Source organism: Spermophilus citellus (assembly GCF_964194105.1).
Source record: "Spermophilus citellus genome assembly, chromosome: 3".
Lineage (NCBI taxonomy): Eukaryota > Metazoa > Chordata > Mammalia > Rodentia > Sciuridae > Spermophilus > Spermophilus citellus.
In genome coordinates this window covers 101108811-101180899 of record NC_138184.1, presented here as the reverse complement: position 1 = coordinate 101180899, position 72089 = coordinate 101108811, and the positions used below count along the sequence as shown (strand labels likewise).

General features: G+C 47.0%; 1 pseudogene across 1 annotated transcript; it reads right to left on the bottom strand.

Annotated features, from left to right (window-relative positions):
- Positions 1–16480: 16480 nt before the first annotated feature.
- On the bottom strand, positions 16481–52940 carry LOC308643377 (transmembrane protein 132B-like; annotated as a pseudogene). Its single transcript has 2 exons — positions 52850–52940; positions 16481–17607 (listed from the first exon to the last, which is right to left on the bottom strand). The product of its transcript is annotated as a transmembrane protein 132B-like (transcript).
- Between the last annotated feature and the right edge of the window lie 19149 nt (positions 52941–72089).

Below are 72089 nucleotides of genomic sequence, written 5' to 3'. Positions count from 1 at the left end.
CCTAATGTTATATATAACTAAAAATAACCAATTTAAAAAAGAAAGAAGAAAGAAAAAGGCAACAAAAGTACGAATTGACAAATAGGATTACATCAAACTCAAAAATTTTGACACTGCAAAGAAAACAACAGGATGAGAAGACAAGCTACAGAATGGGAAAATATTTAGAAAGTTAATTTAGAAACTATACATTTGAGAACTGGGTAATATTCCAAATATGTAAATGATTCAAACTCAATAACCAAATAAGCCTATTTAAAAATGGACTAAAGGGCTTAATAGACATTTCTCAAAAAAGACAACTAACTAACAGAACTGAAATACTGCTCAAAAATTACTAATCATCAGGGAAATGGAAATAAAAACCATGATGAAATGCCACCTCACTCCAACTGAAATGGCTATTATGACAGAGGACAGCCTGCTACTGAGGACGTGGAGAAAAGGGGACTCTCACCTACCGTTGGTGGGAATGTGTGCTGGTCAGCTCTTCCTTGCTGTGGCCAGCACCCCTGCTAAGAACAACCCAGAGGAGGAAAAGTTTATTCTGGGGTCATGGTTTCAAATGTTCAGTCCAGGTCAGCTGAGTCCACGGCTGTGGGTGGAGGTGAGGAAGAACATCATGGCTGGAGGGTGTGGGGAAAGAGCTGCTGAGCTCAGGGCAGCAGGAAGCAGAGAGGGGGCAAGGAGCCAGGGACAGATGTAGTCCCAGTCATGCCTCCAGAGACCTGCTTCTCCCAGGCACTCCTCGCCTGCCTACAGTTGCCACCCAGCAGTTCCTTCAGATTATTAATCCCTCATGTGGATCAAGGCCCTGGTGAGATCAGAGCTCATCCTCCGAGCCTTCCACCACGGAACACTCCTGCACAATGCATGAGCTTTTCAGGGATGTGACCCAGGTTCTGTTTTTCGGACATCCTGGTGACTGATGTATCTGTGAACAGGCTCTGCACAGACTGTTATCCTGCTACAAACTTTCTCCAAATCCATTCAGCCATCAGATGCTCCTGGGCAAATAAACACAGGCCTAATATTGGTCCACGCTCTAACAACAAAACAGGATAATCCACATACATCAAAAAGTAAACAAATATAAACAAAAAAGAGCAATACCTCTCAAACCCTGTGATCTGGAACTTTCAACATCCACCATTTTGTAAAATCCAAAATGATGTCCTCAATATATTGCTATGAAAAAGAACTCACTTAAATGATTGAGATGATTATGGTGTAAAATTAGTTTCTTCTTTCTTAGCCCAAAAAGATTCCTTTATCAGAAAATGTTGCTTTTTGCATGGGAAAATAACTTACTATTCAAACATGAAAACTTGTTTATGCATATCCTCATTGTCCTTCACAGGTCATTTATGCATAACGAGATGGAATTTATGTTACTTAGCTGGATTTGTTAGTGGTGGTTTGGCAGTTAATTATGGTGCAATTGTGTTAGGAGCCAGTAGTGGCTGTAATTGGAGGTCAAGTTTAACTCTGGCTTGAAACTTAAATGACATGTTCCAGGGGGCAGTATACCCTGGGACAAGGGGTGTCTGAATGTCACCTGCTACCTGCTCCTGGTGGCTGTTTTCCTGCAAGACTTGGATGGTGTCCTGTACACCTGGTTCCATGGAAAGCAAGACCGCTCCACAGAGAGAGGTCGGCCTGAGCACCTGAGCAGACTGTGTCACTCAAAGTTGGGTTTAAAGAAGATTTCATCTGCTGCCAAGAAGACCAAAGCATGCAGATGAGGGGGAGCTGAGGAAGGCAACCCCAGGACCTTTGCAGTTCCATGTCTAAGCCCAGTGGCTGCTCTTTCATGCTTCATGGCATCCTGCTTCCACCACAGACCTCCAGGGTCTTTGCTGAATGAGGTCATCTCTTTCACACGCAACTATGAAGTACAAACTTCACAGGGTCCAGCACATGCTGGGCTTGTGAACTGATCCATCTGGTCAATTGAAATGAAGTCCAAGCAGTCTAGAACTTGACACAGTCAGCACAGAGTGTTATTCTCTGAAAACAGGAGAGCTCGTCGAGATTCCTCTCCTAGGAGCTTGCTCCAGAACACTTTTTACTAAAGAATCTTAGACATAGAAAGATATTTCTAAGGTTGTCTGGTTTTACATATCACCCAATTCAGCAGTACTTTCTATAATGTCTCTAGGGACATTCCACCCACTTTGGGGATTGCCTTGGGCCAGGTCACACTCTTCTGCTAGGCAGACAGCTCCTGTGAATCCCGAGGAGGGGGAGGTTCTACGTCCCTTTGAAGCTGGGAGGTGAGATCAGGAACTCCCTGCCTGTCTCCTGCCAGCTCAGACTCAGGAAGAGGTGCTGGTCTTGGAATCTGGGAGCAGGGCCCTGAAGACAGCATTGGGCTCCCACACAGATCCACCTGCCTCCACTCAGCCACCCTTCTATTCTTCTCCTGGCTTCTGGTGACTATCATTCACTTTCGGTAAAGCAGTGTCTGTTAGGCTGCACAGCCCTGTTGCTGCTTCGGCAGTTCAGTCCGCCAACCTCTACCTCAGCGGGAGCTCCTCGCGTCCCTGTGTCCTGAAGAGACAAGGAGCTCAGCGCTCGGGAAGCCCAGCTCAGCCTGCGGGGTTCTGGTTACAGAACCCTTTCTCAAGGGCTTCCACCTGCTGTTAGAGTTTTGCCTTTTGCAAATTTAAAGTAAATGTGTGCCTCACTCACCTGCCAACTCTAAGTACATAGGGGTGCCAGAAATCAGATAGTCAGGTATATAGGATAAGAGTGAGAAAAGAAACAGAGAAATGATGGAGGGGGAGAAGTAAAGAGAAAGATGATAATCTAAATGGTTCAGGGCTGCCTTCGGTCCACACTGTGAGCAAAGGCACTAGATCAACACAGAGAGGATGAGTAATCCTGGTGCCCCTCTGTTGTGGCCCCCTGGAGTCGCTGAGAATCATGTCATCCTGAATACCATCCTCATGTTGTCACATACCAGGGCCCTGAAGTGTCCATCCCTGGCCCTGAGAAACTGATGTGACTCCATTTTTTTGAGAAACCAGCTTCTACCTCAAAGCCTGTCCAAAGAAAGGGGGCATGACCCTTGTCCTTGGAAAAGCCCACAGAGTGCGCCTAGGCACATACCCACCCTGCTGAGTTATTTGTCTGTAAATAACAGGAGAGATCTGCAGCACCAGGTGTCCCTGATTTAGTTACACTAGGTGAGGACCCATAGCAACCCCCTAGCAACCACCAATCAGCATGAGACAGGGAAAATATCTAAAATGCCAGGTGACCCTCCTAGTAGTTTATGGTGGTTGATAACATGTTGGGAAACCATGTAGTTTAGCAGGTACACCCCTCATGGCTTAAACCAATCAGTTCAAATGTATCTGCCACTTGAACTAACCAATTACCCTTGCCCAACTTGTTCTCGCCAGTGAATGTGCTAATCAATGTTTGATTTTCCCACGGTATGAAATGACTTGTGGTGTCATGTTGTGATGCATAGAGTATCCCCAAAAAAGCTATAAATCCTCACTGAACTAAGGGTAAGGACTCACTCCTCAGAAACGGTTGTGAGTCCAGGCTCGAGCTTGCAATAAAGACTGTGTGTGATTGCATCAGATTCAGCTCCTGGAGGTCTATGGGGGTCCCACGAGTCTGGCATTACAGCACTCCAAGCTCAGGTGGAAAGGCAGCCATCAATTCCTGCTGTGGAAGGAAACAGGCTGCCATTGACCCCCAGGGGCCCCCATGTCCTGCAGTTTGGGTGTTTTTGGGGATGTCGGTGGTCGCTGTGGGCCCCTGCTGTCAGTTCTGAACAGTGCTTTCCCTGCTGTAGCTGTGTGAGCCCTTTCCTTTGCTGCCTTCCCTTGCTGTTTGAAATAGCAACCCCACAGGCAGCAGACTGTTCACATGGGCGTCCTGGGACACTGCCTTAACATAAGCCCCTCTTCTTCCCTCTGCAAGAGTGTGAGCGCCCAGGAGTCTGTGGATGAGGACAGCCCCTGCCCTGGGAGAGCTGAGTGTCACAGAGCAGGTGTGCAGGGAACACAATAGGCAGCTACTGCACAGGCCCTGCACAGTGAGGCCTGGGGAACCTCTGCCTTTCTCTCTCCTGCTTCTAGAGAGGATCCAGTACAGCTGGTATTTTGCTAGGAGCCACAAGCAAATATACGATGTATGGCACCTTTGGTTGTAAAGTGACGCCAGCTAGCCACTGAGATATGATTATGTTAAGATTTACATTCATATGGAAATTGGACTCCCGCTGTTCACCTTGGCCTGCTACCCGGACTCATGTTACTGGACTCATGGAGAGTTCCCATTGGTTGGGGAAGGCTAGTAGGAGGGAATTCCGGGGGAGGTCCGGGGGACCCCCAGTTCTGGGAACGGGCAGACGCCCGCGTGGGAGGACCGGGTTTGGCTTGCCGGCGCCTAGAGAGTATCGGCGGCTTTTTCAAAATAAAGTTTTGTTCCTGCTTGAGTGGCTCGTGATTCTGTGCCCAGCCAAAACTGCGGCAGTATTTCTTCCTGAGAGTCCTGCTACTTTCCCACCCAACCTGCTAGAGAAAACCTTTGACACATACCTAAGAACCTGCAGCTTCTGTGAGGAGCAAGATCTGTACAGGTGGGGGTGGGGCAGCTTGACAAAGGGGTTGCTAAGCAATGGGAAACATCTGTTCCCCTAAGTCACAATGGCTACAGGGATGCCTGGTTGCCTTCAGAGGCAGGGCTGCCCCAACTCCCTGGGGGGTCTTTAGAGGGTTCTGAGGATTGAAATAGATCCCCTGGGTCAAATCCCAGCTCCACCTCTTACTGTGTGATCACAGCTTCCTGCTCAGTTTCCTTGTCTCCAAAATAGGAATAAGAGGAGCTTCTACCACATGGATGTCAACCTCAGGATTATACTCCCCATCGATACCTGTTTAGAGACTGCTGTCTCCCAACACTGTTCTGCTATCAGAGAAATGGAGGAGCAGAAGGGCCTCTCTCTCCAGGAGAGGATGCCACAGGAGCAGGCCCACAGGTTGCCTTCCTCAGGAGAACCAGCACCCTTTCACATCGCCTCCTCGGGCTTCTAAGATGCAGTTGGCTTAGCATCGTGGGGACCTCTTTCCAAAGCAACTCTTGCCTGCTTTGTCCAGGAAATTTTGATTGGTTAATTTCCTTTTTTTTAGTTAAAAAGCTTTATTGAAATAGATTTTACACATAAAATTTGCCCATTTCCAGGGCACAACTCGATGAGTTTTAGTAACTGTACTGAGTGGTGCAACCCTGGTCCTAGATGAATCAGAACATTTCTGTGCTTCACTGACTCCTGAGCCCATTGGGCTCCCACAACCTGGACCCCGGCCCAGGCAGATCGCAGACCTATTTTCTGGTTTACACTTTGCCTTTTCTGGACGTTTCATATCTGTCCAGTCATATGAGATGATTCTTCTGAGGCTGGCTTCTTCCATGTGACATAATGCTTTGAGATCACTCGTGCCATAGCATGAATCCGTGGCTCTTTTAATTTCTGATGACATTCTGCTGCACGGTTGGCCAGGCTTGCTAATCCACCGAGTGGGGATAGGCAGCTTTACTGCCAGCTTGGTGTGCTGCAAGTGCCACTGCTTCCCACGCACTCAGGGGGACATCTGTGTGGACCCTGGCTGGACCCCAGGGGGATCACGAGTTCCAGGCAGCCTCAGCAACTCCGCAAGGCCCCAAGCAACTTAGTGAGGCCCTGTCTCAACATAAACAGTAAGAAGGGCTGGGGACTGGCACAGGGGTGAAGTGCCTCGGGGGAGGGTGCTGGGTGGATGCAGGGCTGCAAGACACGCCCAGGATAAGCTTTCTGGGGAACAAGGCAGTTTAACCTGCATTTCCCCAGCAGCACCAGGGTCCTCCCCTCTCTGCAGCCTCCCTGCACCCTCTATCATCTCCCTGGTGAAACATGCCATTTTGGTAGGTGTCACATGATACCTTCTTTGGGTTTTTTTCTGCTTTGTGTTAATGACTGACCATGTCTTACATCCTTTGTCTGCACATTTTGCCATTCATATAATTTATTTAACAATTTTTTTGCCCAATTTTTACAGGTGTGTCTGTTGTGATATGAGTCATTTATAAATCAAATTCTTTTTAGGATATATACTTGCAAATATTTTCTTCCAGTCTGTGGCATGCTTTTGTTTCATTTTTAGATAGTGTAGCTTAAGGAACAACAGCTTTGGATTTGATGATGCCATTTGACACTTCTGGCTATGTGTTTCTGTCCCCTGTCACCCCTGGCCCCTGCCCCTGGGGTCTTTGTGTTGGGCCTGTGTGATACTAAACTGTGGCTGGTTATTTTCCTGGGGTTAGGGCTTTCCTGGGGAGTGAGCTTCAGGGCAAGTCCAAGTCAATTGATGTCAACGCCCATGCATGGGCTTTTCCAGGGAGCGGTCAGCAGGTCAAGCAGTGGCAGGCTCTGGGGATGGAGTGTTTTGAGCAGCTGCCCCCAAGGTCAGAATGCCACCAACCCTACTTTTCCTTGTGCTCAGCAGTTCTTTCCTGAACAAACCCTCTTCAGTCTGTGGACAACCTTCAATTAACTTCCAGAGCTCCTGAAGAAACTGATTTTGCCAGGATTTCTCTTGCTATTTTGACAGAGCAGGTTCATGAATGTCACTAGTCTGACAATATACTACGTTCTTAAGATTGAACCTGACTTGCAGCTGCCACTAACCTTCCTTCCTGAGGGACAAGGAACCTTTCATTCCCATAAGAGTCTCTAGCACACTCCTGAGCACCGAGTGTGCTAGAGACCCTTGTGGTCAGACACTAGCAAGTGGCAGGAGTCAGAGCCAGTCCTGGCAGTGTCTCGTTTCTTCTTACTGTTGAGGACAATTCCACTGAGTGGTGGCCTGGCTGGTGTACTCACCAGGGACAGGCACCTGTCCTTCCTCCCTTGACTCATGAATCAGCCTGCCATGAGGCTGGGATGTGGTTTGGGGGGTAGAGCACTTGCCTAGCATGCCAAAGGCCCTGCGCTCCACCCCCAGCACCAAGCCTGCCATTGGCAGGTCTCTCCTGCACAGCAATAGCCTGTTCAGTTTCACATAGTGCAAGATTTTTAGTGAGGGATGCTCTCAGATTTTATTTATTTATTTATTCTTTTGGAAAAAAAAAACAAACAAAATACTGCTTATTTCTCTACTGTTTGAAAAGTATTTTCACTTCAACTTTTGAGTGTTTTCTTTTTCACAAATCATCTCGTGCGTGGCTTGCATAGCTTCTGATGGCCCTGCTGCCTTGCTCATTTCTGTTCCTTAGATGTGACATCTCCATTTCCTGCAGTTGCCTTCTGTATTTTCTCTCAGGGGCTGACAGGATGTCTGTGGTGGGGTTTATCTGTGGACATGGCATTCTCTCAATTCCTTGCACCTGGGAGTTGTGACTTTTAAATTGTAGTAAATTATCAGACAATATCTTCAAACATTTCTTTCTCCTGTCTTGTGCCTCCCTGACTAGGATTTCTGTGCTACATACTTAGCACAGTTTGATATGGTCTCATAATTTTCAAATTCTTCATGAAATTTTTCACTTTTATCTTCCCGTGTTTCGGTTTTGCTTTAGAAGTATAAATTTTGTTGCTTACTTTTGAGATTGCTGATTTTTTTTCAGGCTGCTAGTGACTTTCTCAGAGGATGTTCTGCTCCGATGCCGTCTTTTTCATTCTAACATTATTGGACTGTTTTTACAGTTTTTATTTGCTGATATATCCTATCCATTTTGCAATGTTGCCAGTCTTCTCAAAAAAGATTCTTCAAGATATAAGCCAGGAAATCAAATTCCACTCCTTATGTAACTTCAAGGATTTTTTTATTTAAATGCAATTTCATTGAGATATCCCTGGCATAAAAACCTGTACTACCTTGAACTCTATGTGTGTACATGCCACTGTGTAGCTGGTGTACAAAAAAGATGTTTTGATACAAGTCATGAAATGTCACAATACACCATCACCACAATGTTTATCATCTGCCTGCACGTGTGTGCAAGAAGATTAAATTAACATTCATCTCCCCAGCAAATTCCCAGTGTGCAGGGTGGTCAAATAGGTATGCATTAGGTCTCTGGACAGTTACCTTACTCACCTGAAGCTGCATCCTGTGTTAGCGGCCCCTCTCCCCTGCCCACTGACCTCAGGCCTTGGAGATAGATCTCTGTTCTCTCTGTTTTGCAAACTTGACTAGTTTAGGTTCCACATACATAGGATCTTGCAGAATTTGCCTTTCTGTCTCCTGCTTGTTTTGCTTACATGATGTGGTCATGGTCCTCCTTTGGTGTTTTGTGTCTCTCATGATTCTGTATTGATATCAGGCACTGTATGGAATGTGGCAGTCGTTGTTGAGGCCTAGGAAGTGCCCTCCTCTTCATCTTGCTGGCTGTGAGCGCGGTTGGGTGGCTCTGGTGAGAAACTGGCTGGGTTTTTGGTGTTTTTTCCAGAGACCTTCACAGCCCTCAGGTCTTGCAGCCACCCCATCATGGAGCAGAAGACTTGGACCACCAGGAGCTTCTCTGTGCACCGCCATCATCTCAGCGTTCCTCAGCCCTCACCCCCGTCTGGGTCTGTGCCCAACCCTCCACGTGGCCGGTACTCATCACTGTTGCCTGGAGCAAAGCGAGCCGGGCTGGTGTGGGCATTTCACATGCTGCTGCTCAGGTCTCAGAAGCAGGCCATTCCTGTGCACTTCAGTCCCTGGGAGGAATTGCTCAGCCTTGCTGCCGGCTCCTTCCCAGGCACCAACATGGAACTCTTATCTCATAGGTGTCGGGTCTTGGTGCAAACCAAGACCATTGGCTAGTCCTGCGCCACCAGCAATGACAATGTTCTCCTTCCCATCAGAGCAGTCTCTTGGGCCTGAGTGAATTCTCTGTCCCTCTCTGGACAGCAGATGCATTTCACCTACAGTCCATATGGAATTAAGGGAGCAAATTTATTTAGTCAACAGCCCAAGCTGAGCCATTTTAAAAGGCAGGAGAACATTATGTGCTGTTTCTCCTGCGCTTCACACATTGCCATTCACAAGAAGAGCTGGAGACATGGGCAATTTTATTCCTGCCTGGTGACGGCAGTTGCTCACCTGCCAGTCTTTGCCTCCAAGGTGACCTTGTGCATCACCTGTGATCTGGGTCACCTGCTTCTTCTCATATGCACCCACTGGAGATCCACGGCAAAGTGATGGTGAGCAGGTGCCCATTCCCCCTGCTTGGGGCATCTGAGATCTAAACTGCTGCAGTAGCTCAGTTTTATCTTTTAAGAATTAATTAACATTTTGTCTAATTTTATGGCTGTCTCCTTTTCCTGCTGTGCTTTATCAAAGGCTGTGTCTCCCACTCTCTTTTAAGTGGGGCTTGTCATTCTGAATTTAGCTCACCAGTGTCCACTGACATCCTTTCAAAAATCCTGGTTATGTTGATTAACCAATTTGTCATCTTATTGTTAATATGAGAGCAAGATTCTCAAGCAGCTTTCATCTTCTTAGGGGGAAGCCAAACTTCAGGACTTTTTAATGGATTAATAGAACCCAGTCAATCATGGCTCTCCTACAGTGCCATGATCAGCAACAGATGCTTCTCATAGAGTTTAAGTTGGAATGAAAACTGCAAAAGGAATGCCAGCTCCTTCATTCTGAACAGCATGGAGGAGCCAGCACCACAGAGCTGCCCAGAAAGGGGTGCTTGGATGGTGCTTGGATTTGTCATTGAGACTACTTCTTTGCAATCTGACGCTACCATAGACCTGTTCACACAGCACTTTGTCACCTAGCCCTGCTCTGTACCAGGCAGAGACTGGGTGCTGCATCCTGCCAGCACCTAGAAGACCTGGCCACCCTGCACAGGTCACCTCCTTCCAGAGGTCCTGAAGCACAGCATGGGCTGGCTGGGAGAGAGGTATGCCCTTGGTTCACAAATGACAGCACTTATGTTGGCCTTGAACTGCCTGCTGGTTTCCATTTGCTGAAACTAGATGAATCCTGGGCTGGGACAGGAGGGTCTGAAATACTCAAATGGTGTTGAAGGCACATGCTGAGACCTGCCCTTAAAGATGTGACTCTCCTGCCTTCCCCCACTGAGAGAATGACAAGACAGAGCACCTGAAACCAATCTCCATAAAAGGTGATGAGTTTTGCAGAGGTGACAGGAAAAGCTCCTAGTTTTACCAGTTGGTGACCCATTGCTGGTTAGTGCTTCTCCTCCAGGACCTGGAAATCAGAGGGTGGCCTGGTCCTCTTAAGGACCATTTGGGAAAACTCACATTCATATGTAGCACAGACTCACTTCTCCCCGAGTGTCTTTTCTCAGGTAGTGAGCTTTCTCTCAGTGCACAGGGCCACTCCTCCATCCCCAACAGCTGCCTTACTTTTGGAAGACAAGATGGTTTTCACAAAATAGAATGCCCCTTCCACTCCACCTGAGTCCGTTTCTCCCTTAGGTTCCCAGTTTCAGCGAGTCCAGCCGGCGGAAGCTTCCTCCCACACCTGAGTGTTCTCCTCCCATGCGCAGGGGCATGTGCTTGGTAAAGGGCCAACAGTGGTCTACATCTCTGCAGAGGCTGGGGACCTCGTGGCCGGTGAGGCTTCCTCTGATGTGAGGCCTCCTGTTCCAGCTGGAGACGTGCCCCTGAGTCCCGGAGCTTCACTTACTGGGTTGTCTTCACTGAGTGCATTTAGATGGTTTCTAAAGGTGACCTTGCCCGACAAGCACTGTGGTCCTCAATGTTCCCTTATTCTCTGTTATCCCCAGCTTTCCACCCTTCACATCATTCCCTCTCGGGGCAGCAGGTGCAGGTGCGTGGGTCACCTTAGGAGAGGTCCTCGCTCCAGTCAGAATGGCGGTCATCAAGAATACAAACAACTGCAAGTGCTGGCGAGGATGTGGGGAAAGGCCCACCCTTACATTGTCGGTGGGACTGCAAATGAGCACAGCCACTCTGCAAAGCTGTATGGAGATTCCTCCAAAGACTAGCCACCATATGATCCAGCTGTCCCTCTCCTCAATATTTTTCCAAAATAACTAAAATCACCACATCATATGGACGCAGCCAAGTCAGTGTTCACAGCAGCACAACTCACAAGAGCCAAGCAATGGAATCAACCTAGACACCCATCAACACACGAATGGATAAAGAATGTGTGGCAGATATTCACAGTGGAGTTTATCAGCCACAGAGAAGAATGGAACTCTGGCATCGGCAGTAAACTGATGGAGCTCAGTGAAATGAGTAGAACACCACAGGTCCAGTGTTTTCTCTCATATGCATGAGTGAGACTGCAATAAGAGGAAAGAAGGTGAAAACAGAGGAGATCTCTAGAGTAGGAGGGGCTTGGCGGGGAGGGAGGAGGAACAGGACAAAGTTGGAGTGAAATTGACTAAATCATACCATGCCCATACGTGAGTGTACCACAGTGAGTTGCACCTTATGTCTATCTATAAAGCACTGATTTAAAAGACTATAAATAAGTAGAAGGAAGATCAGGAGAACAGAGGAAAGGGAGGGCAGAGAGGAGGGAAAGGGGAAGTACTGGGGACTTTGGTGAACCAAATTCTATTCCACTCTTGCATGATTTTGTGAAAATGAACCCAAGATTATGTGTAACTACAATGCACTAAAAAGAAAAAAAAAAGAAAGGTTTCTATCAGGACTCGGAACAAGTCTGCCCATTAGCAGCTGTGTTTCGCATTCATTAGTGATTTAAAGCTTTTTTTTTTTTTTTTGGTGGGAGGGGGTCCAATCACCTCTCTTTTCTTTCCCCTCTCCAACTTACTTGTGAAAGTAATTAATTTCCATAAATAATCTTCAATTGCTTTTGAGGATAACGGTGGATTATTTTTGCCAAGCCTGGCATTTTCTTTCACGTGCCCTCCAGTCCTTCCTCTGCTGCAATTCACTCTCCGCCAGGCTCTGAAGCTAATTATCCCTCTGTGTCTTAGAACTGTCAGCTTTTTCTTCTAAGAACCATGATGGGTCCTGACTAGGAGCCACATAAAGACCCGCCATGGAGACTGGGACTGTCTGTATGTCTGTTGAGAAGTTGTCTTTCGTCTTTACAAATGTGGTGGAACTGTTCAGATCACTCTCAAGTCATGGCACACTGAGTGTCATACAGTGTTCAAGGAGTTACTTTGTGCTGGTCCAGTTATAAGCACAAGGGCTGAAAAATAATGGACCATACAAAGGTCTTTATTTACTTATTTCCTCATGATTCTGCATATGATGGTTGCACAACATGCTTGAGTTGTAGTGCAGCTGAGGTGTCATTAACATGTGATGAAATACATAGATCACAGCAGTTGATCACTACAAACACACAGGTAGCAGATCCCGACCAGAATGAGAAACACTTAGGCAGGCATCCTGCCTGCTGTCTCCCTCCCAGTCCTGAGCTCCAGCCCACCCTGCTTCACTACCTCAGCTGGATTCTTTTTCATCATAAAGCACTTCTGAGGGTACCTGTGCTGGGTGAATCAGGAGGTCATGATTTGGGCTGTGAATGGCATTCTGCTATGTAGATCTACCCAGCTGAGCAATGGTCCACCTCGTCATTGGCATTAGAGATATTCCCAGTTGGTATTTTGTTATTGTAATTGAAGTTGCTACAAATGTCCTCATCAGATTTCCTTGGCCTGTGTGTGACATAAACATGTGTTATTATATATTTACATATGAATAGTTTCCCTTGTAGTCATATTAAGTTGAGGAATTGCTTAGTTATAGAATATGTGTATAATTTTTTAGAAATTTGTTTTAAAAACTGCCAACTAATCGGCAATATTAGACAGTTTTAGCTGATCCACATTTTCACTAACATTGGTGTTTTCCAGACTTTAAAATTTTGGTTGTTCTAGAAATTAACTAGAGCTAAGTCACTGTAGTTTTGACATGAATTTTCCTTTTTTCTTATTTTTCAGTGCTGGGGTGGAGCCCAGGGCCTCATGCCCACAGGCGAGCTCCACCACAGGCTAGCCCTAATAGCCATTTTCTTCTGCCCATTTAAAAAATTAGATTGTCTTTTATTCTGGAGCGATAGCAGAATTACCTATCTGTATACACTTTGTTAGGAGATGTACTGCAATTTTTCCTCCCAATTTATGTTTGTCCATTCATTTTGTAACTATATCTTTCATCTGCAGAAATATTTTTAAATGTTTTATAAAGGGCAATTATTTTATTATTTATTTAAAACAATTTTGATATATGATTAAGAAGTCTTTGTTAAATCTAAAATAGATTCTATTTTTCATTTCTAGGTTCTGTTTAAAGCTTTATTCTTTTAATTTTAACCCTTGGGTCTGTGATCTCTCTAGAACTCAAATAGTGAGGTATTTTCGTTCCAATCTTAATAAAGAAAAATGGAATTTCACTATTTGCAAAGTGCTGTATTTAGGAGGAATATTTAGAAACATTAAAATGTTTAACAGAACCTAAAAAGACAATTCTGCATATTGAATTATTTTTTTTAATCTGAAAAACTGATTTTGAGTAGCAATAATATTTTGAAGGCAGGGCACAGAACAGGAAGCCTGCCCAGTGTGGGAACTGACGTCATTACTGCTTTCTTGGAGTGGGAAGATTATTTCCCTAGTGGACTTTAAAGCTTTTGGGTTCTTATTTCCCATTGGGAAGTCCTAGTGTCCTGATCATCTTGAGTAAGCTTGTCTAACATAAACACTGAAACCCAGGTCATATTTTATTCTAATTTTTTTCTCTATGAAAAAAAAAAAATCTAAAAACAAAGAGCAGAGAGATTTCCATAACACATATGACTTTTACAAATCCACAGAGATCATTGATGAGTGCTCAAAATTTGAATACAAATATATATATATATATATATATATATATATATATAGTAGTGTTTGTCCAGCCAGGACACAGTGGGGAGAACTGGACAGTGGCCTCTAGAAATCACAGGCCTAGTTGTTAGTTGTGCTCCATTAACATACCTGTGGACTTATCCAATAAATGGGTTTGGGGCTACCTCACCTCTAGATCCTTTGAAAAATAGTGGCATAAACAAAATACCCAATTAAAAGTAAAAGAATAATAAAGAGAAATGCAGCACGACTTCCTCGGGCCTCCTGATCAGCCCTTCCTCCAGGAGTCAGCCAGCCTTGCAGACTCTCCATCCTGCAAATGCTTCCTTCCCCAGACCACGGCAAGGATTCCCAGGCTCCAGGGCCTGGACTCTCAAGCACCATTCCAACAGCAAAGGACCCAGAGAACACCTGTGGTGAGTCCGACCCTCTCTCCACAAACCCTCCAACCCTGTGCATGAGAGAGAAGCAAATGAAGACCCTGTTGGCTGCCAACTTGAGGAGACCTCAGAGCAGATGGGTTTGAGAGTGGGTTCACCCACGTGGAAGTCTACTGCAATAAGGGGGCAACTGAACACCTCTGTTCTGACCAGCTCAGCCATCAGCCCGTCCTAGTCATGGCAGAGCCCCAGATGCCTCCTCTGTCTTTCCAAGTAAGTTCTTAGACTTGTCGTGGCTCAAAGTGAGACAAGATAGAAGAAACTGTAAGTCTAACCCTAAGAGGCCCCATCCCATCTATGGGCTCCAGCCTATTTTCCTCCTGATGTGGATTCCTGAGAGGCCCATGAGCCTTGGAGCACTGTGAGTCCAGTCACTAATGCCTGCAGGGGCTGCCAGAACAGAGCCAAAGGGGAGATGTTGGAGGAGCCACGATGTGGGTACCTTCCTAACCTTATCGCCTGGATGACATCCACCCAGATATCCCTAAGAGAACCACAGCATCGTGACAGCCCTGTGCTCCCTGAGGAAGAGAACTGGGCCCACCAGGTGACACCACCCACACATTTGACATGGTCACTAAGCACAAAGTTTCCCTTAAAAGAAGAGCCCAAGGTCCTGAAAGCACTTATTCTCAAGATAGCGTGCACTTTCAGGCTGCTCAAGTGCACATTCCTGTTTCCTAAATAAATCTCTGCTGTGCCTGTTTTTGACACATCCTGGATTTCTTTTCTATGAGGTGTGTCAAGACCCTGCAAAGGCCTCTCTTCTGGGAGACCTCCTGAGACCCCTCGCTGGTGCTAAAAGATGTTCCCAAGGAAGCCACGATGTCCAGTATCTGTTTGTAGCCATTTCAATTTATTTAATTGACAAGCTGTCTCGTTCTCTTATTCGGAAGCTTGCTCTAACTCCATTTCATACCACTGTTCCAACCGCTGTTTATCTTTTCAAAAAGAATTGGAGACTGATTTTTTTTCTTCCTCCCCTTCTTTTTCTGACACTTGATTTCCCGACAACTGTATCTTGAGGTTTAGAGTGGCCATTTATTTTCATGACTGTATTGAGTGTGCTCATTGCTTTCCTACCTCAGGACACATTCTGTGATGTTTTCTCTTGGCCAGCAGCACAGATGCGAATGTTTTCCTGGTCACTGAATAGATGGATTTCCATCCTGCTAAACAAAATATCATTCATGCTTTCTCTATTCTTCTTGAATAAAATGGCAGTTTAGTCTGTATCTGTTTTTAAGGAATCTTCTTTTCACGAATGTCCACACCAGTTTCATATTTGAGTCTAGTGAGTGAAATGTTTTCCACAAAATGTTTATGTGACTAGGTGTTTTAAGTGGGCCCTTTCCCCTTAGGAGTGGACTCTATAATTTCCCACTTAGATTTTTAGCTCCTATGTATTTAAAACAAAATTTTTTTTGTAGTTCACATATATTCCCCAATTTTTGCAAAATTCATGTGAATATTTTTCACTGAATGTTAATATTTTTTAAAAAAAAATCTGCCATGCAATGCTGATTTAAGATGTGTCAATGAGAAAACAAGGGCTACAGAAAATAAGGATTCAGTTACTTTGTATCCATAAACAGCAGGGTGAAGCAGAGAAGGGCCCTGGGAATTCAATCTGGATGTGGCAAGACTGGTTCCAGGAAGCCCAACTCCTGTCTCATCCAAGCAAATATCAGTTAAATGAGAGAAACCATGTATGTTTCAAAAAGCCTCCCATAAGTAAAAAACAAAACAATAAACAACTCTCCCCCAAAACAAAACAACAACAGACATTGGTATAAATGTGCATAAAAACAGTGGGCAGAGCACATCACCAATAAGGGTGGCCACATTCACTCACCTGTCACAGAAGAGTTCTTAGGCCCAGAGTAAGAATTGTCCACTGCACCTGACTGATGTCAAACTATAGGAAAACTAACCATCAAACTCCTCCCAGTTCTAAACAGCTGTTTGTCCTGAGCTGGTGGATAAAGTCCTTGGTGGAGAACTTGGTGCACTGGTAATGAGCGAGTACCAGGTGGTGCATGAGTACTGACCCAATACTGCAGCAGTACTACAGGGGCCATTCCAGGTGCTCATCCTGGCTTACCCACAAGCTGCACTAACTCTTCAGGCCACTTCAGGCCACTTCCATGTGCTTAGAAGAGGAGCCTGCCCCCTGCCCCCTCACACCAGGCTTCAACAAATAAATCCTTATTAAATCACCCTCTGTTGCTGAACAAGCTCATGGTTCCAGCTGTTTGAAAAACAGAAGGCGCATCAGTGAATTCAAATATAACACAGTATATTTGAGTCCCCAGCTCCATGTCTTGGCAGACCCACTTGATGCTGTCATCACTGTCAAACAGGATGCAGTTGGTGTACAGGCCCCCATCCTCAGGGAGGATGGTGGTGTAGGAAGTAAACTTGACCCTCTTAGTCTTCAGGCCAGAAGAGTTTACAGGTTCGTTTTTCATCTCTTTCTCGTAGACATAGTCAGAAGGTCTGAGCAGCTGACTGTGGAAGGGCTTCTGGGAACCTCCGTTCAGCAGGAAGTTCCTCTCCTTGAACTGCAGCCCCCTGTCTATCATGGTCGTGCACTCCTCTGAGGGGAGCGTGATGTCCACTGGGTTCTCCAAAAGCTCCACCTCGTTCCCAAGCCAGACCCAGTCGTGGGAGTGGGGGATGTTGCCCTGCTCGCTCACCACAAACCTTTTGTGTCTGTACTTCCAGGCAAACGCCACGCAGTTGATCAGGAAGACCAGGATGGCCAGGCAGAAGACGCAGAGCAGGGCATACATGCCGATCTCCAAGTCCGTCAAGCCCCCTGGAGGCCACTGTAAGGTCACTAGGGTTACTGGATTCTGGAAACTTCCCCTGGGTGGGGAAGCTGGTGAAGGCATCTGCACCACCACTCTTGAGCAGCTTCCTGTCCTTCCCCTCCCCAGGCAGCAGCAGAGTTGTGCTCCTGTTGGTCCTGTCCTCTGGGCCAGCGGGGCCCCCACACTGGAGCCACTCCTGGACTGCTGGCTCCTGGCTCCCTTCCCGGTCTATGGAGTTGCTCAGGTGATCTTTGTATTCCTGGTTCACGCCCTGGATGTCATTTTTGCCTCCTCGGTGCTCCTCCTGGATACCTGGTACAAACCTAACCTTGACACTTCCTTTACCTGCAGCAAGAACACTCTTCCTCTTGGTCTTCCGGCAAGGCTCGCTGATCATCATCTACAATTTGATCAGGGGCCCTCTGCAAACACAACCTGCCACTGGGACTGCAGGTTTGGCGGGACAGACACCACTATTTCATCCAATGACCAGACAGTTATGGAAAAATCCTTGGGATCATAAATGTCTAAGTGTTACTGAATTGAACAAAATTCCAAGAAAAAAATAAAAATATTTGTTGTGATAACTCTTCTTCACATTTACAAATTTTATCACAGAAATGTTAATTCCAAAGCATTCTTTAAGTGTATATAATTAGAAAAAAATAAGCCCTAGTGCTCTGTAACCTTAATCCATACTTGAGATACACTGGACTGTCATTAATAATGATCCACATCCCAGTAACATGACAAATAAACAAAACATTTTAAGAAGGGCAGGAAAGTACACATTAGTTTATTTCATGTCCTACAACTAAATTTTGCTGTGACCTTTCTTAAAGCTTTTTGAAAAATTAGGCCATGCATCCAAGTCATTTCCAAGGGCAACTAATCAGCCATCACCCAAGATATCATTTGAACTATGATACCTTAGAAATTCAAAGCAGATAAAGCCACACAGTACTGGCTGAAGGTACTTGAGGAAAAATGCATTATAATGCCATCCCACTAGAGAGACACAATGCCCCTGATATCTTCTTAAAGTGATTCACTAAAACTCTGAAAATGTGTGAAAGTTTTAGAATTGTCCATAATTACAGTAAGTAGACAGCAATTTGGTGCCTACTTACAGTAGCCAAAATGGAATTTCTAAGTGTCAAAAGCTGCCTGCTTTCATAAAAATGGAAAAATACAATTCTCTGTCATGGTCTACGGTAGACAGTCAATTGCACAGATGAACTTGCTGCCGAGCAAACGGCACAGGGACCTGTGATGGACATTTAAAGAGCATCTGAGAAGAAGTGTCCCCCATGAATTGAGGGCAGACTGGGGAAGAGTCAGGGAGACATGTTGGGGTGCTATCTCAGCTGCACATGCCCTCTGCTGATCACCTTTGGGACATGAAGACTGAGAGGGACAAGCTCTCTCCATTAGCCAGGGTCTTAGAGGTCTCTGGGAACCTCATCTCTTTAGGAACTTGAAGAACCTCCCAGGGAACCATTCTCTTATCTCTGGTGGAGACTCGAGAAGAGAGTGAGGAGGGAGAAGCAGTCCATGCCTGGCATTTGCTGAGGACCAGCCACACTGGAATCACTACCTTTTTGGTGAAGATGGAGCTAGACAGATGGAGGATATTCTAAAGTGACACCAAGAACTCTTGTCTCTGCTCATTAAGGTGCCACCAAGTAAAAAGCACCAAAGGTGAAATAGGTGTAAGAAAAATGAACCTCTAAATTACAAGCATGTTTCATTTTAAATTGCAATTTTATCACAATCACTTAAAACACTGTAATTAATGTTTACATCAAAATATTTCCTAATTTACTCTCAAAAGAAAAAGTTTGCTGAAATGATTTTTAAAGCTTTCAATAATTGCTTGATTTCACCTTCCAATTAAAGCATTCCTCAAAAAGACAACTTACAGCATTTTTTTTCTTTGACTCAAAAAATAAATTGATTTTAAAGAGTAGTAACTGTGTATGCTTTAAAAGTGATTTTAGTTGATTTAGCAGTAATGATTATTTCAAAAATGATGCAGATCTTGGTGCTGGATATTCAGAGTAAAGAATCATGACATTAAAATTTAATCTGTGCTCAGAGAGCGATGCAAAGATAGGAAAGCTGTTGAGAAGATGGTTCCATCATCCCCTCTACCCCATAACCCTCCAAGTATGGCCTCCATGTTCATGCACAGAGGTGGGCAGTCCCTATGACAGATCTGAGAGCCCCAGGAAAACACAGCAGGAAGGGGGGTTTTATGGCCTAAAACTATCAATTCGTCCAATTTACCTTCTATTTGCAACTTAGTTCTAGAGGACATATTGCATTAAAGCTGCACATATTAAACAGACATTAGAAAACAACTCAATTGTAGACTAACACTTTACAGTGAGAATTTAGAGTTTTACTGAGAATATCTGTTGCTCAGTTTCCAAATTATCATTCCGTCAGTATTAGCTAGAAAATACTTACCACAGGTGCATGAGGAAAGATACAAGATCTGGTAATTTCATATTTTCAGCAAGAAATCATTTTTTCCATTTTTTAAAAATGTTATTAACCACTGCCCATGTCCAATTCCAAGTTTAAAATATAAAATCCTCACTGTTTCCCTGTCTTCAATTAGTAACACAGAATGTGGAGGCTTATATTCGTAGGAAAATAGCTTTATTCATTTTTCAGCTTAGCTTTTTCTACTAAAAGAGGTGTTGTTGGTTACTAAGGCTCTGCAGTGAGTGTGAACCTCTAGTTCTTAGGACTGCTTTGGCTCTTCTGGATTTTTCATTCTCCATATGAATTGCAGGACTGTTTCTTCTAGTTCTGTGAAGAATGACATTGGTATCTTGAAAGGATTGCTTTGAATCTGCGGATCACTTTTGGTAACATGGCCCTGTTAACCGTATTAATTCTGCTTTTCCAAGAGAGGGAGTTCTTTTTGAACTTCCATCTCTCTCTTCTCAGCTCTGGGAAATGCCAGGCTCTGCTGGGATTCCCTACCTGTGCTGGGCCCTGAAACATTCTCCAGGAAGTGCACTAGGATGTGGGTCAGAGAGCCCAATTAATGTGCTTTCCCTGGTCCAATGGTCAGGACAGGACCCTGCCTACAGCAATGTCTAAAAACTATTGTTTTAGGTACTTGGTCCATTTTTACGTTGTTGCCTTTGTGATGTAAATTTTGGATTCTGTTATTCCATCTTGGCCAGATACGGATCACATTTCATGAGCTCTTTCATTTCAAGCATTTTATGCCTGACTTTTGGAGACTAAAAAATAGCACCAACACATGTTAGCTTAGGACAGGATTCAGGCAATGCTAACGCATCAAACGATGGCCCAGAAGGGATTAAGACCTCTTTGCCTGGTTAAAGCTGAACATATGGAGCTAGGCAGCTTTCTCCACCTCTGGATTCACTGAACTATGGGTACACATGCTGGAACAAGCTTAGGTTTTTGGGATTTGCAGAGGAAATTAATCACAGGAATAAGGAGCTCTGCAGGATTGCTTTCCAGACTTCTGTGGAAGAGAAGGACCAAGTCAGAAACACCTGCTGGAAGCCTGGTAATGTTGGCCGCAGCCAAGACACTGAATTTCCAAATTTACACTCTAGTGAGTACTTCCAGAAAGACTCAGCAATTGAAAGCAGAGCCAGTCTCCAATGGCTCCTGGAGGCAGGCTTGGTGCCCAAGGGCCCAAAGTATCAAGAAATAAGTCCAAGGGATGTGTTCTCTTATTTGACTTTGAGTTCATTCCACCATGGGGAATAAAACAACAATTTGCAACTTCTGGGAATAAAATTCTGGTCCTGAACAACGTGGGAAGTAAAACCCACAACACTCACCAGTGTTATGGAGAATTATAATTGTTCCATACTCTCAATCTCCCATATAAGAAATCCAGATTTACACCAGTAATAGATCACCATAACCCTGATGATTGTTTAGAATTTGACTAACAGTAGTGTAACGCAGGCCTAAAGTTCAAGACCATTATATGCATAGAGTAGTCTATGAAGTGCTGGTAGAAACAGATAAGCAGGAGCTAAAAACAAAAGCCTCTGTAGGGACAGAACAGGAAACATCAATCAGAGAAGCAGACAAGGTGCTATTTAATTGAGAGTATTGGGATTCCACCTATTAGTCCCACCAACAGTGTTCCCTTGCCCAGGACATTGAAAACACAGTTCCTCTCCTTTAAGTCCCCAAGATCTCCATGTGGCCATCAGCCTTCTGCCTGAGACTAGATTGGGAATTTCTTGACTCCCTTATATATCCCCCTAGTCTTACAATAATTATTAAAATTGAAACAATCAACTTGATCCAAACTGATACTTCTCATAAGAATTTCACAAATAGTAATTTTCTAGTTGTAGCATTTTAAGTGTTTGGCACTATTTCTTTCTTTATAACAGTAATTTAGACTCTTATCACTCCTAATTAGAGATTGTCTAATTTCCTGATGGCCAGGTATGACTAATTCTCCATTTGTTCTTATTTGTGTTGTGTATATGTAAGTTGTACCACATGATGTTTTGATGCACATGTACCCAGTGATTATGCAGTCAAGCAAATTAACAGATCTGTCACCTCACCTGGTTGTCTTTCTTTCCTTCATATATCAAGAATACTAAAATGTTATCTCTCAGCACATTTCTAGCATGGAATACAATGTCATTCATTATAGTCCTCATGCTATACGTTAGATTTCTGGAGTGCATTTCTAGCCTTTTGTTACTATCAGGGACTTTGTGGTTTCACTACTAATTTGTGTATCCCTTTCTCTTCCTGGCATCCTCCATGAAGGTCTTATGTTCTGGGAACATCCTTGCACACAGGAGTCCTCTAATGTGGCACCCGGGGGCAGCTTCTTTCCCCTCCAAGGACATGTGGCCATGGCTGCTTCTTTTCTCTTCTGGTGACTACCTGTCGGTCATCTGCACCCAAGCCTGGCTTCCTTCTAAGGTAATGATTCCTCAGGGGTCTGGGCCAACAAATGGACCTCAGCTCTCACTCCTTGTGAATAACCAGTTGGGCTGGGTTCTCCTGAAGATCTATTTATGTTAAGGACAGTAAGCAGGAAGACCATTCTGGGATTAGAATCAGAATTAGGTTAGATGTGATTGGCTTCAACACTGAGCTGAATGCATCCTCTAATCCTGGCTATGAACAATGTGTTCAGGTTTCCACAGCCCTTCCTTCTTGGTCTCTGCTTCACATTTGTTAGAATCTCCATGGAGTCCTGTCTCCCCTGTTGGTTCCTTGGAAGCCTCTGAATCAGAACATGTCAAGCTAGAAATCCATTGCCTTAGAATTTTAGCAATGTCTTTGCAAAGTCTTTGGATGGTAAGACCTGGTTTGCATCCCACTTTTTTTGATCACTTTGGTCAGAGACCTGAAGTGCTGACTGGCCAGACTGGACCCATCTCCAAAAGGACAGTGGAAGGTTTGTTCCCAATGAGAAATGTGGCTAGAGAGGGGGATGACATGAGGCTAGACAGGCAAACCTCACTTTTCCAAGTCTAATCACTCTGAAAAAGCCATCAGACAGGGGAGAAGCTGCCAGCAAAGAGAAAGTGCCCACATCTACAGAGCACTTATTATACCACTGTTGCTCAATCTTTTCTTTTAGATTTCATTTTATTATTATTATGGTGATGATTTTTATTTGTTCTACTTAGTTGTACATGGCAGCAGAATGCATTACAATTCATTGTACATAAATGGAGTGCCACATATCACTTCTCTGGTTGTACATGGTATATAAATGCACCATTCGTACAATCATTCATGGACCTAGGGTAATTATGTCCATCTCACTCCACCATCTTTCCTACCCCCTAAACCCTCCTTCACCCTCCCCTTTGCCCAATCCAATGTTCCTTCATTCCTCCCATGACTCCCCCCATCATAGATCAGCATCCATTTATCAGAGAAAATATTTGGCATTTGGTTTTGGGGCTTGGCTTACTTTGCTTAGCATGATATTCTCCAACTCCATCCATTTACCTGAAAATGCCATAATTTCATTCTCTTTTAATGCTGAGTAATATTCCATTGTGTATGTATACCACAGTTTCTTTGTCTATTCATCTATTGATGGGCATCTAGGTTGGTTCCACAGTTTAGCTATTGTGAATTCAAGCTGCTATAAACATTGGTGTGGCTATGTCACTATAGTGTACTGATTTTAAGTATAGATGCACAAGTGGGATAACTGGGTCAAATGGTGGTTTCATTCCCAGTTTTCTGAGGAATCGCCATACTGCTTTCCAAAGTGGTTGCACCAATTTCAGTGCCACCAGCAATGATGAGTGTACCCATTTCCCACATCCTTGCCAACATTTATTATTGCTTGTATTCTTGATAACTACCCTTCTGACTGAAATCTTACATAGTCTTCATTTGCATTTCTCTAATTAATAGAGATGTTGAACACTTTTTCATATATTTCTTGATCACTTGTATATCTTCTTCTGAGAAGTGTCCATTCAGTAGGGACAGAACAGAAAACATCAATCAGAGAAGCAGACTTGGTGCTATTTAATTGAGAGTATTGGGATTCCACCTATTAGTCCAAAGACCATTCCCTTGCCCGTTGATTGATTGGGTTGTTGCATGGTTCTCTGTGTCTATATATGTTAGCTCATTAATCCTCACACAGAGGGGGCAGGTGACATCACCACCCTCAGGTGACAGGCTAGGACACTGATGAACGCCAGGGGTGAAGGACTCAACACAGATGATGTGTGCACTGGGAGGTCTTTACTCAGCCACGTGGCTCCAGAGTCAGCTCCTGTAGCCACCTCAGCCTCTGCATTCAGCACGGGGGCCCTGGTTCCAGGTCTGGTCACTAACTCTGGGGCCTGCACAGTCACACACTCAGCCACAAAGTCCTCTTAAGATACCAATAGTGTTCATTCCACCAGCTTCACAAGACTGCCATAGAGGACAACAAACTCTGTACACTCAGTTGATCAGTGAGCGTTTAACTCACCAGGCTATGGCCCAGCACTGGATGTCCAGGTGGATGAGCAAGCCAGTGGGTACAATGTCATTCATAGTAGGACATGAGCCCTCAGCAGGCTGCTCAGATGCCAGGATGCAAGATCCGTTCACTGAACAAGGAGAAAATTTCCAAAGTGATTTGAAGAAAGCAACTTTTCTCCTCACCACTGGGTAGGGGCCAGGGCTGAGCTGGTTCAGATATCCCTGGGCTCCTTTTACACACTGTTGTAAGGGGCTACTGGCCTCTTCTACAGAAATGTCAAACCTCTCTTGACCAGAATGGCACCCGGGCATTGAAGGAAGCTGCAGAGCAGACACCTGAAGGGCACACTTCAAGTGGCCATGGAGCAGCAACGTGGCAGGCCAGCCCCTCAGAACAGTGCCTGGGTGTTCATGGATTCTGTTAGGAGACTTTTCTTTCCAATAGGGAGATTGTTTTTACAAAGGTGAGAGCAACGTGTATTTAGGGAGAATGCAGGAAGCTCACTTTGGCCTGGCTCAAGACTCAGCTTTAGTTGACATTTGACAGAGCCAGGCCTGCTCTTTGTGGTGTGCATCTGTAGTACCCTTGGGCTTGGAATGCAACTGGTGGGCACTCTGCAGGTGGCCAGTGGTTAGGCTGGAAGCCCAGGGGCATTTGTGCACTTTTTCCAACTTCAGCAGAATCTGATCCTTCCTTTACTCTGCTTGCCCCTGGAATTCCAGAGACTTCTTATGTCACCTCCTTGTGACATGCAGAATAATGCCCTCCGGCCCCCACCCAGAGGTTTTTACCTCCTGTCCTGTGAGCTGTGAATGCTGTTTCTAGGCCCTGAGGTTTGAGACTGCAGACTAAACTGAGGTTCCTCATCAGCAGACACTGATCCTGCCTTTTTCAGGTGGGCTCAGTGCAGTCGCAGGTGTCTTTCAGGTGGGCTAAAGAGGGGGAAGATGGACAAGCAGGAGCAAGAAGCCCCCAGCTGTGCTGCTCTAGGGTGGGGAAAGGCCTGATGAGCCAGGAAATCTGGGCTGCTACCAAAGCGAGGAAAGATGAGGAAATACGTTCCCCAAATAGCCCAGGGAAAGAGCGGGCTTCAGACAACTTAATATGAGGCCAATGTGACTAACTTTCAGACCTGCGACCTCTGGAACTATCCAGAATTACTTGGCCCAGTCATCTCTCCACCTGGGAAATGTGAATGATGTTAGAGTCTGACCCACAGATGGATGGATTTGAAGGGTCAAGTGAGATACAAGGGGAAATACTGAACAGAGTTCTTGCCATAAGGAAATGTCAAAGTAGAATGATCTGCCTGAAAGGAAGTAAGGAAATAGTTTATTCTGAGCCAAAAGCAATAACCATGACCCAGAACATGATTTGAATTACCACAGGTTCAAGTCACCACATTTTCCCCCAGGGAAACTTTTGCAGTCTGTGAGAAAAGAAAGTCAATCAAGATACTTGCTAATGACACTGGAGGGGGGCCAGGTAGGCAGCTAGGGTGAGAGGGGAAGAGCTTTTCTCCAGGTTGCAGATGGGAGCAGACAGCACCCCTGGCCTCAGGGCTGGTGGTAGCTGGAGGTATACTAAGCTTAGTGACGCTTGCCAAGAAGTTTATCCAGGCATTTGAAGAGAGGTTATCAGTGCAGATACAGGAGCTACCAGGAATGGCTATCAGGGGCCTGAGATACCCAGATAGCAAGTCTGAGACAGAACCTTGACCTACAACATCATGTCTTCCTATAATCATATTGTGCTCAGGAGATTTTAAATTATGGGTCCATCACACCACTGTCTGAAGGGTTTTTTCAGTCCAGGGCCAAGGAAGTCTTCCAGTTATAGTAGCTTGTGAATTTATGGGCTAAAGTTCACATCCAGGAGGTAGAGTGCAGACAAGTTTTCTGTGATGACAGAGAGCTGGGGACAGAGGACTGCTCAGGGCTTGTTTCCTGGATGTGGCCCAAGAAGCAGGAGCCTCTGGTGGGTGTGCATATTTGCATAGGAGCAGCACATAGGTGGATGGGGAAAGTCCTTTTCCAACTGTGAGCAAGTTTCCAGATCTAAGACTTTTTTCCTGGCATGACAGAAAGTCCAGCTGAAGGCCCCTCCTCCTCTCCATCACTCCTGGCCACCCCACTCCTACTCAGTTTATTAAACTCTAGTACCATAGCAGGTGGGTGTGCGTGTCTCCTGTGATACAGCCAGGAAGTTGTATAGAATGAGGTCTACCTTCTCATTTATTTCTCTTTTTATTTGTACCATACAGGAATGGTATTTGTCTGCTTCACTTGAAGGTAATAACAATCACCACATGATAGGATAGCAATTCAGAGAGACACCTGGACCTTCTGGGGAGCCTGGGTTCTCTCTCTGTCTCACGTCAATACCCTCCAAAGCATCTGTCGAGTGACCTAAACATTCTTAGAAAACATGCACTGACGACCTGTGTGGATGACACCCTCCCAGCCAAAACGGCAGTGCTCAGGGGCCCAGGGTGCTCAAGCTTCCTTCCCCGAGATCTGCCTCTTCCCGCCCAGTTCTAGCCCATGGATGTCGGTGGACTCTGCCAGGCTCTGCTGCTCTCACCCCAGGTAGGTGTGCTAATTGATTACTCTGCTGATCTCTCCTTATCCTAAAAATGGCAGGTCTAGGAGACCAGGACCTTGTCCATCACTGCTACCCTGTGTGGCACTTAGAACATAATCTATGCATACTCAATTAAACACCATCAGAGGTGAAGGCATGCGCTCCCAACCCCTACAGGATCCATCTGTGAGCATACGGGTGCCAGTGGATAGTGCCATTCATCATGGAAGACTTGGGAGTCAGGTGGAGTTGGATTCCAACCCTGGCTCGGCTCCGGCTCTCTAGCAGATCTTCTCTATTAATTCAACCCTTAAAAAACAACTTGGTACCAAGCCTCTTTCTTAAAGCCACTACAGGTTAACCCAGGAAATCCACTGCTATCTCAAAGCCAGTGATGCTTTTCCAAAGGCCACATGAAGTCTCCTTCCAGCCCACAGCAGGCAACTTCAGATGTCCTCTGACAGCACATCCATCAGAAGACACCTGTCTCCCCTCACCTGTCATAGACGGAGCTGGAAACAAGCAGCTTTCCTGGGGCTGGATGGCCTGAAGACGCTGGTGCTCGTTATGGGCCCTTGAGCACCTCATTAGTGCCTCTTCCAGCTGATAGCGAAGGCTGAGAAAGTGAGTTACTACAGAAATAAACTGGCAGACACCATCGCCAAGGTGAGCAGGAGTGGACTACTCTCACTCCATTAGAATGAAAGAGAGTGTCCCCAGCTAATGAGGGGTGATAAGCTTCTAGACTCTGAACGACATGATTTGCTGATAAACAATACGATTGCTAATACATGAAGACATGAGCCCTCCTCTTGGTCAGAAAGTCCATGTTCCTATATCACATTGTCATCACACTATGGAAGTCAGGATCCTGCTCCTTCTTCCTGTAAAGTCAAGGAAGCCATAAATCACCTGCTTCTGAATGCCCAGCTGGGGAAAGACAAGCATTTTGCTGTGAGCTCCTTTGGAACCAGACACTGGGTTCCTGTTTCATAAGAACAAGGCCTGTGCTCTATAAGTGGCACTTCATTAATACCTAGTGGTCAAGAATGTTGGCTCTGGAGCCAGCAAAGCAGGCTGTGTGACGTTGTTAGCCTCTTGGTGGCTCTGTTCCTTCACTATAAACAGTGTGATAAGTAGTATTAGGTCCTTTAATAGCTTGTTAGATGGTTTAATTCAGTCAGTATGGTTATAATAGTGCCTGGCACATAATAAATGCTCAATAAATACTAGTCTATTGAAATCATGAGTTAGATGGTAGCTGGGTTAGGAAGAAGCCATAGATGCTCCATAATAGCTCCCAAAGCCCCATACACATTGCTCTGTACAGAGAAAGCCATCTCCTATCTACCTACCTACCTACCTTAATGTGAAATCACCTCTATTCACTGAATTCCTAAGACAAGTGTGCATCTGGTAACCCCATCAACAGGGACTGTCCCATGCCCTGCACTCCTCAGCCGCCCAGTTCCATACGCGCTCACCTGTAGTGGCTCAGCCACACCTTCCGCCTTCTCACACTGCAAAGGTGTTCTCTTCGGACCTGCTTCCTGAATTTTACATTCTCTCCTTCTGATTTTACAAATTAGGCTCAAAAGCCCAGACTGTTGAATCTTTTTTTTTTCCAAATTGTGGATTCTTAAAAATGTCATTCTCTGTCACCCCAAAGGATTACAATCCTGGGCCACACAAAAGATGTGCTTTTCATATTACTGCCATTGACATGGGCATTGTTGAGGCTTTCTCCCTGAGTAATGTGCAAATCTCCACTGCGTGCAGCCTCTCCTTATGTGGGCCATGCAGGGACATTCAGCCTCTAGAACCCTCCCTGGGAGGGGAACAGTCGCTGCACTTTTGAAGAGCGGACCTTCTGCAGGATGCTGATGAGCACCACAGTGTCCTGGAGGAGCCCAAGATGGGGCCAGAGAGCTTCACAGAAGACACAGCTCCACGCAATGCTCAGATCATCATGGTATAACGTGCCACCAACGTGGACATTAAAGTGTTGACACCGCGGCTCATTAATTAGATCCTCTCCATTGACATTGGCCCCTGGGTCTGCAATCCGGGGTCCTTCAGCAGAATGTTCACATGCTCAGAACCTGATGGTCCGCAGACCCGGGGGTTTCCCTCTGAGCACCAGGCTGACTGCTGAGAAGAAAACCCCATTTTTATGCAGCGCACAGGGGAGGAGGCAAGAGCTGTTGTCTTCTGAAGTGAGGCATCTTCCAGGCTCCACAGGAGACAGTGAAGCACCCTTGGACCTCAGTTCTTCAGGTTCCTGTCTGTGGATGTGAACAACTAGTGGATCCAAAGTATTTTTTTTTTTAGAAAAGCAAAAGCAAATAAATCAAACAAACCAATAAAAACCCATTTCCATACTGAACATAGTTTTTTTTCCCTTTTTATCCTCATCCCCTAACATATAGCATAACCAGGATCTATACAGCTTCTGCATCTTGTAGGTAGTGTAAGTAATGTAGAAATGATTTAAAGTATGTGGGAGGATGCTCACGGGTTATGTGCAAACATGACAATGTCTGATATAAGGACAGGAGAATTTGTAGATTTGGGTGTCTTTGGAGGTCCAGGAACCAATTCCCTATGGACACTGAGGAGGACTATTATAAAATAAGGTGTATTAGAGATAAATAAATAGATAAAGATGCCCTTCAATTTATAATGCAATTATGTCCAGAAAATATGGACATAAAAATAACCTAAGTTGAGATGTGCTTGCTACATCTGACCTAGGGATCTCTATAGCTCGTAACACGATGCTTCATGGAGACTGCTGTGGACTCTCATGATTGTGTGGAGCTCTATGCAGCTGCCCAGCACTGAGATACTACTGCCAGCCTGGGAAAGACCAAAATTCACAACCTGAAGTACAGCTCCTACTGAATGCATATTCCTTTTATACCATCATAAAGTCGAAATATTGAGCCATCATAAGTTGGGGACAGCCTGGGTATCAACAATTATAAATAGACACATATCCACACATACATATATACACATATATACATATATATATTTATAGATAGATAGATTATGAAGAATTTACTCATGTGGTGACTATGGAGAATATTTAACTGGAGACCTGGGAAGCTGGTGGTGTAAATTCCAGTGCAGGGTAAAGGCCTGAGAAGGAGGAGTGCCAATGGCATCAGCCTCCTAAGTCCAAGGGCAAGAGGTGATGTCAGAGCCCAGGCAGTCAGAGAAAGTCAGTGTGAACTCCTTTCACCTTTCTGTTGTAGCCAACCAGGAAGGACTGAGGGCGCTCACCACATGGGGAGGGCCATCTGCCCTACTCCACGGTTCCAGAGCAGTCCCCATGACCCGCCTCCTCAGCCACACTCACCTGCCCTCAGATGCCACCCAGTCAGTCCACTCAGACGAGGACGGACCTACAAGGCCACAGTTCTCCAAGACAGATCACTTTGTTACAGAGCAAGGGCCCAACGTGAAGCCACGGCTGCTGAGGCTGTCCTGACCCCAGTTCTGCTGAGCTCACTGGGAAAGCTTAGCTGTGGCACTCAGAGCTGCAGGCCTGAATATTAGGTGGGAGAGAAAAAGGGACAGTCTCAAGGGAGACAGTGTGTCCTCTTGGAGATGAAAGGGAAACCTCTTCTTCAGGTTTATTGGGGCCCAGGGAAGTTTCTGGAGAGTCCTGCTCAGGTCCACCTCTTGACTTCTGACTGACAACTGTCTCAGACTTTCAAGTCCCCACTGCACATGGCCATACCCCACAAGGGGGGATTTGACATGCTGAGAATCCAGGCAACTCTGGGTCACTGTGAATTCTGGAATCTGCTCTAGGTAAAGGTCACAAAATATTCACGCCCTTGGGGCAACTTATGTTCCTCTTAATGGCAGGGAGGAGCTTTTCAGGCCTCAGTTTCTTTTAGGAATTTTTTTTTTTTTTTTTTTTTTGCACTGGGGACCGAACCTACTGTTGTGAGTAACAAGTCTAAAATTGTTTCACTGAGCCTCATCCCCAGCTCTTTTTATTTTTTATATTGAGACAGGGTATCACTGAAGTTAATTAGGCCTCAGTAAGTTGCTGAGGCTGGTCTTGAAGTTGTGATCCTCCTGCCTCAGCCTCCTGAGTCAATGGGATGAGAGGCACATGCCAAAGCTCCATCAGGCCTGCTTTCTTCTACAGATAATATGTTTTTGCTGAGGAATTTAGTGTATCCTATTGACTTAGGATGGGTAGGGCTGCAGGTAAATTTATTTTTTGAAAGGAAGTCCCAGCACAGTAAGCCCAGTGTGTAGAACCTTCTCCTCAACCTCAGGATCCCACTGCTCACTTCTGTTACTCACCAATGTCACTTCTGACTTTAACACAGGAGCTTTAGGGGACACCTCAGTCTAACTCTAAGTTCCCATGGTCCTAAGAACAACTAGTTAACCATGGGTGGATAGGCCTCTGAACCTCTGCAGAGGGTCTTACATAGTCTGGTGGAACCTGGCTCGTTTTCGTGCCCATCCATTTGTGGAAGGCCAGCAGTGATACAGCGACTGCACGGGAGACTCCAGGCAGCTGGTGAGTTAGTTCACCTTTGTCCCATGACAAAGTCACAACAACCAAGAAACATGTCATGCTCAATTGGGGTTTCCAAGTAAAATTATTCTTCAGTATTGATTGTGAAAGATCATTTTTTTCCTGTACCAAGACAACCTATTGTTCTGAGCCAGGCTGTATGGGCAATGACCAAACAGACTCCTTCTTACCCATCTTACCCTGAGACGCCACGTCAGGTAAGAAATGCTTCTACCGTGGGAAGGCCCGCCTCTGTGCCCACCTACAGTGGCTTAGCTCAGCAGGTTTGGGAACACAGAATGGCAATTCTTATACAATGTAAAAGTGTTCTCTCTTTGGATCCCATTTTTCCTGGACAAGGTACCTTGTCTAGAGATGGATTGTCCAGACATTAGTTACCATTCTGTAACTTGTAATTAACTAAGACGTTTTGGCCACTCCTTTTTCTGCTGTGATTTTAGATCTCATGACTTTTGTTTATGGTTTTGAATCATAGCAACAGCCACTTATGATTAATGTGGGTTTGGGCTATAATAGGTGTACTCAAACCCCAGGAGGGGGTCGAAGGGTGCAGACTTGCAGCTTTAAGATCAACTTGGTGATTTATTGCAATCTCGCCTTAATACTATAGCTTAAGCAGCAGTCACCTTCCTAAGTCATCAGCCCTAACGTTAGACTATGGGTAGAAATTAACCCCTCTTAGATCTCTTCTATGGAAGGAGAAACCTTTAAGGCTTTTCTGCCTACCTTGAAGTTCTTGAGAGGGAAACAGACTTCAACTCGACCGCTGCGCAGAGCAACAGAACTGGGTATATTTTCTTCTAAAGTGAATGACTAGATGGAGCCCAAGGGGCTTTTTTAAATGTTGAAGGAGGAGGGCTGTTTCTGATGACTCCACTCTGCACTGGAAGAGCTCACTTCTGAGTTCTCTGCTACACAAGGAAAAGACCAATCAGTATGTTAAAAAAAAATAGGCAGAAACACAAAGTATCATGATTCAAACAGCGTTGAGAACCTGAGAGAACTGTGGCCCGCATGCTAATGAATTCACACACACGGACTGGGTCAGCCAGAATCAAGAAGCCCCAGACGCTCTTATGGCAAGACGGAAATGTGTTAATATTCAAATTAATGTCAAGTGAGGACACGGATACCATTTCAATAAGCTGTCTATTTTAACATATTAAGAAATCTAAGGAGTCTGATTCTGATTGTTCTAGGGATTTTGTGATTACGGAATTAAGATAAAGATTGTTGTTAAGTTAAAAAGTTAAAGAAAACTAACAAGAAAGCAGACGTGCACATCACCTATGGAAACGACCCGGGGGTCTGGGGGCATGGCTGTGAACACAGGGTGGGCACTCTCCTCATCAGGAGGGCCACACAGGAGGCTCCTGCTGCTCCAGATGAAGGGCCAGGGCCCCCTATCCAGGCAGCTTGGAGCAGCAGCACCCTATCTAGGAGAGTCTCTGCTGTCAGTCATCCCCTCTGTGCAAGGTCACCTGGCCCCAGCTCTTCAGAGGGCTTGCTGAGTCAGCCTAGTTTGGGGAAGGGACAGAGCCATGAGGTGATGTGCAGACCATGTCCTTGGCCACAGCCTGATCTGAGAGCAGAGCCAACTCCCCCAGTGGCCACGATCTTCAGAGACTCAAGTAGCCTTTCCTTTGAGAGTTGACCCTGTTTGAAATCCCCATGTCCTGAAAAGAACAGAAAAGTGCAGGGCAGCAGCCTAGGGGTTGGCGGGGAGAGGGTTGCTGATGCAGGGGCCGTATGGGCTGTGCCCCACCTTGCATTTAAAGATCACCTGTGTGTGGAGTCCCTGAGCTCACAGCACACGGCCAGCAATGGACCCTGGAGGGTGTCCCCCTGTGACCTGGGATGGCTGCAAGGGGCTGCTCTGTCTGGGTGATCACGGGGCGTTCCCGGTTCCCTGCTGCACGTACCCTCACCTCGTCCGCGGAGTCTTGCGATCCTCACATGCACCCCACTCAGCACAATTAGCCTGGGTTTGTTTATTGCTTAATGCTTTTCAAAATGGCTCCAGAACATTTGTTTTGGAAATGACCATCTGTTTGGCTAAGCTTACAATAGAGTACAATGTAGCACTGTTTTTGGTTCAGACTTAAATGCACAGATGCACAAACAAACAAAAACAAAATAAAGGAAGGCCAATCACAGAATATAAACATCTCCACCTCAGGATTCCCCACCAGATTCCAGTAATCTCCTCTCTCCTCACCAGACACAGTCCAAACCAGGGAACTGTAGAAAGTTAACCATCTCAGTTTGTCCTTGCCAAATGTCCCCTAAATTAGTCTCCTAGCATCCAGTCTCTCCCTACATGGCATTTGCAGAATTTGCAATTCTAAATAGAGCATATTTGTTATCATTTTAAACATTTAAAAACATGGGCCAGCGAGCTTCACCAGAACACACATGTGCATTTCTGGTCTCCAGTGACTCCCGGGCCCTGGAATCACATCTGACACTTCAGCAGAAGGTCAGAAGGGAGGTAAAGCACATGGGCCCTAGGGCCAGACTGGCTGGCAGAGTGGAGGCTCAGCCTGTGTGACGGGGGACTTGATTGGGTGCATTAAACCAGGAACTGCAGCAGCCTCTTCTTCCTCCCACCAGTACAGCAGCATAGAGGAAGGCCAGTGAGGGCCTTGGTTCAGTGCCAGGGGGCCCGGACAGCAGCTTGCCACCAGCCTGGGGATGCTCTGTGGTGAGGTGGCGGCAGCCACTGTGACCAGTGCTTGTGCCTAGTCACAGGAGGAGGAATGGGGGGGCAGAGGGGTGCAACATGCCCATCCCACTAGTCCCTTCTGCCTGGAATGGCACACCTTCCCTGGGCTGTTCTCTTCCCATGTCCCACTCTGTCTCTTACACTTATCTAGGTCTCATGATGACTCCCAGAGTCTGAGAGGTGGAACCCCTGGGGAGGAGTTGGGCTGGCACGGCTTGTGCACCGTTGGCCAGCGTCCACGTGGCCGCCCACTGCAAGTCGAGCCCTGGAAAGTGTGCTTTTTAGGTCCCTTTGTCTCAATTTCCTCATCTTAGAAATGGGGATCACAATAGTGCCCCTCCTCCTGGGTTGCTCGGGTCCTGAGTGGCCACGTGGTACCCAGGGTGTTCAGCTTGGCGAGCTCATTTTTAGCTATTGCCATTATCACAGGCACTCAGAAAGACTGCTCCAGACCCAGAGTGATGGAAAAGTTTCCAAAGGGCTGGGTGCAGCTGTGCCTGCCAGTGCCTGTTTCTGTGGGGAAGAGCAAGGGCCAGAGCAGCTGGCACACCCCGGGCACTGTGGCCCCCATGTGACAGGGCACAAACACCCAACAGTCTACTCTCCCGGCTCTATGGAACAGGTAGATGTCCAACACATCTGCGTTGACCCAGGGGCCAAGCATGCCCCCCACACCACTTTCCAAATCAGTTCGCACTCCCCTCATCCTTCCATCCCATCCCTAAGGAAAGAAAATGAAGGTGCTGACAGCACAGAGAATGATATTTTCTATAATATCTACGATACTATGTGCCCAGAACAGATCTGAACGCTCTGCTCCATGTGCCCACAGCTTTTCCACTCTGAAGACACCGTGGATCTGCCTTGAGGTCTTCTGGATATATTTAGATTCCTCTCGTTGTTCTTACAGTGATCCTGAAGAGGTAAATTCCATCACTGACTAATTCTACAAACCACTTGTTTGTCATTGATTTTAAAGGCGCAATCAATAGCTCCTTGTCAACAGTGAATAGCAATTTTGAAATCAGTATTTGATAACAATGACAAGCTAGAGGGGAGAGGTACAGGCAGAGGAAACCCACTTGCCTGTGCATCTGCCCACATCCCCATGCACATGCACTTGGTGTTGCTCACTGAATGCATCTCCTTCCAGGGTTCCCCCTGGGCACGCAGGGAGGAAACCCAAAAGAAATAACAAAAATGGCCTAAACCCATCCATTTCCAGGCTCCTGAGGCAAGCAATGCGAATGCTGAGGTGGAGAGGAAGCCACAGAGGTGGAGAGGAAACAGGGAGGTGGGGCAGAGGAGAATGCCATACCTGTGGTACCTACACCTCGGTGGGGCAGAACGCACTTTGTGAACAGGCAACTGAGGTGTAGCGATGGCCTCCTGATCTCAGCCCCAGCTGCGCTGTTGGCAGTGACTGCTGAGCTCCTGCCAGGCCGCTCTCTACATCCTTAGCAGCAGGATGGTGCTCCTCTGTCAGGCACTGTTCCTCTTCCACTGTCAGTGTGTGCAAGCTAGGTGGGACAGCCACTGCCATCAGCCACAGGCTGCTGAATCCTAAATCAGGGGTTCTACTTTCTTGACCAAGTGGCAGGTTCCAGTGGGATCATGTACCCAAGACACACCAGCTATGCTGAATCCCAGAACTTTGGCTAGAACTGTTTGAGAAAAGACATATGAAATTATCTCCCCACTGGGCTTTCTAAACTAAGGGCACAGGTTGAGAGACGCTAGGAACATTTCCAGGCAAAGAGCTTCCTGGAGTGAATTCCAAGTGAGGGGAAGCAGGCTTAAGAGGAGGAGAGAGTCACTCCCTGTGAAGACCCAAGTTGTTGGATCACACTACCTGAACCTGCTGCCCTAGGCATGTTAGCTCCAGGAGTTGCTTTGTTTAAATCAGCCTGAAATGAAGTTTCTGTCATTTGCAATTTAAAGTACCTTGACTAGTAAGTTCTATGCAAAAGCACTGCTCTGAGCTTTACAGAACAGAAAAATACAAATATTAGGTTTTGCCCCCTAGAAGTTTCCAGTCAATATAGAAAAGCTGCATTAATTATCACAAACTCCAAGTTTCAAGTTCATATTTTTCAGAGCATCTGGTAAAGTACTCAGAAGATACTTGCCTTACTAGCAGGGGATAATTATCCTTAGATGTAGAGCTGCCTTTGAAAGACCTAAGCAACCTCATTCTTTTTGGGACCTCATTTTGCTCTGAAACTTAACCCCTGACCTACTGTAGTCCTAAAGTCAGGAAAATACCACAGAAAAGCTCTGTGAAAACAGTTCTCTCGGAAAAGCCACAGATGGTGATCGCCTAAGATAGGCCGAGATATCCAAATATCTGAAATTCCAGATGGCACCTACCTAGGTGTGGTGACCAATATCTAAACTAGAAGCCCTGCAGCTTGGCAAGTGCCCACCTTGTGACACCCTCATGGTTTACCGATCACTTTTACGTGTGTCAACCCCTTGAATAACCAATAATCCTTTCCAGATTCTTTCCCGCCATTTGATATGCTAGTCATGTTTTAGAGTTGTTTTATGATTTTCCTGTGGTGTGTGATAATTTGCTAAGAGATGCTATGATGCATGTGAAGTCCCTGCCTTCCCCAAAGAATGTATAAAACTTCTGCAAACCCTGGGCTCGGGACCTCTCAGCATCACCAGTTGCTGTGTGTGTGCGGAGGACGGAGCTAGCTCACAATAAACACCTCTTTGCTGCTTACATGGATCTTGTTCTCTGGTGGTCTTTTTGGGGTCCAGAATTCAAGTATAACACCTTTACCTAAAAAATGTGTGAGATAAGATCCAAAATGGTCAACTTTTCCCCTTGTAACTTAACCTTGCCCCAGAACAAATCATAAGACTATTTATAGGAATCCAAAAATATATAACACAAGGTGAATCTACAATGTTTTACATCCAATTAAAAATTACCAGACATGTGAAAAAGAATGGAATTACCACGCCCCTAAAGAGGAGAAAACTTTGTCACTAGAAATCAACTGAGAACCAACACAGATGTAGGCAACAGGACATCATGACATCAAACTTCTAGGAATGAAAACTAGAAAAAAGCATGTGGGATCAGCAGCAGATTGGATGGGATAAAAGAAAATATGAGTGAATGCAGATGTGTCAGTAGAAATTATTTAAACTAGAACAGAAGGGAGCCAAGACTTACAGGTGTTGGCAAGTCAGAGGAGGAGGAGGAGGGAGCACTCGGGAGCCACAGCCCACTTTGCACACCTCAGTGCATGTGCAATTGCATGTCTAGAAGAACAGAGGGAGACAGAGAGAGAGAAGGCAAAAACTTGGAAAAGTAAAGCTTAGAGTTGTTTCTCTCCTGCTCTAGGCATCCCATTCCCCCAGGCCCTGCTGTCCTCTCAAGGGGGCTGCAACATTAAGGGGTGATTCTGAGCACTTACCCCCAATCACTCCCCTGGAGGAAGCCATGAGAGCATTTCAGAGAAACTCTGCTTAATTCCGCCTGCAAACCACCCCCTCCCCACTAAAGTGTTCCCTTGTCATCTGGAAGAATCTTCTTATCCAGTCTAGGCTGAATTAAAATTTAATATAACATCGAGTGGCCACAGAGCTAGCAAGCAAAGCACTGCTGTTTAATTAGAACTCAACCCGGATCAACCAGCACAGCTGAGGTAAACACTCTGGAGGAAATCTGTAAGATGATTGGAATCCAAGGCAGCAATGGTGACTCTGGAATATGAATTAACCCTCCTGTACAGTTGTCATGAAGCTCTGGTGACCTCACTGACAATGAGATCCTTGGCGAGCAGTTCAGACTGGTTCTCGGTAGCAAGAAAAACTAGTGACTTAGGAATGAGGCAAAAGACCTGAGTAAACACATCTCTAAGGAAGACATGGGAAGATGTTCAGTGTCCTGAATGATGAAGAAAATGCACAACAAAACCAGAAATGGATATTTTTATTATATGCAAATATAAAGGGCTGGGTGCCATCATGCACGCCTGTAATCCCAGCAGCTGGGGAGGCTGAGACAGGAGGATTGAGTTCAAAACGAGCCTCAGCAATGGCTTGGCACTTAGAAACTCATTGAGACCCTGTCTCTAAATATAATACAAAATAGAGCTGGGGATGGTGTTCAATGGTCCAGTGCCCCTGGGTTAAATCCGCGATTAAAAAAAAAATCAAATAAAGAAATAAATAATAAAAATATAAAGGGTTTTCTAGGCTAAGAGGACACAGGTTAGGAGATGCTAGGGGCCTTTGCAGGTTTATATATGACATTGCAGTTTTGTAAAGCTGTGGGGAAAATGGAACCCTTGCATGCTGTCGGTAGGCTATAGGATGGTGAGCAGCTGCAGGAGACAGCACAGGAGCTCTTCCGAAAACTCAAGAGAGCCAGCAAATAAGCCAACAATGTCACTTATGGGTCATTTCTTCCAAAGAACTGAGATGACAATGCAAAGAGATGGCTGCGCTTCCGGGTTCCTTGCTGTCCACTGTAGTCAAAAGATGGAGACCGCCTGGTATCTGCTGCAGATGAATGACAAAGAAAATGTGGCACACACATACCAGAGACTACTAGCCAGTCTTTAAAAAGGGAACAATTCTTCCATGCACAACAGGGGGATAAACCTCAAGGAAGTCGTACTATCAGTCTAGTTGGAGACGCGCAGATCCTGCACAACTCCACTAATGTGAGCTGAGTAAAGCAGCAGTCGTGGAAACAGAGGCTGGAATGCTGGCTACCAGGGCCTGAGGGGGAGGAGGGGGCTTCAGAATCAGGTGGTGGAAAGTTTCAGCCAAGCAAGGGAAGAAAGCTCTGAAACCTGTGGTAAAATGTGGTCATTATTGTCAATGGCACTTAAAATTAGTTAAGAAAGTAGATTTCACAGTTAATCAAACAAAGAAAACATAACAGATAAAAAGTGCAGCAGTCTGACTGACCACCCCGTGGCTGTGCAGGCTGAAGCCCAGGCAGCTGAGGTGGAGCTTCCAGGCCTCACAGAAGCTGGTGGCCTTAGCCCTACTCCTGCTCCCACACCCTCCAGACAGTGCTCATCAGGCTCCACTCCAGGGCCATCGCTCCTCTGTCCTCAGACACTGTCCCCACAGATGAGAGGCTTCCTCAGGGATGTGCCCACGCCAGGGGCCCACACAACAGCTCACATGGCTGCCTCTGTGGCACTGAGAGCTCCTGTGTGCACAGGAGAGTGTGATTTAATTTTGCATTGCTAAAAGAGGCCTCAATCAGGAGGGTGTGTGAAGTAATTAGCAAGCTCCACACTATCGGGAGCTCCCCTCAGTTGACCTGGGTGGTCTTGCCAAGTGTGGGTGTGTTTAGGGGACAAGGAACAGGGACACCATCGGGGGAAAGAGATGTTTGGAGGCCTCCCTGGGTCCTTTGAACTGGGCCTGCAATCAATCACCCCAAGTCCCAGGAACTAGAGCTCACCTCAGCAGAATTTCTTTGGGTTAAAATTTCCATAGAAGTGTGAACATAATTAAAACAGGGTTAATTTATTTATGGATCAATATGACAGAAAAAAAGAGATGATGCTTTTCTGTTTCCCCCTACCTACTTGTGTGACTACTCGTGTCAGAGAAGGCTGGGGAGGCTCAGCAAGGCTCAGGAAGAGCCTCTGATGGTGTTGTCCTTTCTCTGGCTCCTGCCTCATGCTGCTTCTTGCAAAGGAGGCACCAGGAGGTCTTAGGAAGGGCTCAAAAGATTCATCCACTGATAAACCCAGCCATTCAGCTTAAAAATGACCTAGGTGCTTTGTTCAGTTATCATAACAACTTAGCAAGTAATAACTCTGCATCCCGACATGCCGTGAAGCATTTCAGGACCCACAAATGAAACTGGTGGCTTCAAAGGTGTTTCCTCCACAATGTGAGACATTCAACTCTCTTGTTCTATCACCATCGTCCACACAGGTGGCCTGTCCTCCCCTGCTCATAAAGCAAGGCGAGAAGGGCTAGCCCTGACTCTCAGCTTGGCAAGAAAACACAGAACAAATTCCATGGCCCCAGCTTTATTAAGAACAGCTTCAACCTCACCCACCCTTTAACAAAGACATCAGTAGTTTGGAGAAACAGTTTGCTTTCCTGTTTTACGATGAGTTCTTGCACTGCAGGGCGTCCCCATCCTCTGTGCCTCCTGATATCCAATGGCATTCACACTCAGGTCACTTGTTTTTACTTTTTAAAGTTTTAATTGACAAATAATAATTGGAGATGTTCGTGGAACAGAATGAAACATGTGGATGTGGGTTAACACTGTGGAGTGATAAACAGTGAAGCAATGCAGCCATCAGCCCACATGCTCATCACTTTTTGGAAATCATTTAAAATTTACTCTTAGCAATTCCAAAACATGCAGTCCTCTGAGGCTGTACAGACATAAAAAATGTCTCTCCTCTGCCAAGTTGAAATTCTGTAGCTTTGTTCAGGGCACTCTTAAGGGGTCAACTTTGCTCTCTAAAGACCTGTCCCAGTGATGGGGCTCACCTGGCATTTCCAGCAGAGTGACCCTCTTTTCTCACAGGCTGCCAGTCAGCACCCTGCTTGGATGCATGCCACCTGTGGGACTCAGGCAGGAAAAGAATCTCCAGTTGGAGTCCCTTTCTGATGACACCTCTCAGCACCATACCCAAGGATTACTAGATGGCATTCAATAACAGTGATATTCACTCTGCTGAACTCAAGGGAGAAGGAAAACAAGAATATCTGTGGTTAAACGGCAGCAGGTCATCAAATTCCGTTTGGCAATTTCTTGCCCATTAATTCAGCTTAACATACATATTATGGTTTTTTTTTCCCCTAATGTGAGAATTGAAGCTTACAGACATAAACTCTAGATTCTATTTGCAGGGGAGACTCAGAGGTAGCGGGGGCATCTGGGTGCAGCTCACCTGCTGTGAGGCAGGAAGGAAAGGTGCCCGGCCCTGGGTCACTTCACCTGCAGGGGCTGTTTCCTGTGCTGAGGAGACCAAGTGAGGACTCCAGAAAAGAGTTCAAGGAGTCGTCCCCACTCCTCAATCCTGGGCTCTATCAGGCACTCACAAGGTCCAATCTACACGTTCATTTGTCACGATAGAAGCTGGAACTAGAGTTTGAAGGTCATAAACCCCAAAGACAGCAAGAAAGCAGGGTGTCATTATTTCAGCATAGGGAGACTGTCCACACCCAGATGAACACAGCCCAGGCACATTAGCCTGTCTGTCTGAGTCCTTCAGCCTGAAGACTTGCCCACCGCTGACCAGAGCCCCAGGTTCAGTGTGGGACCAACCCCAAACAATTGGTCCCTGGGATTTTCCCAGCCCTTGGATAGTTTCAAGATTGGCATGAGACACAAGTGACCCCATCAGGATGAGTGTCCCAACACCTGCCACTCAAACATCCTCTCCTACTCACAGGCCTCCCAGGGACCCCACCTCCCCGTGTCTCTGATTCTACCATAGAGCCCACGGCTACATTTCACATGTGACAATGCCAAAAATCAGAGCTGCTGAGTCTCGTGCCTAAGGACACTCAGCTAGAGAGCGTCAGGGCTGGAATCACCCAGAGCTTCCTCCTGGCTCTGCACCATTAATGACTCTAAGTGTCAAAGGAACTGAACACATTAGCCTCTCGTCCAATTTGCAGGAGATGCAGGGAAACCTTCAATAAGCACTGGCAGCAGTTCAGCTGCTGCCTAATTTACATAGAAGCTTCATTTAGAAATTCAGTTTCATTTTCAGGTAAGAACACTCTCCTGGATTTGCTGTGGCTTCAAACCAGCCACTTCCATGAACCAGCGGCTATGACTCATTTTGACATAAGTGTGCTGCTGCCCACCTCCCAGGTCCTGAAAGAATCTGCCTCCTTCTCCCAATGTAGCACACCTCCCACCTATGGGAGCCATAACAACCCTGGGAGGCAGGCAGGGAAGGGGTACTGTCAATTACCAGATGAAGACACCAAGGTTCAAAGAGGTCCCCCGGCTTAGACAAAGTCGCACAGCTTATTAAGGGTGATCTCGTCAAGTCCTGAGCACCGGAGTCACCCATTGTCTCTTCTTCCCCGAGCACTCACCCTCTCCTGCAATAAAGGACCCTCCTACAAACACATGTGCCTCTCTGTCTTATCATTCTTCTTGCCAAACACCCTCTCACTTGCTAATCCTTGGATCTGCTCAGGATCAGCCCACATGTCCTCACCCATCACAGCTGCCATGGTGGGGCACAGCTGGGCAGGACTTCCTTGCACAGCATCTGAAATACCAACTTCAGAGCCTCAAGAAGGTGCCCTGTCCTCCTGCCCCCATGGTCCAGCACCTGAGTTTCTAAGCTGACACCTTCTCTGGGGGTGGGCACACCCAGGACTCCAGAATGTTTGTGGTCCTGATTATCAGCAGAGACCTGCCTGTGCCCCTGGTCCCAGCCAGGGTGGACAGGAAGAGGAAACATCTCAGCTTTTTATAAGAACAGTGTGTATTTGCAGCTGGAATGTGATCTCACCTCTTGATCCAGCCCCAGGGAGCCTGCTTCAGGCCTAGCCAGAGACAGCCACGCTCACAGGCACACTTCCTGCACACTGTATTCCCTGCGGGGCCACAAATTTTTCCTCAAGAAATGGAAGAAATCCTTGAGCTCTCCACAGAGCCGCCGTCTGGAAGCTCCCTTTGCTGAGTGAACTCAGGTTCATGGCCACAGCCCACAGGATGGGCTACGATCTGCCCCTGCCCACCTCACTGCCTGCACTGCCCTCCTACCTCAGCCTGAGTCATGTGGGCCTGCCCTCATCCCTACCCCAGGACTGTGAGCACCGCAGGATGTCTGCCCTGGCTGTGTACACAGCCTGAACACTCTCCAAATTGCAGGTTATGGTGTGGCTGGATTTACTCAACTTTCAGAGGGGCTATGCCTGACCACCTACCTAACCTCACGTGGCAAGCCATTATTCTCTCTTTTTCATCAGATTGTTTATCACTATGTGAAATATTTTGTTTATGTGGTGACTTACTCACTTTCTACAGCCTTCTCTAGAGCAGGCACAAGAGGGTACAAACCTCTCTTGCTTAACTGTTGTGTCCTCTTCTCTTTCAGCAGTGCTTAGCTGAGACCAGCACTTGAAACCTGAAAGACAGATGCTTGCATAGAGGGATGAATGGATGGGAAGATGGATGGGAGGATGGATGGATGGATGTGTAGATGGATGGGTGGATGGATGGGTGGGCAGATGGATGGGTGGGTGAATGTATAGATGGGTAGATGGATGGGTGGATGAATGGATTGATGATGGGTGGATGGATGGATGGATTGGTAAATGGATGGATGGGTGGATGGGTGGGTGGTAGGTGGATGGATGGATGGATGGATGGGTAGATAGATGGGTGGATGGGTGGGTGAATGGATGGATGGGTGGATGGATGAGTGGCTGAACAGATAGGTGGATGAATGGATACAGAGATGAATAGGTTGATGAGTGAATGAATTTTCAAGTGGATGAAGTAATTAATGGATTGCTTATTTTCTGCCTATAATACCTAATCTTTAGGCCAGGTTTTTCTAACAACAAAGTCCTTTGGACATAATGATGCTTTTCTAACGACCCATTTTTTGTAAGTATAACTAAAGCTTTCTTCCTTCTTTCAACCTCCATGAAAGGTGGAATTGATTTATATGCTACTAAAATAAGTGAGTGGGTAAATAACTAAACAAATTTGAAAATTAAAAGAACAGCACAACCCTTCTGACAGTTTCCCAGGCACTGTGTTGAATGAATGGCTTCCATCTGTGTTGTGAATGTAACACCCTGGCTGTTGAGTGGTATTTGCATCTTCCTTTCCCCATGTCACAAACGTCTGCCTCCCCAAGTCTCTCACAATTGGCCATGAGATCTCAGTGGCTTCTGCAGACCAGAATCCCCCACCTGCCAATCCCCAATCTCACCCAGGCCAGACTCAAAGAGCTTGATGACATCCCCCTATAAAACCTTCCTCTTAAATCTTGTTTATCTTCCAAATGTCTGATCTGCCTCAGGCCAGACTGTCTAGTTCTGTCCACATCACAGACTTTATACAGAAAACATGGGTTTTTAAGCTCCGGGTTCATCTATTACCTCTCTTGAGGGGAAGATGGAACAGGGTTGGCCACTGAGGTACAGATGGCAGAGCACAGCCAAAGGAGAGATCAAAAGGCATGCCTCAGGTCACCTGAAAGATCCAAGAATCTCTGACAGCTTCTGATACCAACTCCAGAGATGAGAAAAACAGGTGGGCAGGCACAGGAGGGTCAGGGGATGCATGTCCATGTGTACATGTCTGTGAGAAACAGACTTCAGACAGTACATGCAATCATCTGTCCCGGGAAGGAAAACCCCTCCCTAAACTGCTCACAAAGAAGAGGAAGAAGAGGTCACTGGACACTGGTCACAAAGAGTTTCAATCATCTGATAACTGTCCAGTCCGTGAATCAACACTGGTCACCTCATGAGCCAGAGTCCCGGGCTGGCACAGGACTGCAGGACACCTATACCAGGGTCTGCTGTCAATGACCTGTCTGGATTCTCAGTGTCTGCCTGGTCCTGGTCTCTTTGATCCCCTCTGAGGACCTGCCACAGGGCATTCCTGTTAGAGATCACTAAGCTCCAGGAGGGAACCTGCCCTGTCCCCTGCCTCCTGAACCATAACGCCACTCAAGCAAGGTGGATTCCGGGCTGGAGGCAGAGGCTATGGCACGACTCTGCCCTTATCTTCCTGGTCACCGTTTCTCCACGGTGCCTTCTCCAAAAGGCTTTAGTGATCTCTTGGGATTTTTCCTCTTTCTCTAAAGCTAAAAGAACACAGGTCAGCGATGGATGGGCATGTCACCCTAACCTTTATCAGGGTGCCTCTCAAGAGCCTTATCACGACCTGGGGCAGCAGGGAGAGCGCAATCACAATGTCCTCTCGCCTCGGCCAAAATGCTGCATCACTGGTTTCAGCCACAGATTCTAGTCTGAGAATCTGGAAATCAGCACAGATGCCTAACAAGCAGCTTGTGAAGCCAGAGGACTTCCCACCACACACCTCTCTCTGCCTCAGAGGCCTCCCACAGCGCTCAGCCCCTCCACCCATGTACACATGGAACTCTCCTTCACCTCCTGTGGCCCATGGTGACCAAGTGTGTCCGTGATTATCTGAGCTCCCTGTTCCCGGGGAGTTCAGGGATTGCGTGTTTTGTTGCTTTGTTCTCCTTGTCTCCAGAGAGCCCCGCAGAGTTGCTGGCACCCAGCAGGCCTTCAGCAGATGGGTGCTGTTACTGCATGAATTGCTACTCTGGGCCAATCCAGAGAAGGTTCCACCCCCAGTTTGGTGCCAGTGTGGACAGTGACAGCTCTTCTATGCACATGAGAAAAGGGACCCTTTCTAGAGATGCCTCTGACTGAAAGGTGTCATAAACTGCTGATCCGGCTGAACAGGACGCTGGACTGCCATCTGCTGTAACTGTGAACTACTGAGATCTCAAACTACAGACTCCATGATGTGAAGGGGCCATTCAGATGTGGTTCCTTGTGCTACACCCACATCCCCAAGTGTGCCCAGCAGCCCAGCAGGTCCAGACACACGCAGAGCTGCAGCTCACTGGTGGGAGTGGGGCTGACACCTCTGGCTGGAGTCTGGACCCCATGGCCTTGAGCTGCCTTCCTACTGAGCCTGGTTTACTCCAGCAGAACCCTCCTCCTGACCAGGGAGCTATCCAAGGGTAGACTCCAGCCTCTGTGCAGTGCTAAGGTTACGGTCGTTATTTTCCTTCTTTGTATCTGGGAAGAAATTTGTATAGACTATTCTGTCACATGGTGCTTTAAATGAGCTTGTTGTTAGTCAGCTTTTTGGCCTCTGTGACCACAATACCTAACAAGAACAATTTGCAGAAGGAAATGTTTATTTTTGGCTCATGGTTACAGATGTCTCAGACCATGGTTGGCTGACTCCATGGCTCTAGGTCTGAGGTGAGGCAGAACATCATGGCAGAAAGGTGTGGTGGAGAGAGCTGCTCAGTTCATGGTAGCCAAGAAGGCAAGAGAGAGGCAGGCACCGGGACAAAACAAGGACACCCTCACACCCGACCTGCTCCCCCGTTACTACCCAGTGCACTAGTCCTTTCAAATGATTAATTCTTCAAGTGAATTTATCCACTGATTAGGTTCTGCTCTCACAATCAGTCCACCTCTAGACATTCCTGCATCGTCTCACACAAGGCTTTCTGGGGACACCTCATATCCAAACCCTAACACTTGGGTGTTAATACATACCATAAAGGGACAAGAACTGTTATGGAGACTCTGGGGAAAAGAAGTCAGGTTGCTGATGACAAAGAGAACAAGACATGGAGTGGCGTGTGGAATTGGAGGCCGTAGATGTAGACTTGCTTCCTGTCTCCATCGTCTGCCTAGAGCTCCCTCCAAGCCACAGGGGAGCAAAGTGAAGATCACCCCAAATAATGCTGTGAGCTGCCAGGGCTCTTGGGCATGTTCTGGGTCCACGGGACACTCATCTGGGGACTCCAATACCACCACTGAGTCCAAGGACACACACAGACCCCAAATCACTCTCTAGATGCCGGTGGCCCAGGATTCTGCAACCCAAGCCAGAACGCCTGCCATGGTTCTGGAGTTCAACGATGCTAAAAGCTAAAAACCACCACCCTGAACTAGCAGTTTCCAGGATTGGTTCTCCTGAGATCCTCTAATACTTGACAGACTGTAAAGAAGGATCCCTTTTACTCATTAAAAATGGAATCCACTAAAGGCCTGGGTGATTTGTATATTTCAAGCAGTTTAAATAAGAGTTAGATGCGAGAGAATGGAAGCCATTTGGGGATGCCTAAGTATGTGGTCCTGAAGTGCTCTGGGAAGTCTGAGCTCTGTCCCTGGTGTCCGCCCAGCCTGCTGCAACAGGACATTCGCTGCCACTCCCTCTTCTGCCTGCGCTTCCTCTGTGGATGAAGGAGCCCTGTTCTGTTTGAAAGGGTTTGCTAAGTGGAGATCCAGTTAGGGGACCTGCTTCTGTGATTAGAAGACTCTGGGCAGCCTCACTCCTGTGTCCTGGAGCCCGGAGACAGGTGCAGGAGCACTCTCCTCCTCAGCAAGGGAGACTAGCCTCCAGGTTCCGGCAGCTGTTTCAACAGATTGCTGGCTGTCACAAGGAGTGCTTTTTCTTAAGATGCACAATGACAAACAATATGTTACAACAGCTTCCAAAAGTCTGTCTGAGATGAGAATTTCCATATGCAGCATGAACAGCTTCTTCCCAGGGACACATGCATCCTGCGTGCTAGAAAGGGGAACCTGGTAGATGGGTGTCTTGTTCCTAATGCACAGGGCATCACAGCCTGCAGACACCATCCTGCCAACCAGGGTGCTGAGACGTGAGCTGGCACACGGGGGCTCGCCTGGAGAGGGGTCTACACTGAAGCCCTTGTTGGAACTTCTGCTGCCTCCTACTAGGACCAGCAGCCCCAGCTCACCAGCATGATTACTGAAGCCACACTTGGGTCTCCAGCCACTCCCCCGCCACCTGCTCTGTTGATGATTTGTTTATTTTTAACAGGAATCAGAGCACCCTTCTCCTTTCCCTGGAAGTCTTCAGTGAAATGAGCCAGATGCAGGAAAGCAAAATACTACATGATCTCGCTTATATGTAGAGTCTATGAACAGCTGATTATGCAGAAACGGAGGAGCAAGGTGACTACCAGGGGAGGGGGAGGGGAGGAGGTGGCAAAGGCACAGCAGGTGTGTCTACACAGGATGGGTGCGTCTACAGGTCCAGGACACTGCACAGTGACAGTAATTAGCAGTTCTGTGGTGCAGAGTGGAGATTTTCAGGGACAGTTGACTTGAGGTGCCCCTCCCAAGAAAACAGTAAAATGGTAATGATGTGTTGTATGCATATTTTAGTTTGTTTGATGGTAGTGATATATTGTTATGTTTATCAAAACATTATCTATTTCAAATGCATACAATTATAAAAAAAAAAAAAACTTGAGTACCTTCTCACTGATCCTAAAGGAGCAGCCCGAGCCCTCTCAGCACCCTGAGGAACCTGCATGCTTGAGCTCCCACCTTCCTGTCATAACTTACATGACTCTGTCTTGAGCTCGGGTCAGCATCCTCAATCCTGGCAAGCACCCAGCCTTTCCTGCCTCTAGGGTCTCCACACCTGTTCCCACAGCTGTGAGCCCTTCCTCCTCACAGAAGATTGCCATCTCCTGGGCCTTCAATTTCCCATAAAGTTCAGGGAGGAAGGTTCATGCTACAGGGTGAAGCCACAGAAGGAGTGAAATCAAGTCCTCTGGACCAATGAGAATGTTTATTAACACAGAAGGGAAGAGTGATGTCAGGCATGGTCACATGGACATCTGGGTTTGTAGATATGCATGTGTGGCATACAGAGCTCACCTGGAAGTACACAGTGAGCTGGCTGCAAGCATGCCGAGGGACCAAGTCATGCCCCATCCTCCCCTGTCCGCCTGCAGGGACTTCCCAGAAAAGTGCTCATATGCTCCAGCGATGCCATCAGATTTGGAAGATTCATAGACTTTTTCAGGCAGTTTTTCCTCTGTCCCTCATCTATTCTTCCCTCATTGAATGGAACATAAACACTGGGAAAAGGTTCTCTGTAAAAAATCACCTCTACTGGACACCTCTGTCAATTCCCCAGAGAAGCCCCACTTCTAGGGTTTGGCTGGATTTGCTGGCTGCATTCTCTTGGTGAAGAAGTCCTACATCAGCAGGAATGGGGACTGGCACTCTTACTTCCAGAGTGGCTATTTTCCTCAACAGTAAAACCAGCATTTATACATGCCAGGTGTGCCCACTTGGAACGTGAAGTGAAGGGGCTGACAGAGCTCAGAGGAGAGTGCTCCCCTGACATGCACAAGACCCTGGGTCCAATTCCCAGTACTAAAAAAAAAAAGAAAAGAAAAAGAAAAATGAAATTATGAGAGTAATTCCATTTAGAATGGCATTAAGGCATAGGCATCAATTTAACAAAATATGTGCAAAATTTTATACTGAAAACTAGAAAACATTGTTGAAAGAAATTAAAATGTAAATAAATGGAAAGGCATAGAAGACTTGATGTTGTGAAACAACAATCCATAAAAAAATAATCTATATATTTAATGTAATCCTTATTAAAATCCCAGCTGGATTTGTTACAGCGATTGGCAAGTCTATCAAGACTCCTCTAGAAACTTCTAAAACAATCACCATGTGACACCTCTCTCACAGTCAGCTTTATGCTGAACAGTATCAAAGGTGTCCAGATTGTTTCCCAGAAAGAAATGACACAGGGTTTCTATCTAGAGCGCCCTTTCCATCTGAGGAGATGAGGTCTTGGCAGAAAGACTTTTGCTCACCACAGGAGATGCATGCCCACTTCCAGGGCACCACACACTTTCCGTTACTGCCCACACAGCCTTCCTGTTGCTCTCAACTGCTCAGAGAACATACAAGTCATATCTCCACATAGAACTGGAGGGTGGATGGGAGCCTGCCCTGTAACAGTGACCAGGACACCACCACTACCACCACAGTGCCCCCAGACTCCAGGAGGTTTTCTTCTCACAGCTCTAGAGCCTGCAAGCCCAGACCAGGGTGCCAACAGCCTCTGCCCCTGGTGTGTGGGCTGCCCCCTTGCTGTGTCTCAGCTGACAGCCCCTGTGCACACACCTGGTGGCCCTCTGAGTCTCCCCACTTCCTCTGTAAAAGGATGCAAGCAGGACTGAGTTGCAGCCCACTGTAATGACCTCACCTTAAATAACACAGACACCTATTTCCAAATACAGTGGCATTCTGAAGTGTGGGAGTTAGGACTTCAGCCCTTCAAAAAATATGTCTACCTCTAGAAAGAAGTGGCCTCCTTGTGGCATGCCAGGAGAGTTCACCCTCAGTGTGCTGACGCGTGGCAGTAGCTCAGTCATCCATTTGACATGGCAGTCCATGCTGGGACACAGCAGTCCACACTAGGACATGCTGAATGAGCCTCCCTCACTCTATCAGTGCTTCACATGGGTGGCCTGAAGCATTTGCACTTGAACCAAGAACAAATGATGGGTTAGCTAGTGAGCAGCAAAGGAACACAGTTGTGTGGCTAAATCTGGTGGTTAAAATGCACAAGACCTCAAGTAGAGCAGTAGCAGTTCTATGGTGGTGACAGAAGAGGGGCCATATCATCCTGAGCACTTAGGTGACTTAACATGGTGGTCATCAGGGACAGACAGCAGGAAACAGGACCAACGAGATGGTCCAACATCATGGAGGTAGCTCATGGGGCCACAGCAGAGGACTGGCTGCAGAAGTCAGGCAGCCTCAGACCTGCTTCCTGTAGAGAAGAGAGGAAGCAGAGTTTGGAAAGCAGGGCCTATCAGGGAAACAGCCTTGTGTGCATTCAGAAGTGTTTATTAAGTATCTCTGATGTGCCAAGTCCTGGAAATGTAACAGTGACCAGGACACCATAGCCACCACCATCACAAGACCAAGCCAGGAAGCATGAATGCAGCATTTCAAGTACAGGAATAAATAAGTCTTTGTTGGCCAGAGAATGTCACCTGCCGTGAGCTCTTAGGATGGCTGCAACTAGGGTGGACAAGCCTCATCCTGGATGACCAAGGAGAGAACGGTGAGATCCGGCAATGCATACAGGAGGTGGGGAAGGGGATTAGAGACACCTAGGATGAGACACAGAGCCTTGGGAGCAAGAGGAGACCCTCAGGAAGCCAGAGGAGAGTTCTGCATCCACAAGAAGAATGTGGTGTTCACAGCCAAAGCCAACTCCGCAAGATGACAGATGTTTGAGTTGTCCTGTTACATTGTGAAAAAAAAAGGGATTGGTGACATTCTCCTTAGGAAATGACTCATTTTGTGTCGATCTCTCTTACTCTGCAGCAGTCTGTCACCACCCTGTAATAAAGAAGTATGCCAGTACAGCTGCTCCACGTGGGACACTGTCCAGAGGACCCTTTCGCCCTCCTTGGCAGGTCTGAGGGCCAGCAATGGTCCTAGAGGGAGCTGGCAGACAGGAAACAGGGACTGTCTTCGTGGAGTGGCTCTGCCACTCCACCTCCCTGCAGGTGCAAGTTGGCTTTGTACATGACTACCTCTCTGCTGGGAATTCTGAATGCCCCCCAAGGGACCCACACCAGAAAATTCTATGTGGTTGTAAAATCAGCGTGGCTGCATAAATCTCCCTAGAATCAGACTGGGTTCTGTTCCATTAGGTTTCCTACTGCCTGGGCAGAGCACTGTGCTAAATCTCTGCCTGTCTCTCTGAGTGCCGGCCCTGAAGAGAGCAAGATTTCACAGTCACCATCTAAATGAGCTCCCTCCACAGCCACAGATAAACATTTCTCAGAGGAAGGCGTGTGTCTGGTAAGACTGAAATGACCAGCAATCCGAGGTCCTGAGGTTCCTGGCAAATACTCTTGCTGTTTTGCTTTTGTTCTTCTAAAAGCTTCTCATTCTTTTCCTAAGCTCTGGAAAGATCCCAGCTCTTCTCCCTTGGCCCTGAGAATGTGAAGGCACAAGGACTTCCCCTTAGGGTAGCAGTGTTTTAAGCTCAATCTTTAATTATGAGATATTGTTTCATTTCTCATTAGAGAAATTTCTGCCAGAAAGAATTCTGTTGCTGTGAAGAAGACACTTCCCAGGGCCTTCATGAGCTCGCCGGTGCCAGCATCTGAGACCAAATGCTCCTCCGGGCCCAGCTCCAAGCCCAGAGCCTGGCACCCAGGCCATCAATCCATGATCACTGAACACAGGACTGTAGGAAATCCCTTGTAATTACAGAGCAACTTCCTTTTTAAAAAAATGTTGAGATTTCCCATCCAATACAGTAGAAAAACTGCACGATCTCCATTTTGTCCTCATGGTCACACCTAAATCATGATGAAAATATGAATGTCTTATGCACCAGTGTCTCTAGGTCACCGTACATTTATTTAAAGTATGTCGATTTCATTTTAGATCCTTCATCTTTTTTTTTTTTAACATTCTACACATTTTAATTTCCAAACAAGTAAATATCACTCACTGAAACCACCGAAGCAAAAGCTTCTGAGGTCCTTTCTTATTCTTACTATGAAAGTCAAAAAGGTCCTGGGGACCAGGAAAAATGAGATGATCCCTGGGAGTTACAGTCAGGTGTGAATGGGCCTTCCTTCTCTGACCTCACAAGGAGCCATTGTGAAGGAATTTCACACACGGGCCACAGAAGAAGTGGCCTATGGCGGGGCTTGTGCTCCTCAGTACAGGGAGCTCTTAGTGGTGACCTGTCTGGCTCCCAGATACTCAGTGCATTTGAGGGGTGGTGGCTGGTGGTTATAGTCTTTTGACCTTGGAGTTTCATTTTTGATTTTCGCCAGTATCCTTGGTTGGGGCTCCTCCTCAGGATGAGTAGGAAGCGCAGTCTGAGTCGTGTAGTGCTACAGGTGCCCAGCTCCTGTTAGGTGACTATCTCCACAGATCACAAGCAGGTCCCGAGGAGCACCAGGCAGGGTGTCTTTGCTCAGGTGAAGTTTGCCCACCATCTTCTCACCAGAACAGAGGTGGCAATGAAACTCCTGCCAAAGGTCTAGTGGAACATCCCTGTCCTGTCAGATCTGAGGGTGGCCATGTGACATGGAAACATGACTCTTCCAGGTCATTGAAACCATCAGAAATATCAGCGTCATCATAAAGCTTGTGGTGGGGGACAGCTGTGGTAACACACCCCCGAGGCTTGTCACCTGCAAGAGGAGGCAGCCCAGAGACTGTTATGGTAGATCCTCAGGGCCATGGGCCACTGCCACAAGAAGGGCGTCACACACTTAGGCCTGAGGTGGACAGCATTCTGGTGGACAGCAGAGGCAACTTCAAATTCATTGACTTCAGCCTGAGCACCAGGCCCACAGCTGGGCAGAAGCTGATCAAGTTGCCGCTTGAAGTTGTCCAGCAGAAAGAGTGTGAGGGCGCTGGTGGACATCTGGAGCCTGAGGGTCATTCTGCATTTGATGCTCACAGGGAGACCCCCTGTTATAGGGACCACTCCTAAGCAGCTGAAGAAGGGGATCACACAGGGAATGCCGTATATTCCCTGTATTTCTAAGGAGTGTGGAGCCTTGTCCATCAAAACAGATGGTGGCCCATGTGCAGTAGAGTCAGGGTGAGGAACACTCACCCAGTCATTCTAGAAAGCCACTCCCCAAACACCGGAACCCTGCAACTTTGAGAATCACGTTGACATGCCTTATGACCCCTATAACACCTGGGTGTCCCTGGCAAATCAAAAATACAATGAAGCAATGACTACATACCTGATATCCAGCACCACACCACCCAGGGGGAGCTGCACACACCAGCAGAGGCCTGAGCGGGGGTTTGGACCTTCCCAGTCCCTGCAGATCCTTCCAGGCTCCCTGTCCACCCAAAGAGGAATCCCAGTGAGCCTGCCCTTCCCACCTCCCCTGGCCCTGAGAGCAGCAGCCGCCTGAGGAGGCACTTAGCCCTGGCAGAAGGATGGAGGAAGTGCCAGCTGGCCTGCCATTCCTCCTCTTCCTGCACACAAGCACAGGCTCCCAGCACAGGGAGCTCCCAGCATGACCCGGGTCCCATAGGCCCAACCCCTGGGTGCTCTTCAGTTGGTGAGTCTCAGGACACAGCTGCAATTCCTCCTGAGGTACCTCCACAAGGCACCTCGTGACAACAGCGAGGGCTGGAGTGATGACCAGGAGGACCGCCACCTGCACTCTACAACCGTGTTGTGGCAGCCGCGCCTCGGTGCACCAGCATTCAGAAAACCATGGCTCTAGAGAGAAGGGGGCAGCCAGAGCCCACGGGAGCCAGAGGAGCTGAGCTCTGTGGAGTCCTGGTGTGGGCTCCCATCAGGCTGGAGTCCAACAGCTGTGGGAGCGAGGTGTGAGATGGCTGCGGCTTCTCCACACGGATTCCAGCCAGGAGCACATCTGCATCCACCTGGAGTCCCCTCTGCCCCCACCTTGAGCCAACCAGACAAGGACTCGCTCTCCTTGAAACCCTGGAGATGGCCACCCACTTGCCTTGAGGCCTTGTAGTTGGAGGCTTGCTCCCTTCAACCTGGAGTAGATGGAGATTCTCCCCTTGATCCAGTGTAGACGTGATTCAGATCCTTGTCTTCGTGTATAAAAATGAATCCTGTAATGTTATCAAGAACCTTACGCAGAAAGTACTGAGAGTAGATTATGTCCCCTGCTCTATGCATTCGTAAGTCTCCTTATGGAGAAATGTTCTCATACGACTGAAACGAAGGTCTTCTAATGTTCACAGTTGTTTTAAGATGCTCTTATCTGAGGGAGCTTTTGCTCTCATCTTTCTATGTTGTTTGGACATTTTACAATGAGGATTATTTTCAGAAGGTGTTAGATTCAGAAACAGAGTGGCTCCGGTGAAGATGCTGAGTGATGGGTGACAGCTGAACCTGCCACGTGAACCCTGGCATCAGAGCTGTGCTAAGTCTAATCACAGGGTTCAGATACTCAGCAGCACTAACCTCAGGTGGCTAAATCCCCTGGGAAGGGGGCCATTACAAGTGTGGCTGCCCACTCTCCAGCCATCATGCAAGGGGACAATTGGAAAACACAGGGTGTCAAGTCTGGTCAGGCAAGGATGACTGCTCCTGGTCACCTGCAGAGTGCACCCAGTGGACACACATTCCCCTTGTCAGTCACTCCCTTCAGGAGGGTGACCCTTGGTGACAACTCTGGTGACAGCAGCTGCAGGACACCTGGACATCCGGGTCCTCAGAGAACACAAAGATGCCGTCTGCCTGGAGTTGATCTGGAAAGCCCAGCACCAAACAGCAGGTGGGCCACGTGATTACATGTGGGCTGAGAGGAATCCTGATGAGCCTGCTGTGGGGGAGAGATGCAGGCCGCACCTTCGTGGCCTTCTGGAATGGGGGCTAAACCAAAGTCAATTCCAAGTGTACCTAAGACCTGAGTTCCTGTCCTCATAAACGATCCAGTGATGCCACTAAAGACACAGGTTTCTTGTGGAGCTGGAGCTGAAGACCTGTTGGTCTGTGGAGTCAGGATTCAGAACAGTAGTTCTCACTGGAGATGGGTTTCAGGGGCTGATCCACCACGCAAGGTAGAAATGGGATGCAGGACCCTCGGGGCCAATGTGGACATCTCTCCTTCTGCAGCTTCAGCTAGGATGCTGATCAATCTCACACCCCTTCCTGGGAGCCTCCACTCTGCCCTCCAGTCTGTCCCAGCTCTGCCCTTCAAAATACCACCAGCTAGCAGACTTCCCATCCCCATGAGATGAGATTTAACAGGACTGCATTGAGGCAACAAAACACTGATGATGGAAATAAATTAACTTTCCAGAAATAGGAGAAAAGTCAATATATGCTGTTGTGTCTGTATTATAAAATACTACACAGCCGTTTAATAATGAGGTGAGGTAATTTACACTGGGAAGAAAATTCCTCAAGATACATTGTATGCAAAGAGTAACTCATCAAGAATACTGACTTTTATTTTAAAAGTCACCCCATGCCCCAAACACGCCATGTATGAGTTGTCCAGCTACCCAAGTATGTCAATACGTCAAGAAAGATCTGGAAGAAAGACTCCAACAGGATGGCACTGCCAACTTTAGACTGGGGACTGGAAAATGAATGGGTGGCCAGAGGATCTGGCAGTGTCTGCATAGCTTCTCCTTCACCATAGGAGAATGTAGGCATCGATTATTCTCATAATTAAATTTTCATTAAAAACTTGAACATCATCAATAAAAAGCGGGACAAGACACCAACCTTACAAGTTGCTCATGGCAGGGTAGCGTTTCCTCTCACATCCCGATCTGCAGAAGATCTGAATGTGGTCCTGCCTCACGTGGAAAAGGGGATTTTGCAGATAGAATACCATTAAGGGTCTTGATGGAGGAGATTATCCTGGATTATCCAGGCAGGCCCAACAGAACCCCATGAATCCTTACAAGTGGGGAACCTCCCCAGCCATAGTCAGAGAGGGGCACATCTGCACGAGAAGGATCAGAGATGCTAACCTTGAGGGCAGAGGAAAGGGCTGTGGGCCCCTCATTGCTGGCAGCTGCTGGAAGCTACAGAGAAGAAGTTCTCTCCAGAGGGCCCCGGAGAACCATGGCTCTGTCTACACCCTGATTGTAACCTAATGAGACATGTGCCAGAATCCTGTCCTCTAACTATAAGATAACAAATACATGTTTTTTTTTTTAACAGCTGGAGTGGAAAATTAATACACACCTCTTCAAGTTTTCAGGAATGCCCACTGTCTGATCAAGATTCCTCAGAGCTGTGACAAACTGGGGGAGTGGTGTGCTGCCCCTGCCTTCTTCAGAGTAAATGGTCCTTGCCTATGGTGGCTCACTGCAGGCTGTTTCCATGGACAGAGGCCATGAAACAAACCCAAGGGGTCAGTCCTGAAGGTCAGAAGTAGAAACCAGGCCCCAGGAACAGAAAATGGGGACTTCACAGCAGGGAGGTCACCTAGTGGTCTTTCTAGACCACCACAATCAGATGGGAACAGAAGAAGGACCTGCCTGAAATACCAGGTGTGTCTATGGTCAAGAACTTTCAGTCTCTCCTGCCCGGGAGCCCCAGATCCTAAATCCAGTTTTAAGAACTGGAAACAATGTGCCAACAAATTGAGCAGAAGCAGACTGCTTCAGGGCTGTGCCACATGCAGAGTGGTTGCCTCTGCCCCCACCCTGCAGGAAGCGCCCAGCAGGAACATGGACAGAGGAAAAGGAAAAGTGACTTTCAGGGATTGGCATGCAAACCCCTGCCAGACAGAGTGCTCTGTGGCCCAGGATGCTCTGTCTCCCGTCCAATCTGTGCCCTGGCCTGGAGCACACCTCCTACTAAACCCCACACGCCTCCTTGCCCCACATTTGGGTTGTGGAATGTTCCATCCCAATGCAGCTTCTTGAGTGCCATTAAAATGACTCTGTTCTACATACCAACGTGCTGTTTGTTCCTGGCCAGGTCCTGACTAACCTGGAGGCCGCTGGCTTTTGTCACTGCCCCTCTGCTGTGCTGGCCTTGGTGTTCACTTGGGGTGTGGGCTCTGCTGCCCTCACCTCATGGGGAAGGAGTCTGGCATTGGCTGCCAGTGATTTCTCCAGGTCTGGCTCTAAACAAGCATACAGAGGCCCCTGAAAGACTGGAGGGGTCTCCTCTGAGGCAGGGGCAGGAGGCTTCCTCAAAGGCTATCTTCAGGAGGCTGGTGGAATTTGGGAGGCAACCAAACAAAAGAGATCTACCGGATATGGAAATGCAATCAGCCTTGGTTCCTTGACATGGTTTCAGAGGCAGTTTTCATCGTGGGCCAGGAGGCCAGCAACAGCACAGGCACCACCAGCCTGGACAGCTTCCGACGCTGATTGACCTCTCCACACTTCAGTCCTTAAGTGAGAGACTTTGGGGACCAATGAGCCCAGCAGGGGAGACTGAAGTCCAGGGCGACACCATGGGAAAAGCCCACAATGAGCAGTACCAGAACCTGCTCCAGAACCAAAAGCAGCGAGCAGGAGACCTGAGAGGCAGGACACACACAGCCAGGGGAACCGCCATGGGGCCACTCGGGCCAGAAGCCCCGGGGGCAGACTCAGTCCTTGCCCCTGCATGACTCCGTTCCCCGAGCTATGAAAGGTTCTTGCCCCTTGAGGAACCCAAGACCGAATCAAAGAAGCCCCTGGCTGGGGACACTGCTGACCACAGTGGATACACAGGTGGCACTGGCCGGCATTCCTACCTCACTCTGAATGTCACCGTCACCTGCTCCACTGGGAACAGACCACATTGTGATTCATTCTCTGGAGGATTTTGTAAGCTTGGCCTCTCCCACCCTGTCCTCCCACCTGTGCAACTCAAGTCCTGTGACCAGAACAACAGCCCATGAGCTCCCAAACATTAAGGACCCCCCTGTCTGAACGAGAGCCCACCTCGGGACGTTAGGTCAAGGGTAGCCTTGAAAAGCATACCATAGCTCTCAGTGCAGGTTTGGGCATCTGTGACCCAGCTCTCTACCACCAGAAGATTCTCCAACTCATGTCCCTAATGGTAACACAGCCAACATGTCCCAGTTGCCGGGTGCCTATGTGTGCCAGACACTCTGTGTAGTTTTACTAGAAGTTAACTAGAAATTTAAACTGAAATTTTGCCCAAAAGACCAACATAAATACCTGTTGTTGTTCAGAGAAGATATCAGACCACATGGAGGACTTACAAAGTGGCCACAAAAACCAAGGACACAAGCAAGCACCCTATGAAACACCTGCCTCCAGAGAGCACCTGGGTGCCTGCTGACACTGTGCCCACCATGCCTGCCTGGTCTCTCCTGGCTCTTCCCACGTCTTTGTCTCCCTGTGTCTGGTCTGCAGACTCAGAACCTTCAGTAGCAGGTGACTATAAGGGACATGGAAGCTAATGTCGTGGACAAGAGGACAGGCAGGCCATGACCATGTCTCCCACAGAAGCTCCACCTGGGAGGGGATGAACTTGTCCTTGGAATTGGGAGTTGGGATGCACACGATATTGGTTATTAGACCAAGAAGGTTTTTAATCCAAAGATATGGATCTGCCATTTTCACCCACAGGCAAGAAAAAATGACCCAGCTGAGCAAGTCAAAGGGAAATGGGAATACAAATGAACTGATCTGGGGATTATGCCTTGGAACTGTCTTTAATGAGGTCCTTCACAGCCTTCTCCAGCTGCCGGGGGCTCAAGGAGCTCCTTGGCAGGTCCCAGCATCACTCCAGCCTCTGCTTTCATGCCTACCAGGACTTCTGTTCCCTGTGTCCCTATGTCTTCTCTCCTCTTATTAAAGCACCAGCCCCTGGATTAAGAACCACACTAAAGCCAGGATGGTATCGTCACAGATACTAAAATCCTTAGATCTGCAGAACCTCTGTTTCCAAATAAAGTCATATCTGAGCTTCCAGGTGGACAAAAACTTGGGGAGATGATGGTTAATACCCTGTGGGTGGATGGGGAATGCCCTGAAAGGTTCCCTTAGGATAACTTAGTTGTGTACCCCATTCTGTGGTTCCAAATTACAGAGCATACCATGACAGAAGAGATCAGAACATTTTCCAGGAGCACTGAAAAGAGAAGAGCCAGGGCGCGCCCCTGGGTCCACCATCCTTGTGAACCACAGCCCCATGCATCTTGGATCCTGGAGCCTCATTCATCACTCTGCTCTCAGATACAGCCTGAATATGCTTATGAGCCGAGCTTCCACTAAGCCCAAGGGAGGGAGGAGGTCTAGCCACCTCCAAGCCAACGGAAAGAAAGCAGATGTCTGGGCTTCAGGGCCCTCACCGTCAGCAGCTGGTCACCTACCCACACAGCTCTTTAATGACATTGGCATTTCTAAACTCTTCCAGTCCTCAACACACCGGGAGGTTCTCAGAACTAAGCTGATTTCCAAGGGGCTCACTGCCTGACTTAGGAAGTGGCTGCATCTGCCATGTGCCATGGATATGCCTCGGTGAAACCATCTTCAAGTAGAAATTGGTCCCAATGTGCACACAGAAAACAAAGGCTCTGCAGGATCCAGTTCAATAAGGTTTACAAATGAAAAAGGTACAAAGCAAATCACCTAGCAGCACCCCAGGAGCTCTCATGGGGCAACCAGTAAAGAGGAGGGTATCAAAATGTAGCTTTTCAGATTAAACAGCTTCCATTCGGTCCATGGGAATTAGCAAACTAAAACGACCTCTTAATAATAAGAACTGAAAAAAATCCTGCTGTGGCACCAGCTTTTTAAAGCTAAGATGCCTTACCATTTCAAAAGGTACAGTGCCCACAGAGGCTGTCTGACTGATCACAGCACAAGCCATCCAGCTCATTTGCCAGGTCCTCTGCCAGCCAGCAAGTTGCTGGGCCCAGACCAAGCCACTGCCACTGTTAGCTCCAAAGCTCACTAGATTGTGGAAGGAACCACTTGTCCTGGAGGACAGTATCACGGGTCCCCAAGACTGCCCCCATGTTCAGAGATCCACTAGAACCACCCATGGTAACCTTGCAAGAAAGGCTGTCTAAGGATTACAGGTCTTTCTCAGCTTGTGATGAGAACTTTGTTCTTCACAAAAAACTTAAAATCAAACCGAATGAAACGCATGCCCAAGTCACTCCATCCCAGTGAGGATAATTAGAGTCAAGTTAAGCCAAGCAAAGAGCAGTGTGAGGAAAGCATAATTCATAGAGTCCTTTGAAAACCTGTAGGATGAGCTGTTACTGCAGGACTTTATGCAGAAAGGTATCTTCTCCATTAAATGAGGAATTTCTGCTTTCCAAGGCTGGATCCACAGTACACAAGGACAGCCTTGTCCCCTGTCCTACACACACACACACACACACACACACACACACACACACACAGACACACACACACACACATGCATGCTAACATCCAAGGACCCCACATGTGAAGTGCCCCCATACTATGTTATTGCATGTCACCATCCCGAGTTCCCAGGCACATCCTGGGTAACTGCTGCACCACTTCCAACTATCTGGGTAGCAAGACCAACCATGTGACCACCTGCAGGCTGGGATGTGGGTAGCAGTCCTGAACTCAGATTAGCCTCAATCTTTCATGGTTCACAGGTCTTGAGAAGGGTATGCTCTGTGTTGGGGAAAGGGTGGGAGGAAGAAACATGGAGTGGAAAGCACAGAAAGGCTCTAAGTAGCCTCATGGGAGAATTCTTATCAGACAGGACTTGTAAACTGGTAGCTGAGCTTCACCTTGACAAGTGATCGAAATAAAGAGAGGGGAATTAAAAAAAAAAAGACATTCAGCACCATATTTGTGAAAAATGCAGCAAGAGAGGAAATGGAGCATGACTTTTTCGGTATTGGCCATTTAATCCTGCTAAATCCACACTGTGGGCTCTTCCTTCTCCTCTTTGTCTTTTCAGTTAAGCCAATGACAGGAACTCTGCCAAAACACAGTGTGCAAGGACAATCAGATTAGGCCGGGATTACTTTTATGTATTTTAAAGTAATATTCTAGGAGCCAGAGAAAAGAGACCTTTTAAAATTTTGGCAGCTAGCATGCTTGCTAGAAGTCCATTTACATGTAATTGAGTCTATAAATATTAATTTTGTCTGTTTCTGATCTGTTTTTGAGAAGTCTTTTAGATTTAGGGAAGTGTTTCATGATACTCAAACTTTAAGAATTACCAATAGGGCTGGGGATGTGGCTCAAGTGGTAGCGCGCTTGCCTGGCATGCGTGCGGCCCGGGTTGGATCCTCAGCACCACATACAAAGATGTTGTGTCCGCCGATAACTAAAAAAATAAAATATTAAAATTCTCTCTCTCTCTCTCTCTCTCTCTCTCTCTCTCCCCACACACACTCTCTCTTTAAAAAAAAAAAAAAATTACCAATACCCTTTGATGAATCCAGAGTACCATTTCTGCCATTAGATCTTTTTTCTGTAGAGTAGGGAAGTGGTTTATGTGTGTGTGTGTGTGTGTGTGTGTGTGTGTGTGAGTGTGTGTGTGTGTTGTGTAGGGACATCCCTCTGTGCTTGAATTTTGGAGAGCTGACATTTGGAGTGGGGTGGTAGCACAGCTTGCCCCGCTAGGCCTTTTTCCAAAGGTTTTGCTTCCTCAAAGCCCATCTCTGTGAAAAACACCTCTTCAGGGAACAGGGTCCTGACAGACCCCAAGGTGGCCCTGCAGAAGCACTGTCTGCTTACACATGGCCATGAGAGGGAGGAGGGTTGGGAGTAGAGGGCAGAACTGTCTCCCAGGTCACCCACAGCTGTCTCTTGGCTCAGAACTCAAGCTGATGACCACAGCTCTATTCCAGGGAGGGATAAAGGTCCTGCTGTATTTTACAGAAAAATGTGCCAAGGATGAGGACTTCTGTCCTTCCCCAAACTTCCATGCAGTGCTGAGATGCCAAGCTGGTAGAGCAGAGCCTTGCCCACTCAGGAGGCTTGGGGACTTGGAGAGGAAGCACAGTCTCTGTGTTCCAAACCTCTCATTTCCCCACAGGGGTCCTTCTGGCGATTGATTGAAGGGAGGATAGAAATAGAAGAACTCCTAAGTAAAGGACAGGACCAGGACAGCAAAGGGGGGGCCAAGGCCAGAGCACCCTCTGAAGGTCAGGACACTGGCTTCTGCCCTGGCTCTCTCACGAACTTGCTTTGGTGCTCAAAGAAGGCACCTGGCTTAAGAAGTTGCCGTTTTCCTCATTAATGGTAAAAACATGAGTCTCAGCTATTTTCTTAAGCTAAAGATCCTTTCTTCAAGTGAAATGTTACATAAAATAAATGTATGTCTACCCTACAAACACTTACCCTAAGCAAGGGAGAAAGAGAGAAGGAAGAGGAGGAAAAAGAGAAGGAGGGAGGAAAGCAAGAGGTGGAAAAAGGAAGGTGACGGAAAACTGCAGATAATGATTTAAGCGGCGTGGGACAGCCAGCCACGATCTCAGGCAAACGACAGGTCCCAGATGGAGTGAGAGGGAGGATGGTCTGTGGTTCCCATAATCCACTCAGTTTCCAGGTATTTCTCATGGAGTAGGATCCCAGCGCACTGAGTGTGAGCCTGATGTTCAAAGCTGTGTGTGTGCGTGCGTGCGTGTTGTAATATGGTGCACCAGGCAACTATTGCACTGACCCAACAAAATTTGAAACACTTGCAGGAAAACTGGCTGTGTTGACTTAGAGAAGGGGGACGTGTCTTCTAAGGGAACTTCTGACTGCCTCTGGGCCCTCTTCACAGGCCACTGTTGACACTGCTCCCACTGAGGAGGGGAAGTGACATGCTTGTCTGAGGAGCCCACTCCTCACTCCCAGAGGTTTGGGAAGCACAGAGGGCCAATGTGTAACTTGAGTTTGGAGTGTTACTTTATATTCTGGATCCTAGGAAGATGTCAGATTTGACCTTTGAAAACTTATTCCCCCATTCCATAGATTGTCTTTCCATTCTCTTTATGTCTTTGCAAAGCAAAATTTATTCACTCTCCAAAAGCTAAATTTATCAATTTTCTTTCTATGGGTCATGTTTTCTGTGTCATATCTAAGAATTATTTGTCCAATTTGAGATCCGAAGCTCGATCCTGTGTTCTCATGTTCACTCACAGAGTGTGTGTAGTTTCGGGTACTGGATCTAAAGCCTGTGATAAAATGGGAGTGAATTTTTGGAAAGAGAATGTGTTTGGAATACGCACCAAGACTCACTTTTTGTATATTTTTATATGTATCTCTTCCAGCACCATTTGGTGCAAAGACTATATTTTGTCCATTTGGTACCTTTGTTGGAAGTCAAGTAACCATATGTGTGGGCTTATTTTTAAGTTCATTTTTAAACCATCAGTCTATGTGTCTATCTTTTTTACCAATACTACTAGTTTGATTTTTGACATATTATATTATACCAATAATTCAGAAAGTTGAAGACTTGAGACCTCCAAATTCATTGTTCTTCAAAATCATTTCAGGTAGTCAAGACAATAGATAAATATTTCTATATATGTGTGTATGTGTATATATATATACACACACACACAAATTTATGTAAATACGTACATTTATATTCAAAGTGCAATTGGTCTGCAGTGTTCTGGTCTTGTAACTCCTGCCTTTGTCTGGCCTGGGGACCAGGACAATCTGCTCATATCAAGTGAGCCCCTCTCCCGTTAGCTGCAAGATTCTGTACTGCGGGGAGTGCCGCTTTCCTATATGTAGGGCAGCGTTCACTGTCAAAGTTGCCTGACTCTGGGTGGTTCTTTGCCTGGAGGGCTTAAAACTAGGAATTCAGTTAAAATACAGGACTATCCAGTTGATCCTCTGCATGAGCTTTAGTGTTGTTTCGATGTATCTGTCCATCCCTCTAGGTGATAAGCTGTGGGTGGGAAGTTGTCCATAACATCCTCTAACTACTGCATCTTTACCTGTGGCTGTTAGCAACGCTTCCCTTGTCATTCCTGATCTGGGTAATGTAGCTCTTACTACTGTTCAGTCTGGAGAGAGGTTTATCAATGTTATTGATCCTTTCAAAGTAGAAGCTTTGGGCTTCCTTTACTGTCTCTATTTGTTTTCTATAAAAATGTCATTGATTTTTGCTTTTTTTCTTTATTATTCATTTATTTATGCATGTTGCAGGTTTAAATTCCATTACTCTTCTTACTCTCTTTGACTGTCACAGATCAAAACCCTATGTAGGTGATTTTCCTATATAAGAGTGATCTTGACCTTGAGCACAGGTTCTCTCTTACTGATTGGGTTAACGCTGTCTGAGCAGAACACCTGAAACACAGTAGGGCCCTAATGAAAGTTTGGTAAGTGAATGGGTGAGTGGCTGGACAGATGGACAGGCCTTGAATGCATGCTCTGCACCACCTCAGTCCTCATCAGTGACACGGAGATGATGGCAGTGCCTTGGTCACAGTGTGGATGTAGGCACTAAGTGAGGTACTTTGACAAAGATCAGCACTCACTGCTTCAAAGATAGAGGCAATTATATTTTTTAAATTTTAACATTGCATAATGTTAGAACCACATCACTTCATGAAACTGAAAAGACATCAATCAAAAGGAAAATGAAAATTACACAGCAGAAGTTATCTGTTACTCACAGAACACAAGGGTATCGTATGTGTGTACGTAATGAATAGAAGCAAAACATAACACAAAAACAACCCAAAGGAAGGGCCAGTGGACAACGCAAACAGGTGGACTCACGGAGATTCACACAGCAACAGGCGCAGAGCAGTGGCTGCCCTACCACCAGTCAGCTGCATGCACATTAAAACAAGGAAGCACCCAGGACACCCACCACATGGCACACCATTTAAAATCTGGCTATACCAAACACTTTAAAGATAGAAGGAGACCAGAACTTCCATCCTTTGTTACAGAAGGTAAGTCGGTGCAAGCACCTTGGAAATTCAATTCTATAACATCCAGTAAAATTGAAGGTACGTGTCATATAAAGCAGTCATTCCATTCTGCCACATGATGCAATTTTATGTATATATGAAGGTTTGCCTGGGTGCGTGATGCTTGTATGCACAGGTCCATACACACGTAGAAGTGTTTTATGTAATATAGGTGCACCTTACACACACTTCATGAACATGAATGTGTGTCAAACCTGCCATCATCATCCTGAGCCATCTTATCAATGTCTTTCATCAAAACCAGAGCACTAACTGCTTGCCAATGTTCTCTTTGCCTCTTTCTCTGACCTCTCAAAGCCATCTCCAGAAGATGACAGCACACGCTGATTCACACTGTTCCTCAAACACAAGTTCCAGGAATCATCCACCTCTGCCTCTTCCTGTTCTGCACACTCTGGATGTGGAGCCGCATGGACTGGTAGGCTCAGGCGTTTCTCTGCAGGCCTCTCTAGGGTAGCCAAGCGCACCCTGATGAACTTGGGTTGTGCTATGACAGAGCCTGTCAACAGGTGCAGCGGGCAGCAGTCACACCTGGTAAGCACTCCCTGGGGTACAAGAGGTGCATGTTTGTGGTTCTGGCTGGGAGTGGAGCCAGGACATTGTGACCTGGATGTCACTATGTGTCTGCACCAGTTACTAGAGACGTTCTATGCTTTCGTCATGCATTTCACACATATAATTCATACTAACCACATCATTCCCAAACCAGGTTATTCAGTTTGGGGCTTGAGGGGAAAGGAGATACCTTCAGGTTCAGCCACTAGGGTCAAAGTGTTTAGGTTTAGAGTGACATGGCTGGCTTCTGTGAGGGACCCGCTGGCCAGACCCAGTCACAAGACCCTCTCTGATGTTTGGGAGGCCAGCGAACACAATCCTCCCATACACCTACTAGACAGAGTGACCAAGGCATAATCAGGTCACAGAGCCATGAGGTGAGGCAACAGCATCACCACCTGATCAGCATGATTCTGGGTCTCACAATGGTCAGCACCTGTGTGCCACACGTCCACTTATTAACTGGCCCTACATTCATTCCTCTGTCCCTGGCCTGCTGCTTAGCATATGTGCATGTCCAGTGGGAAATCCTAACACAGAATCGTACACAGGACTTTTAGTCACTTTATCTGCAGGTTATCAAAGTGCAAAACATTCCCCATGGTCCTGTGAGATCACCTTGCCTTTGTGCTGCCTCAGCCTGACTCACTGGGACACGTCTACCTCTTCAAGGATAAACTGGCTCGTCCAGGAGAGAGTAGTCTATTGAGGCAATGGCCATATGTTCATGCCCTGTTAATGCTGACTGGCAAAGATTTCACTGGTGGCCAAGAGGGCACCTGTCATCTGAGCCCCTGTAGATCATACTAGTCTCCAGTAGAGAAGTGGCAACTGGGATCAGACTCTCCTGGCAATTGCCCAGGTGACATCTCAGCAATAACATCGTCACCTCTGAAGAACAGCACTGCAGGTGCAGCTCACGGAGTGGAGCTGTGGGCCAGCAGCCACACAGCAGGGTTCTCATCCATGACCAAGGTGGCAGAGACTGGGCTTGCGTCATGCTCACCACCAGAGGCTCAAATCTACCCAAGCCAATGAACTCAAAGAGGCCCCAGACACTGCTGAGAACTGCATGTGTGGATTCATTGATTTGGGACAATGATACATAGTTTACATGCATAGGGATTGTAGGGTTTATATCTCCTGCATGAGGTTTCTCCTAACACCAATGACTTAGGTGTCACCTCCACTTGGACAGCACTTATACCTCTCTACAGTGATCCCTTCACAGGTAAGCTCCCGTGCCTCAGCCCACCATCAATGCCCACCACACCCTCCCTCATCACAGACAAGGGAAGCTCCATCCTTCCATTTGAAAAGCAGAAACCTTGATTATTCCTGTCTTTCATTTCCCTAACAGCCCAGATGCAACCCACCAAGACACCTGTCAGTCTCACCTAGAAGTAATACACAGCCTGTCACTTCCTCGCCACCGAACCTCCACTGCATTGGCTGAACATGTCACCACCTCTGTTCTGTTCCACACCTGTGACATGTTTGCTCTTCATTCTTGTTAAATCCACAATCCTTGCAAACAACCTTCTGCTGCCTGGCCTTGCCCCTTACCTGCCCACCCTAATCTGTCTCTCTTCCAATTCATTCTGTGCCAGCTACAGCAAACTCACTGTGACTCATCCACCCTTCTACCCGAGGACTCTGGCACTTGCTTGCCATCTACCTAGAACACATTTATTCATGACATCCATAGCAGCCATGCCTGATGTCCAGCCTTCCTTCACCATGTCTCCCAGTTGTCACCTCCAGGGCCTTACTCAGAACCCCTCCCATTGTGACCTCTCTCTCCCTCCCCTGCTTTAAGCTTCCCATTTGCACTTGACATCATATGTTGTATTATCCATTTTACTTTATTTGTAATTAAATAAAAAAAAAATTTTATGTTTCTATCATCTGTTTTCCCTTACTAACTGGAAATTTCCACAGGGACAGGGACACATCAGTTGTGTTAAGTACTACCTCTCTAGCACCTGGAATCTGCTAGCACACAGTATATACCATTCAGCAAATGCACCTTGAGTGAATGAAGGGCTCACTATGACCCTTGGAGCACAGTCACCTGCATACAACACCTCTTTGCTTGCATGCAGCTCAAAAGTCCACCTCCCATCTTGGAAACTCACTCCACCTCTGGAGTGTCCTCTTCAGCAGCAGTGACCACCCCTGAATTTCCTGCCCAAATTTCAGACCTCTGCAATCAGCCCAGACCCAGCACCCCCAGACTGCACTGCAGTCAGCCCGGGCCCCACATCCCCAGACTTTTCAGTCAGCCCAGACCCCACCCCCAGACTCTGCAGGTGGCCTGGACCCCAAAACCCCAGACTCTGCAGTCAGCCCGGACCCCGCACCCCCAGGCTCTGCAGGTGGCCTCGACTTTGCACCCCCAGACTCTGCAGTCAGCCTGGACCCCGCATCCCCACCTCCACTTCTCCTGGCCTAGCCCAGGCCTCTGCTGTTCCTCTCACCCCCTCACCCCCTCTACCTGTGGGCATTTGTCCACAGCTCTCCCTCCTCATTCTTCACAGCATGGAAGTCAGTGTGGGGCCCTATCTTGCCAGGTTCCTCTCTCCAGGAGAAGCCAGAATTGCAGCACCATGCCTCAGGAGGATCTCAAGAACCCAGGCTGAGATGGAGCATCTGTGGTTGGCGGGTTTCAGTGTGGGGCAGGGATCCTCTCCTGGAGCAGTCAGCTCTGTTATATGGGACAGGGGTCCAGGACCTGTCCTTGGGTCCCATACCACATTATTCCCAGAGGCCCAGGGCAACATGAGAGCCAAGGAGTCTGTGGAGGCCTCCTCAACTTCCTGAGGTGGGAGCTGGATCCCCCACCGCACCCCCACCCGCACAGCACCAATCAGTACCTGAAACATATTTGTTGATAAAAAAAAAAAGTGGTTGGTTAAACGAGAAGAGTCTTAGCAGTAGAGAAGGAGAAAAGACTCTGGTCTAGGCGTGCACCAGGGAGATGGGCAGTGGTCCCTGATGGGTAAAGGCAGTTTGTGACCAAGGGCCGTGTATAAAGCATGAGGATGAACTGTGCGAAAGGCTATCACCAGTGACAGAGACTACCAGCTCTGCGGAGGCACATAAACCAAATTGTCCACCATGGATCCAGCCACCCCAGAGCTCATGGTACCTCGGATACCACCACCCACCAGAACAAAGAAATGTGGAGCAAAATAAAGCCAATTGACAAGAGCAGCATGAAGGGCCCATTGCCAGTCTGTGGAACACTCCCTGCAGTCAGATGTGCATTCCCTGCACCCGCAGGACACACCCAGCTCTGTGGGGAATTCCAACAAGCCTGAACTAGGCATCCACCATGAAGACCCTGGCACATTCAGCACAGAACCTAAGATGAGCTGCACAGCCTGTCACCCTTGGTCAGAAATCACATCAGACATCTTGTGATTTTCAGCTTTTCAATGTGGGAGGAAGTGTATGGGAAGAGATCCGTGGGCTCTCAAAATGCCAAAGTAGATAAATCTCCCCAATTGAGGAACTTCCCTCCTGGAAGCATAAACTCCCCTTGTGCCAATGAATTAAAATTGTTGATTTAATCTTACCAACTACTTGCACCTCCATAGTGGCTAAAGAAATCCTGAAGTCTTTTTTTTTTTTAATGGGCTAATTATCCGAAAATAGTAAGGCCTTAAGTCAACCATAGTTAGACGGGATTAAGTGCACAGAGCTTTCCCAAATCCACTATTTCCTCCTGCCGTCACACATGTGTGCTAGCCATGGATGATTAAGAGAAATTTGATTTGATAAAGAATCTACGAGCAAGACCCAGGCATGAGGAGATGGAAAGCCAAGGTGCAAGACCACTAGACATGTCCTGCAGGATCTGTTTATGTCCCTAGTGAGGAGGCCTAGGAAGGGAGGAGCCCATGAGACACAGAAGCTGAGCTACTCTGGGTCCCCAGGAGGTCCAGGCACGTGTGGACAGAGTTGCCGTGTTCATTCCTTGAGGAAATGAACAAAAGGATCAGTAACAGATCCTGTTTTTAGGATTGACCCTTCTATAGCCCCCTCAAGGAATGAACACGGAATCCCAAAGATGGAAGTTCTGGGAATTCCCTTTCACCAGGCTTGATATGGTCCCTTCCATGGGGTGGATCTCACTTCTGTGCTGGTGGTGGAGCCTGCCTGTGTCACAGGTCTGTACTAATGAGGGGCTCCTAGCCATTCAGATGGCGGTTTAATGAGACTGACCTTTTCCATCGTGAGAAGGGCTTCTCCCCTGGCCCTCAGCAGGAGCGAGAGCAAGCTGTGGAACAGAGCACGCAGCCTGGTGGGGGTGTGACCTCAAAAACCTGACATCCAAAGAGCCAATATCTGCAGTGGCACTGGACTTTCGAGGTCAGGGCACTCAATGCCAGTTTCTTTGATAACTCCATTTAGTCCCAAGGCGGTGATATTTTGATTTCCCTCTTTGGTCTAGGATGACTGAAACCAAAATCTTTGAACCTGGGATCAGGTCAATAGTCTGAAAACTGTGAGCCTCTTATAGGAAAAAAAAAAAAAGTACGTATTCAAAGTTAGGACTTCCCAGCATACCCAGGTCAGCCTGTCTGTGAAAAAATGATGATGCTCAAATGTCTCTCCACACACTCTTATTGTGTTCACACCTCACACAATCACACTGTGCAACCGATCTTTTTGTAATCGGACACATTTATTAGTGTATTGGATAAAAATCTTTACTGAACACTAGTTATGGTCAGGCTGTGTTCTGAGCACCAAGGATGAACTTGAACTCTGCTCTCTGGGAGTTTACATGCAAGCAGGAATGGATCATTAATAAACAAGCCAAAGGGAAATATCCCTCAGATTGTGGATGTAGTAAAGGTTGCTGTTCTCCTCAAACACCTCCACCACTTCCTGGCCTGGAGCCAGGCAGCCCAGCACAGCCGAAGGGTCTTGAGGTGGCTTCCAGATGGGATTGCTTCCGTGTCTGTCTGCTTCTCTTCCTCAGCATGGGTACTGAGCTATGATCATCCATCTGACTTGCACACATCAATCATTGACTTCGGTGATTTACAGCTGTGCTGTGCTCTTGGGTCCTCAGTTCAGAATATCAACATCACCCCCAGAACAAACCCAGAGCCCATCAGCTGTCCATTCCCACCCACTTGCATTCCCTCTCCCCATCTGGTGCCAACCACAAATCTGCTCCAGGTCTCTGCAGGTTTGATATGGGCCCTTCGATGGGGTGGATCACAGCACACGTGACCTTTCCTGACTGGCCTCTTTCACAGTCTGGTGATCTGCCTTGTAACTTCTACCAGCATCCACTTCCTTTTCTTGCTGAATAACATTTAGTCACATAGAGATTCACCAGCTGGCCTACAGATGTCTGCACGTTCTGGCTGGAGTGAGTGATGCTGCTCTGGGCATCATGGTGGGCTTGTGTGGTGGGATTCTTGTTTCTCTAGGCCTAAGTGGGAGTGGATCTGCCGACTCTATGGTATGTCCACATTCAGTGTTGTGGAAATTTCAAACTGCATTTCAACATGGCTGAAGGAGTTTACGTTCCCAAGAGCAAGCCATGAGGAGCCCACCCAGTCCGTTCCTCACCAACGCGCTCTGTCCTCTGGAGTATGGCCATCCCCTTGGGCGTGAAGTGGCGCTCATCTGCATCTCCCTAATGACAGGCCTGTTGGGGGTACTTCCAGGTGCTCACTGACCACGGACATATCTTCTTTGGAGAAATGTCTATCCAAATCCACCACGAGTTCTAAAGCATCCGATGACTTGTCCTAATTACTGAGTTGTGTTCTTCACATGAAAAGCCCCACATCAGACAGCTGATCCGGAAGCGTTTTCTTCCATCCCCTAGGCTGTCTCCTCGCTGTCTGCAGGGTACTCTGGGGCACAGGTAGTTTCTGTCTTGATGCAGTTCAGGTTATCTTTGGCCACTTGTGGTTTTGGTGTTATATCCAACAATATTTTGCTTAATGCAAAGTTCACAAAATTAAGCCTATGCTTTCTTCTAAAAGTCTTATAGTTTCAGCTCATTGGTCTAGGTCTGTGTCCAGTTAAGAGTCAGTTTCTGTGTGGTGTGAGGAAAGCCAAGCTTCATTACCTCACATGGGAACACATAGCTGTCTTGGCACCTTTGAATGAACAGACTATTTTCTCCCAATTACCCTGTCTGGCACCCTTGTTGAACATCTATTGACTGTAAATGCAAGGGTGTGTTTCAATACTCTTGATTCTATTCATGGATCTATATGTCTGATTCTACACCGACATCAGACTGTCGTGATTATTACAGCTGCATAACACATTCACCTTGGAAAGTATGAGTCCTCCAAATTTGACATTTTCAAAGTTGTTTTGGATACACTGAATTCTATGTGTTACCATATGAATTTTAGGATAAGCTTGTCAAGTTATAACAAAAAGACATTGGGTATTTTGACATTGATGACATTGAGATTTGAATTGAATCTGTAGATCAATCCAAGGAGTAATGTCATCTCAACAATTATTTTTTCCTCCACAAGCACGGCTTTTCCTTCAGTTTCTTTCAACAGTGTTTTCTGGTTTGGAGTACACAAGTGTCACATGTCCTTTTCAAAATTAATTTCTGATTATTATATTATTTTTGGTGCTATGATCAATGGAACTTG